Raw genomic sequence first — 69,663 nt, forward strand, 5'->3', positions numbered from 1 at the left:
TTTATTTTCCTCTACAGTTTAAAAGGGGTTTCAGTTTACACAACAGGCAGTGGGCGCTCCACTAACCAGTAAATACAATTAAAACATCACGGCACTAGCTTTGTCTCAGGTGAGGCAATGGCTTCTGCTAGGCCCATTAAACAGTAAACATACATCCATACATACATACATACAGATTGCCTCCGGAGGTAACAAGGCCTTAAAAGAAGGCCAGGGAGCACAGAAATCGGCGTGCTGGTGGAATTTATTCCCCAGGTGGAAAAAGGCCTGTAGCCAGGAGAATTTGTCAAACAATGAAAAACAGCCAGGTCTCAGCCAAAGGTGCCACTCCAGTGCTACCAGGACGCGTCTCGATTCCGGTGCTCCCTGTACAGCCGACCCCGGTGTGTGGTGGTCACGTGTCTTTTATGCAGCAACCTATTAGGGCCCCAGTTCACAGGATTGGCTGGCTGAAACGAGGGAGAGGGAGAACAATCAGTGGCAATGAAGAATGAAGCGAGGGTAAACGAGGTCATGGGTGGACCAATCAATCAATCATTACAAGCAAGTGAAAACTATGATTGTGCTTCCACACCAACACTAGTACAAATCAGGGGTAGATTTCTCAAAGGCGAAGTAGCTAGTCGGTTAGCAACTTTGCAGAGTAGATACTATAAAAGTTGCTAACTCCTGTGTCTCGAACGTTAGCACACGAAGTAACTACTGCTTGGAGTAATGTGCACTCTGAAGTAGTGGTGACTTTGAAAGTGAGGTGCCTCCTATCCGTATCTGGACAGTGAAGTTGAAGTACAGCTGGAGTAGATCCATTGAGTCCAGACATCACCTCAGCCACCCCAAGTAACACACAGCGCTAGTCTACTTCAGAGTGTGACTCCACCCATTAGCTAAACTTGTAGTACATATTTGACCACAAATGTGTCAATATCTTTTAATCCTGTGGTGCAAAAGCGATGAAAATCAATCGACATGCACACAAAGTGATGATACAGCTGTGAGAGTGTTCAGAACACAAATTCACGTCATGTCATTTGTTCGTGAAAAAAAAACGTCATATCCTTGGAATCTGATGAATCCCACACTAATAATATACTTTTAGCTGTATGCCGATTGAATTGCGTCTCATTTCGATGTGTAATTTGTGAAATATTTAGATAAGAAAGTATTGGTTTCTCCCGGAAATGCGCTGGATTACGTCTGAAGTACTTAAAATTTTTTGGCGCGAATTTCATTTCATAGCCTAGGGGTATTTACGCTTGCCTATCAATGGGAAGACGCGAGCCACGCGGGTTCGAAACCAGTGTGCAGCATGTTGACAACAACTCGTGAAATCGTGTTTTGGACCCTACAGTGTAACACATTTTCCCTTGGCTGCACGTGTGTGTTGGTAATGCACAACATAAATTATCTATTTCTGCCAGATATTTCCAAAATTGTGGCACTGCAACCATGTGGATTCGAACCGGTGTGGCTTCTGTTTTCCCATTGGGATGCAAGCGTGAATACCACTAGGCTATGGAATGAAATCCGCGCGAAAATTTCTTAGGGATATGACACTTTAACAGACGATTTTCTGGGAGTAACCACAACTTTATTGTTCAAATATTTTACAAATTACACCTCGGAATGAAACGAAATCCAATCGGCATGCAGATAATACTGCATTATTGGTGCGGACGGTGTCAGATTGTAATGCCACGGCCGTGTTTTTTCACAAAGAAATTACAAGGTGTGTTGTGGAGGAAACAGCGGAGTCACAGTGTCGTGACATCCAATCAAATGTGCTGGTGGTGGTTGTACATTATTGCTTTCTACTTCACGCACTGAATTTAGGAGGAAACAGCTGAATCATGACTCAGCAATCATGCATATCTCTTGTTGCTTCTTTGGTCACGCACTGCAATGCCAAGAAAGTAAGTAGCGGTGTGGACTCAGGAAAGCAGCCGCACTACTTTTGGCTTACTGTGGGAATAGTAAGGTTTCCAGAAATGCACGGATTTCGCCTTGAAGTAAGTAGATAACTACAAAGTACGTCTGTAGTTCAAAGCTAACATTGCGGAAACGCACCCCAGTTTCAACTTATGTAAACAACACGGCAACTCGGATTCTTGTGAGCACTACACACATTAAAACACTGCAATGTTTACAACTTGTGATTAAACCACTACACACCAAAAATTGGACAGGCCCTTCATTACACTACAATCCAATAAGACTGCATTATAATCTAATGAACTGCATCCTTGTTTAAAAAAAGATTGATTTACTTGTTGTATAACAATAGAGATGCAAAGAGGAAAGATACAGTAAATCTTCAATCTATCAAAAACTAAACAAAATAATGTGTACTCTCTCTCTCTCTCTCTCTCTCTCTCTCTGATGGTACAGGGGCTGCTCCATTATGGATGAAATCATGATCAGATCATTATTATATTGTATTGCTATGCGAAGTTTGCACCCCATTTTGGTGGATCACCACTGTTATACCTCAGACTTCCTTCACTATTTAGTCAGGGAGCCAATTCTATCTGCCATGAGTACAAGATAGTTATCAATTAAAACATTTTAATGTCTTCTTTGTTACCATCGTATTTCTTACACACACACACACACACGCACGCACACACACGCACGCACGCACGCACACACACACACACACACACAGACACGCACACATGCACACATACTCCTTTGGAAGTAAAACATACACTCTAAGAAAATTTCCCTGCGGCAGTTACTGGCAATTATATTTACCTGTAATTCTACTGTTATTTCACACCAAAAATCAAATACAGATCATTGCTGTTTAATGTATCACAGTATATAATTTTTTTTCAGCAGCAATTGAACTGTTAAATAATAGTACTCTACAGAACGTTCACAGTATTAGTATTGTTAAACTAAAAGTGCTCTACAATATTTATGCAGTAGTATAAGTAAAATAACAGTACATTTCAGTTAAAAAGTTGAATTGTACTGTGTGATGACAGGCAAATACTGGGTCATAGTTGTATTCATAAATATGGCCATGGCAACTTCCCACCCCACCCATCATTCTCCATAACTGTGGTACCCTGGCCATGTTACCACCCCACCCTCCCATCGTTCACCATGACTGGAGTGCCTTGAGCATGATACTATGGCGCTATGCTGTATAGAGAAAATGGTTTGCGGTGGTCCTTTGAAAGTGTGGGCATGAATAAAATTTCATAGTACGCAGTGCTATGTTACAATGATAGTGTACGAGGTGGGTTTTTTACTGTATCTCTTGATGAGCCAAGGATGAATATAGCATTGGTCAGTCTTTAAAAAAATAATTTGCACCAAGTAGCACAGCAAACAAGCAGCACTACAAGCTAGCTCTCAAAGCAATGCCTAATTTGCAGCAGGCACATTACATGCAACAATGCCACAAATGATGCCACATACAGCAAGCTTTCACAAAGAGGAAAGTATGCAAGCATGTAAGCAAGCTTGTAGGCAAGCAAGTGCTATGCTGTGCCATGCAGGCCAGCCAGCAGGCAGGCAAGCAACTGAAGTGTTGATAGTCCAGATTTATATACAGGTGCAAGAGTACCATGTGACCAGAGTCATCAGGCCCTTGGCAGGTGACGCCCGTAATTGAATAATGGCATAACAGCCCTACTCAGGTGAGGCCAGGCACTGATTAGCAGATTGGTTTAGATGGGGCTGCTTGTTGCAAGAGTGTTCAAATTCTTAAAATGTTTCAGCCATTCACACTTTCATATCAAAATCATAGTGATGAAAATCATCATAATGTGCTGCATCAAACACTTTTTAAGTATTGTAGTTTCCTTAGAAATTGTTTAATGCTTGTTAGTATCAGAGAATATTTAACCAGTGAGAATGACTTAAGTTCTTCAGGTGGTAGGCTATTGCAGCTTGATGGCGATCACGGACAAGTGGAGGATGATAGGGTTTCAATGGTGCTGCCTAAAATATTTTGGTTGCTTCCACAACGGCCAATGCTGCTATTGTGCAGTACTTACTGTTTATGCTCAATACTTGACTCAAAGTAGTATTCACAGTAGTTGTCTGTTTTTTCAAAAAACAGTAGAATGCTGTTGCAGAATTGCCCTAAATTAACAGCTATTTGTTACAGTGTAAGATATCATTAACCATGTGGCCCAATTGCCTCAATGCTATCTTATCAATATCACATAACAATTAAAAAAGATTCATGAAAACTACATTTACATGGCTTTCACACCCTTTTTAGGAAAAGTTAGCCCTTCAAATGTTTCCACACACCCAAACCATACCATGACATGGCCAAACCAAGGCTATTGGATCTGACATGCACACAGTTTCATCACTTTGTTTGAGGTAATGGCTGTGCTTCATGAGAAACGGCCTAAGAAAATGCTGACTGAATTCAGTTACCCGTAGCCCAAGTAGCTTATCTTTTCAGTCACACGTTCACAGTGTCCAAAAATGTTGCTTAATGCACCATGTCACACTTAATTTGCAACATGGTAACAGTTTGAAAGCTGTTGAAAAAAGGTTGGTCTGCACACTACAATCATGCTCCAAAAGAATAAACGGTAGGCCTACTTAATTAAAACCATGCAATTGTAATGGATGCCGACTAACAGAGTTTGGCGGGAAAATGTAAATCTCCCTCCCGAAGCCTCATACATACAGGGGGTGGACAAAATAACTGAGATACCTGTCATTTTTGCGTGGGACGTTTCATGGCTCAAGTGGACCAGCCTGTTGGCCAATCTTCTGTGCGCAAATCCTCTTCCACTACTCTTCCTATAGTTCTCTTATTAGGCGATTTTGTTTGATTACTCTACTCTCTCTACGGGACTTAAAAACACTCCCGATCATAACACAGATGCCCAAGGGTCATCGACCACTAGGTCCGCTGCGTAGAGAGAAAGAAGCCCATTGGTCCAAATACTCCACTATAGTAACATGACTTGAACACAATTTGGCGTGTCACAGGCATATTTTCACTCTCATATACAAAAGAATATAACAATGTAAAAAACTTTGTGAAGTCCCCCCCCCCCCCCCCCCCCCCCGTTTTATATTTTATTATTATTATTGATGCTATTTATTGGTTCTTGTCACTATCCATTTGATTTGCCACCTGCACACTTCTCAGAAACATATGGGCAGAGAACATGCTTCAGTTTAAAAGCGTATCTTACAATGCACATGTTCACAATGTCCAAACACACGTTGGCCAATACAGTGAACATTTTCTACACGGTCACACACTGATACGATCATTTGATGAAACTTGTCAAAGCCCCGCAGAGACGTTATTACCTTGCTGTCATCGCTGTGCTTCGCAGAAACATGTGGGCAGAGAATATGCTGACTGTATTCAGTTGAAAAGCTTATCTTATAATGCACATGTCCACATGCTCCCAGAAAAATGTTGGCCAATACAGTGAACAATTGCAACACGGTCAGAGACTGACACGTACGTGATGAACATGATTCAATCCCCACAAAGATGTCAATACCTATACTATTTATTATTATTTATTGGTAACACCACATGCTAGCCAATAATATATTATTTGTATAAGTGACTTATAAGTAATGTGTCATGGGCCTACTAGGTCATTATTAGGATTATATCAATAATACGGAAGTGAACAAAATCCGCATTGGAGGTGGAGAATGCATTTGTGAATACATGGCTAATGATTGATTTTGCTTAACAAGTTTTATAAGCCTCTATAAGCCTCAGACAGCATGTAATATTGGCATGTGAAACTTTACATAAATACAGTATGTCACGTAAGTGACACCCCTCACATGTTTTGCAAATTTGTGAGTATATCTTCTCATAGGAGAGCATTAAAGAAATTTCCTTTTGAATGATTAGTGACCTTTTAACAACATATATAGCCGCTTAAATTTCTTGTTCACGCCGAAAAAATAAAAATACAGCCATTTATGTTTGAACATTGCACACAAAAGTGAGTACACCCCAAATTAGATTTCGTTATACCACAGCAGTCTGAAATCTTCTATTGTGATGCGCTAAATGGGGTGTTGATTAACTGTCTATAGATGCACACCTATAAAGTAGTCTCACTATTAGATCGCTTTTCTGACTGCATAACTATAGTGTATTAATGCGCCAGGGCTCGTTCATAAGTTATAGGACTATTAGGGAAAGAAAGTTGCAAAGCATTACGCGCTGAATTGACACACATTGTCACATCGCGCGTCTGGAAACACCAGCCATGGATCACCAAGTAGTGAATCTGGTGCTAATCATAATATAAATGCCTAATTTAATTCGAAACATTTCTATTTCTCCCTGCTGACCATCACTCTGTCAACTTTCTGTGAGAGAGAGAGAGAGGGGGGGGGGATTCCCTGCACAAAATAAGGACTTAAAAAAATGCCCGTTTCACTCGGTGTTCCTTCCCCACGAGAGGGGAGTGGTGCGGTGTAGCATTTATCAGTTGAGACAGTAGCAAGAGTAGGCCTAGGGATATTTTCGGAACAATGACTAAGGAAGAGCAGTGGAAAGTTTCCCATGGGAGGAGAGCAGACTGACGAGGCGCCTGTTTTGATTAAGTTAATGGCGAGGCGGGGCATTTAGAATTTTGGCAAGATACGCAGGGATTTTTTTTAAATCTAGTGAGATCTGTAAATCTGTAGGAATCATCATGTCAACTGCAGCATAATCTAGCAAGAAGTCAGACGCACCTATATCGGACGTGTAGAACATTGGGGCGACTGACTTGACAACCAAATGCGATAGAATTAACGACTGGCTCTTGACTTGACAACCGAATGCGATAGAACTAACGACGGTGTCTTGGCCATAGCAACCTTAAATTTAGAATTAGTAATGGCAGTTCGCTTCGCATCGTGGCCGCATCACCACCTAGGTGTGCATTATTTTTCCTGTTAGACGCACACCGTGTCGTCAATTATCCCTTACGTAGAGAAGGGGCCATGTTGGCTCGAATCGCCTCGAAAGGAAAAGAGAGTAAAAGGGAGATCATCGGTGTGTGTTTCAACCTTGCTATCCTGACTCTGTTTGCTTTTTTAAAATTTAAGTACGTGGTGCAGTTTATAGTAAACTAAATTATGTATTTATTTTATATATGAACTGAAGATGTCAAATAAAATCATTCATTCATTCAATATGACTGGAAATTCGCTGAACGTACAGTTTTGACTGTTGGGGGGCATGTACAAGTGTCATTGGCCTAACAACGTGATCAAAAAGAGCTTCAGCCAATAGTCTGCACAAGAGACTTTTTTCAGACTAAATGTCTTGTAAGATAATGTATGGCGCAACTGAACTTTTACCCTGAAGGCAGATTCACGGAAAAAATATCAATGAGTCATCACCAAGAAACTCAACAAGGACAATATAAATCTCTCTGCAGTTACACTGTATTTGGCATCCATTTAATTGAACCCTGATCACAAGACTTCACCTGCAGAAAACACATTGGTGAGTTCATCAAACCTACTACTTGTTTCCTACAGCACTAGGGTGTATTTCTTGAAACTGTAGCTGACTATGTTAGTTATTTTGTTGGTTGCAGTGCAATTTCCCATTGATAACTACACTCTAAGAAAATTTCCCTGCAAAATAACGGCAGTTACTGGCAATTATATTTACCTGTAATTCTACTGTTATTTCACACCAAAAATCAAATACAGCTCATTGCTGTTTAATGTATCACAGTATATAACATTTTTTCAGCAGCAATTGAACTGTTAAATAACAGTACTCTACAGAAAAATAACAGTACATTTCAGTTAAAAAGTTGAATTGTACTGTGTGATGACAGGCAAATACTGGGTCATAGTTGTATTCATGAATATGGCCATGGCAACTTCCCACCCCACCCATCATTCTCCATAACTGTGGTACCCTGGCCATGTTACCACCCCACCCTCCCATCGTTCACCATGACTGGAGTGCCTTGAGCATGATACTATGTCGCAATGCTGTATTGAGAAAATGGTTTGCGGTGGTTCTTTGAAAGTGTGGGCATGAATAAAATTTCAGAGTACGCAGTGCTATGTTACAATGATAGTGTGCAAGGTGGGCTTTTTACGGTATCTCTTGATGAGCCAATGATGAATATAGCATTGGTCAGTCTTTAAAAAAATATTTTGCACCAAGTAGCACAGCAAACAAGCAGCACTACAAGCTAGCTCTCAAAGCAATGCCTAATTTGCAGCAGGCACATTATATGCAACAATGCCACAAATGATGCCACATACAGCAAGCTTTCACAAAGAGGAAAGTGTGCAAGCATGTAAGCAAGCTTGTAGGCAAGCTTGTAGGCAAACAAGTGCTATGCTGTGCCATGCAGGCCAGCCAGCAGGCAGGCAAGCAACTGAAGTGTTGATAGTCCAGATTTATATACAGGTGCAAGAGTACCATGTGACCAGAGTCATCAGGCCCTTGGCAGGTGACGCCCGTAATTGAATAATGGCATAACAGCCCTACTCAGGTGAGGCCAGGCACTGATTAGCAGATTGGTTTAGATGGGGCTGCTTGTTGCAAGAGTGTTACAAGTTCTTAAAATGTTTCAGCCATTCACACTTTCATCACTATCAAAATGCATGTGCTACTCACCCTTTGCTGCATCAAGCACTTTTTAAGTATTGTAGTTTCCTTAGAAATTGTTTCATCATGCTTGATAGTATCAGATAATCTTAAACCAGTCAGAATGACTTCAGTTCTTCAGGTGGTATTGAAGTTTGATGGTGATCACGGACAAGTGGAGGATGAATGGGTTTCAATGGTGCTGCCTAAAATAACTTGTTATTTTCTAGAGATGCACCGGATCCGGTTCCGGTTCCGGATCCGTCAGGGTAATAGAGTTTTTCACAGGGTCCGGGTCCGGCAGGATCTTAAGCAGTGGATCCGGTATCCGGCATGTTCCGTTATGTCAGGGTCCGGTGCATGTCTAGCCTAGGCTTTTCAGTCTTTCACAACCCCAATCACTGCATGGAGTGAAATCCCTTTGGAAGCGGCTATTGCAGGCAGTGTGGCAATAAGCCAATGAGTCTAAAAAATAGTTTGCGCCAACGTAATAAAAAGGGCCCACGTGTGCGAGTAGACTATATGTTTCAACCCTTTTGTAGGATCCGGTATCCGGTTCCGGATCCGGCAGGATCTTATTCAGTGGATCTGGTATCCGGCAGGATCCTAAAAATCAGGATCCGGTGCATCTCTAGTTTTTTTCACAACGGCGAATACTGCTATTGTGCAGTACTTACTGTTTATGCTCAATATGTGACTCAAAGTAATATTTTCACAGTAGTTGTCTGTTTTTTCGAAAAACAGTAGAATGCTGTTGCAGAATTGCCGTAAATAAACAGCTGTTTGTTAGGGTGTACCGAAGTTGCTAACTGACCAACCACTATGCTTAGAGAAACACAACCCTGGGTTATATTTCACGAAACGATGGCTGTTATACATTAGCTGCTTTGTTGTTCAGTGCAATATATAGGCCTAATAGGATCCTGCTGTACTGTGCACTCCTGCAGCCTGCCCAGGAAACACTGGTACACTCCTGTCAAGAAAATGAGAAAACAACTACAGCAGTAACTTGTAAGGCATGTACAAAGCAAAATCAAACAGTTGTAAGACATGTATTCGCAAATGTCTTGTTCATGCGCAATAAGGGATTTCTTACCAATTACCTTAGTAAGGACCTAGTAGGCCTCAGCATTTGCTTAGTACATGCTTTACAAGTTACTTATGCAGGCATTAACATTTAATGTATTAGTGCTTATAGGTGTATCCCTAAAATAAAGTGTTACCCTTCACGGTAACACTTTATTTTAGGGATAGATCTATTAGCACTAATACATATAATGTGTCTGTATAAGTAACTTGTGAGGCATGTACAAAGCAAAATCAAACATTTGTAAGGCATGTATTCGCAAATGTCTTGTTCATGTGCAATAAGGGATTTATTACCAATTTAACCTTAGTAAGGACCTAATAGGCCTTAGCGTTTGCTTAGTACATGTTTTACAAGTTACTTATGTAGGCATTAACATTTAATGTATTAGTGCTTATAGATGTATTCCTAAAATAAAGTGTTACCAACTTTACTTCTAATACACCTTCCATGATAAGGTACAGAATGTGCACACATCTTTACAAACCAGAGAACAGAACCTTCACAAATGCTGTGCTTAGCCATTTAGCCCAATAGGCTCCCATTCATCTTTCACTTGGCTGCGTTCGCCAGTGGGGCTATAATGGGAGCCAATGACAGATTCCGTTTTGTCACACCAAGGGCCTTTCTCAAAACCTAGTACAGTGCACTTCCAAGTGTAGCAGCCGAATTAGTCACACCCAGTGATTGGATACTCTTTATTAGTCACATCCAGTGATTGGATATTCCGTAGAGTTCACCAAAGAGTATCCAATCACTGGGCGTGACTAATTAGAGTGATACACAGTGCACTGCACTAGGTTTTGAGAAGGGCCCCAAGTCTCGAAGAGATTTGAAAGTCATTGTAATAAGGCAAGTTATGTAGTACATTACAGGGAGGCGTTTGTGTGCCTGAGTAGCTGCGTCAGAGTAACCTGATTATCATCGACTTTCAAATCTCTCCAAGACTGTTGTTTTTAGAGTGATTGAAATACTGTACATGGGTGAAAGATGTGACGCCAGTTGTTTTGTGTTCCCATGATTTGTTTTAGTTGGAAAGGCTAAAATTTAAAAAATAGACTCACACCATACTTATATACATTATCTTTTTAGAAACCCACATTTTTTTATTTTATTTAATACATTTTGATAGAATAATGATGGTATAAAGGTTTTTTAAAAAATGTCAAATTAAAACTTTGAACTAGTTTCTACCTGTCCAGAATAAATTAAGTTCTCAGCAAAACACTTAATTCTCAAATTCTGGTGATATTACTAGCATGTATCAGGTCGGTCTCTCTCTCTCTCTCTCTCTCTCTCTCTCTCTCTCCTCCCACATTATTAACCCATGTGTTGTCTGCAGTACAGCCATGGTATGCTAAACAATGAGCCTACAGAGGCTTGATCACCCCACACCCCCTCTCTACCTCCTAGTCCTTCTCCTCCTTCCTCTTAATATTATTACACTGTGTTTTCTGCAGTGCAGCCATGGTGTGCTACACTGTGACGGCCTACACAGGCTTGATTGCTCTCGCTGGTTATCTTTCTCTCTGTCTTCTTTTTCTTCTTCTACTTCTACTTCTTCTCTTTCTTTTCTTCTTCTTCTTCTTCTTCTTAATAATATTAATCCATACATTGTGTTTTCTGCAGTGCAGCCATGGCGTGCTACACAGTGACGGCCTACACAGGCTTGATTGCTCTCGCCGGAACCAGCAACCAGATCTCTGTGCAGCTGCATGGCTCCCAGGCCGACAGCGATGAGTACAAGCTCAATTGGCTGCGAGGAATTGAAGCAGGTTCGGTGAGTTATACAGTGCTATCAGGGCCATTTCAAGGTATTTGCAGGCCCTAAAGAGGGGCTTGGGGCCCCGCACCTCTCTTCAAAGTATTTGGTAGGGCCCCCCTAATTGATTTTGATAGCAGTTTCATTTCATGTGTACGTTTTCACCGGCTGTGTTAATGTTATCATGACTGTCATAAAGCAATTTCGTTAGCAAGATGCGAAACTGCTTTGAGGACATAATTTAAGGTTAATATGTGTATGCCATGCTGTAATGGGTTACTTAACACCTTTTTATCTCTATTAGTAGGGCCTAAATTTGAACAATTTCGTTGGAATGTGGGAACATGGATCAGCAGGAATATGCTGTGGAACCAATGGGCTGTGGGACCAACGGACCTAAAAATGAATTAAAAACTAATAGTGATGTGGGACTAATGGGCTGTGGGACTAATGGGCTGTGGGACCATTGGGCCTAATTTTGAAAAAACACAAAAGTCTTATCAATGTGGGACCAATGGGCCGTGGGAACATAGGGCTAACCCCGCAAGATGCTAGCGGAGGCTGACTTGCAAAAACCTGTAAGAAATCAGAAGGATATAACTCCCAGGTTCTTGTACATTTAATGTAAGTCCACATCGGTTTCTCAGAACACACTATAATATTTTCAGGTTTTAGCCAATAGCGAGTTGCCTGGTTAACACCAGACCTAATCACAAGTGATCGAAACGATTGTGTAGAACTAAAGGCAGTATGGGAGTTCCCAGGCTAAATAGCGAGCACAATTATGAGTTATTAGCACCAGCCATATGGGCTGCACTCGCTCGACAGCGTCCCTGGGTGAGCTGCAAGCATGGGTCAAATAGCAAGTGGGGAGGCTATTTGTAGATGGGCTGTATTATCAATTTAATTGACATTAAATGGGTGGCCATTTTGAATACCTCACTTCCTGTTGGATTTTTTTCAGGCACCCTTTCTAGGACGTTTTCAAATTACGTACCAAATCATTTACTTATCCAGTGTGCAACGATTTTTCATATAAATCACCATAGACCCAATAACTGGGGCTACAATTGCATAACAAAACATTTATTTGGACCAGAATGCAATTTGAAGGAGGCTTTTAATATGAAAGAGAAATAAAAAGCAGACAATTTTGCAATAGATGAGGAGACACCAGCTTTGACACAGTGGCGGCTTTTATTGCACGGCTTTCAGGTTGACAGCAAGGAGTACAATCTCGATAGGCTGCGAAGAATTCACACAGGATTGCTGAGTAATACAGAAGATTGATGAGTTAGACACGGTTCATCAGGAGTTTCTTCCAGAAAGCATGTGCCATAAGGTTCTGAGCTGCAATCCTATGGTTGTGATAGTGGCCTCATTCGTGGTGCGTGCAGTAGCAGTCTGCACAGTGTGCATGCACGTTTCAGTGTTACAATGCATTCTAGTTAGAATTTTCTAACCAGAATGCATTTTAATTCCGTAGTGCGCATGCACGCTGCGCTGCACAGACTGCTGCTGCATACACCATCACCAATGTGTCCACTATCTTTCATGGCTAGAATGTTACTTTAATATACAGGGCATTTTTATGGTTGGCCAAAAGTCCTTAGGGCCAGGGCTGTTGTTTTTCGTGTGTTAGTTTTTTTTTTCTTAGAGACCAGCGTTCAATTTAGGTGGGGTGGCAGAGGGAGGCAGGAGGGAGCTGTTTGTGGGGCTGGTCTTTGCCAAAAATGTTTTTCGATCTCAGTCCACCCTTAATATATTTTTGTGTGATGTGTGCAGGAGCGGAGCGTTGCGATTTACTGCGATAAATCGCTGGGAGAACTCCTCACCTTAAAGGTTGGTTCCACGCACTGTCTGGGGGACAACCAGTGGTTCTGTGATAAGTTCACTGTCAAGAAACCTGAGGGCGATGACATTTTGTTCCCTTGCTACCGCTGGATTGGCTGTGAAAAAGACCTCGTCTTGAGGCCTGCCAAAGGTATGGCAAATATCATTTTGTTTTTAAATAACTGTTGTGCATTTATTAGGGCATTAGGGAGAAGACAGAAAATGGTTAAGAAAGAGAGAGAAAGGGTAGTGTTGTGAGAGTACCAAGGCTAGATTTGAACCCAGGTGCAAATGGGAAATTGACTTCGACTTTTGTTTTAAAGTATTTGTTGGGCTTTGTGATCCTTTATTAGGTAGAGACAACCAAAAAAGGTTGGGAGAGAGAGATGAAGTACGTTTGGATTCAAACCTGTGTGCCCATGAGCAATATGCTTGTGTGGTATGGACTGTTAGGGCAGTCTAGCCGAGTCAGTCAGTGGTTCTGTGTTAAGATTACTGTCACAATACCTGATGGCAGCTATATTCTATTTCTCTGCTAACACTGGATTGGCTGTGAAAAAAGGACTCTTTGGTAGCCATTTGACCATGGACAGATTTTTTGACACCGAAGGCACACCTGGCGTGTCCCATATTGACATGGTCGCCTAGACCTAGACCTTTCCCTCATCAGTGTTAGGTTATGCTGCCGTGAAGGGGCATTTTTCAGTTGTGCGTCACTTTTTGACACAAAGAGCAGACCCTTTTCCTCAAAAATTGCCGTCTGGTGTCAAACATGGATGGGTTGGATGAGACTGGGTAGGAAAATGACATTTTGACCTGCTTCCTAATTTCACAATCTGTCCATGACTATAGAAATTCTACTGATACGATCAACAAACGTCATGGACTGTAATGAATGGATGGAGCTGCTGGTGTACATTTTATTGTGCAGGACAAATTTGTGCGATTTTAAGAAATAAAACTCCATAGTAATGGGTAATAATTTCAGCTACACTGGGATTCCAGGATACTCAACCCAAATTCCCCAATATCTTTTCATTTAAGGGGATTCTTTGACTGTTTTCAGGATGTATAGTTGTAGTTAATCGGTTTATATAATCTGATGACAAGTACCCCTGTATAAACATGGCTATCTAGAGTTATGACCATGTCAATTTCAGCTATATTAGGGTTCCAGGACACTCAACCCGAACTCCTCTAAATTTATATTTAAGCATGATGCATATTTAATAAGTTTATTTAATCGCATTTAAAGTGTCTCTGTATTAACGTAGCTATTGATACAGTATCATGTTGATTTCAGCTACACTGGACTTCCAGGACACTCACCCGAAACACCAGAGTCACAGGGCCAACCAACTGAAGGAGCTGAGGGAACTGTACAGGTCAGTGTGTGTGTGTGTGTGTGTGTGTGTGTGTGTGTGTGTGTGTGTGTGTGTGTGTGTGTGTGTATGTGTGTGTGTGTGTGTGTGTGTGTGTGAGAGAGAGAGAGAGAGAGAGAGAGAGAGAGAGAGAGAGAGAGAGAGAGAGAGATGCAGATAGTTATAGAGATAGAGATAGAGTGTGAGTGGATGGCATATGCAGGGGAAGGAATCCATGTGCATGTAACTGTGTTGTGTCAGTAATTAAGTATTAATTCAAAATGTTAGGAATATTCTGGCACCAAATACACTCTACACTTTAAAAACTGACATCAGTGATAAGTCATAATAACTTATATAGTTAATTAATTATCATATAGTGAAAGCGTGAAAAGTGAAAGCCCACTGGGAAACTCCAACTCCCATTGTCATTGTGACACAGCACACAAGTGAACACTGCACACAACGAAATTGCATTTATGCCTCACCCGTGCAAGGGGGCAGCCCTCAGTGGCGCCCCATGGGGAGCAGTGCTGTGGGACGGTACCATGCTCAGGGTACCTCAGTCATGGAGGAGGATGGGGGAGAGCACTGGTTGATTACTCCCCCCACCAACCTGGCGGGTCGGGAGTCGAACCGGCAACCTCTGGGATGCAAGTCTGACGCCCTAACCGCTCACCCATGACTGCCCTGGCATATACACCGCAATGGCAACAGCATGGTTTAACTTGAAATATTAAGTTTACCACTTCTACCAGTTCTACCAGTTCACCACAAGTTCACTCAGTATTCCAAGTTAATTTAAATCTTTATTGTAAGTTATATGGAGTTGTGTGTGTTGTTTGAACTCTAAGCTGCAATTCAAAGCTTCGTACAACTTATAATAAGGATTTAAATGAAATTGGAAGTCTGAGGCAGCTGGTATTTTTTACAGTGTACAAGATGTTAAATTGTTTAATCAACACTGCATTTTGTGCTACTGGGCCAAGAGTATTAGAGTTTCACCCAGAACAAATTACTAACAAGCTGAACATTTCAGGATATGTTCAGAATACCATTAGGAATTAGCCTGGGAACTCCCATACTGCCTTTAGTTCTACACAATCGTTTCGATCTGAAAGACACTTGTGATTAGGTCTGGTGTTAACCAGGCAAATTAGGAATAACATACTAAAAGTCCCCAGGAATCCCCCTTGGGCTCTCTGAGAAATTCAAGATGGCGTCCAACATTTTTTATATTTTAAATGTTTTCATGTAATAAGTTTTCAATGGGTGGGTGGATTGGCACCAAATATTGTATGCTAACACTCTACTGCAATAGGAACAACATACAACAAATCCAGAGGAATCCAACTTGGCATCTCTGAGAAATCCAATATGGTGGCCCAGATGGGGTCCAAAATTGATGATTTTTCACGTTTTAGCACAATAACAATTCAGTGGGTGGATTGAACAAATTAGTAACAAGCTGAAATTGTCAGGATATGTTTAGAATACCTTTAGGAATCAAAAGTCCTCAGGAATCCCCCTTGGGCTCTCTGAAAAATTCAAGATGGCCTCCAAAATTTTGGAGATTTGGACATATCTAAGGCTTGAAATGTCATTTAAAAGCAGTCTAAAGGTGGAAATGTATGTTTTGATGGTAGATGTAGAATCAATTTCATCATTAGGTTTCGATTACATGCTTATATTAAAGATAACAACTTTAGTGGAGTCTGTTAAGGGTTTTACCGTTATGGAGGTGACAAAAGCACCATACTTTGCATGGTGTTTCTTTAGGGTATATGTAGTAATTATAGCCTAGGGGCCCTCTGAAACAATCTTTCTAACATGTTATATGAGTGAGTCTGTGCTTACATGCTTGACATCAAATGTAACTGTAATTGTGAGCAATTTGAGAAGATTCATACTTGGCCTGAATTAAAGTAGTAGAGTATTTCCCACACTAAAACTACGGTGAGAATAGACAGCTGCTAATGCTCACTCAGCAGCATACTGAATGGGGAGCTGTCAGTGCATCAAGGTGTCCAAGGTAGCAGCTTCTCCATCCCCTAATTTCCATAACATCTTTTTATTTGCATGAGATAGAGTAAGGGACAAGACCTCTCCATATGTGTGAATAGCCCATAACATCACCAAATTCTATTATCTTCACAGGTAGTATTGTGCATAGTGAGTGCATTTCAGTCATCTTTAAGAATAGCATTATAGATTACTCAATGTATATCTTCAGTTGAAATGAAATTAAGAAAATTATTTCTAAGTAGGAGTTCAGCAAGTAGACAGAGGTAAATGAATTTCTTTTTTCAGAATTTGCAAACAAGTCTTCACCTAGTAGCCTAATTGTGTTGCATTAACATTACCTCAGTGATTATTGAGTACCTCAATTGCTACTTCAAAACTGACCGTTACCACCCTTACCTATAGGAGAAATATCAATATAAAGCAACAATTCTCATATGGCATATATTAATAAAGGTGAACCATTACTCATTTTCTTGATATATGAATATTCACCAGGCTAGTAGAGTATAGTACAGTATGGCACACTAGAGTAGAATACAGTATGGTATATTACTGTACAGTACATTACAGTACAGTGCATTACAGTACAGTACAGTGCAGCAGAGTACATTGCAGTACAGTAGAATATATTACTGTTCATTACACTATAGTACAGTACAGTATAGTCTTGATGACTTATAGGCTACTTTGACAGCTGTAAAGCTCCAAAGCCAATGTGATTGCTATGCTGTTGTTTAAAGTGTTTGAAATACTTTGCGTGTGTGTGTGAGGGAAGGCAGACAGACACGTTTTAAACAAAGGACCACACTCACAAATAAGAAATAACGAGCAATCAATAAATTAAGTGGTTATGTAGCCACATGTTGTCTAGGTTAAAGGCCAAAGTAGAACAGAAACCATTTTGTTACCATTTTGCTCTTTTAAAACAAAGTATTTGTCAATATACTCTATGCATGTTGTATTGGATATTAATTATTCATAATTTAATTTCCTAAGCATAAAGGTCCCTATCTCTCCATAGTACACTCAGGACTTAATATATACATATCTGAACACAAATCAGCATATATTTTACTTTGTATTGGCCTTATTGAAGTAGATCATCCAAGTTGTCACTGACACTTCATATGCACATGGATTATTCACTTGATTGATATGAAAATGTAATATTTCAGTTGGGCTCCTAGGCTTAAATCATTGAGGGGGTCCTAAGGAAGCATCATGCAAAATTTGACGCTTTTGTCAGCTCCGTAACGGTAATAGCCTTTTTCCCATAACAGACTCCACTACTTATCATAACAATATCTATATGTATTGTGTACAACGTGTTGTAATATTTCAGTCACTGGGACCTCCAAATTTTTGGCAGATCATGTACCTACTATAGAGTGTTAGCACGCAAAATCTGGTGGAAATCCGTTCAACCGTTCGGAAATGATGGCACAAACAAATGTCGGCCATCTTGAATATCGGCCATCTTGAAAGTGATGGCCTCCAAAATTAAATCACATCACTTAGTAATTACAAAGTGTTAGCACCCCAAAGTTTGTGACAATCCATTCACCCATTCAGAAGTTATGGCATTAACACTATAATATCATATAATTTGGATGCCATCTTGAGTATGTTGTTCCTAAAGGTATTCTGAACATTCTGAGAAATCCAGCTTGTTACCGGTAATTTGTTCCGGGTTGGGCCTATTTTTGAGCTAATAATCTTGGCCTATACGTACATGTAGATGATGCGAATACGAGAAAGAAACCACAGAGGCTTGTGTTCATATGTTTGTTTGTGTGTGTGTGTGTGTGTGTGTGTGCGTGCAAATGGCGCGTATACGCGGAGGGAACGCCACAGGTGGTCCACTACGAAAGTGCCCAGGAGCTACCAGCGGAACTACGCTTCTCCTTCACCAAGGAGACAGAATTTGTTTACACTGCAGGGACACAGTAAGAAAGAACATGCGCGCGCACGCACGCACGCACGCACACACACACACACACACACACACACACACACACACACACACACACACACACACAAATATCTAGAAATGATTTTAATATTGTTTTATTGTCTTTAGTATTACAGTTATTGTGCAGTGCTGTGTGTTTATGTACTTTGCTTTTATGTGCTGTGTATTTAGGGATGTGTATTGTGTGTGTGTAGGTTGGTTGCACTGGGCTTGATGGGGCTGTCTTGCAGCCAGTATTCGTGGACCTGTCATGATGACCTGCTGAAAGATATGGTCATTCAAAACAAAACTCTTGGTATGATTTTTTTTCTTCATTAATGATGTTAACTGAAACACTGTATTACTTTTTTGCTGCTACTTGGGCACAAGGAAATATTGTATGGTCCTGCAGAGAACTTTTGCAGGGTGGCTGCTACAATTTTTGATTAGGGCACTTGTAGCAATATAATTGTAATTACATCCTTTTAGCATAAATAGGCTCACTACATAATGTTGTAGTGTTATCTTGTTCATGTTATCGTTTCAAAAATGAGATTCCAGCAAATACTGCTGTTATATACAGAAGGATATAATTAAGTTTCCAGTTTTGCAACGAAGAAGTCTGAATAAGTAATAATAAGCATTTTTAATAATAAAAGAAAAGTTAAAAAGGTGCTTACGTCATTTTGGAACGAAACTCTTCATACATGTACAGTATGTTACAGATTGTGCAGATTTGTAAGTATTTTTTTTCATATGATAACATTAAAGACATTTCACTTCGACACAATGATTAGTGACCGGTTAACATCATATAAGTATAACCGCTTACGTTTGTTGTTCACTCACAAAAAAATCAAAATACAGCCATTAAAGTTTGACAACGTTTAACAAAAGTGAGTACATCCCAGGTTAAAATCTTGTAGAGAGTGTCTGAGAAGGGGCCGTGTTGGCAAATTTAAGTGGTTATATTGTTGTTAACAGGTCACTAATCATTGTGTAAAGTCTTCGATGTTGTCCTATGAAAGATATACTTACACATCTGCCAAAATGTGAAGAGTGTACTCACTTCTGTGACATACTGTATATTATTAACACATTGAATACCAGACGTTTTTTGAAATTTTAGCTGTAGTCATTTTCTGAACATCCACTGGATATTTTGTCTTTAACCAGACACATGTCAGGGCTCGTTCGAAAGCCCAAAATAGCAGGTTTCTGTATGTTTTTACGGGTTGTTCCTAGCCTATTCCATTCCAAAGTTATTCATCTCTAATTAGTTTAGGTAGAAATAGCGTTTTTCACCATTCGAACTGAGAAAAAAAACACTATAACACAATAACATGCACAGATGATGAAATATCCAGATCCTGACTTTGTTGGAGTTTTGAATTTGTAGGTGTTTTCATGATCTATGTCAGTTCTGTTCATCACATAATTACGAAAATCACAGAATGTGCATTAGTATGTGTAGATTCAGAATCCATTAAAAAAACGTAAAAACGTAATTTTATGTTTTGGGAGCCAACGCATGGAAGGCAAAAACATATTTTTAGGTGACTTGGGAGTCAATGTGTTAACTAGCTAAGTTGTAAATTGTAAACTTTTTAAGACCCCAAAACAGCTGTATAAAAAGTATAATTTAATTAATGTTTATTTCAATAATAATTCAATTTATTTTATAATTTCAATATGAATTAGTAAGGTCCATAAGGGTTAGGAGAAAAGACAAACCTTTCTTGACCAAAGCCCTTAAAACTCTTTATTATTTATAATGGCGTCATGTCCACAGAGGACTTAAAAAATGTAGCTAGTGGCTTGCTTGCACGTATGATTTAAAACACGATGACTTTTTGTTTTCTGTTTACGTATTAACACGGCATGTGGATAACATACAAAATACTGTTGGCAGGTGTATTTCAGCTCCCTGAATGGATATTGTAACGGTGCCATATATTTGAAAGATTTCAAATTATTTTGAGTTGGGCACCAGGCAGCGAGAACACTGCTGTCTGTTTAACTTGCGTTACACTCCCACATGAGTAAATAACCAGTGACCAGAAAAAAACTCAGTTCGACACAAAAGTCATCTTCTTATTTTTAGTGCACTTCTCAATTTCAAATTACACAAAACATTCTTTTCAAATCATAATTACGCTCATACAAAACAATAATGTCCTTACTTGTTTGTGTGTATGTGTATGTGTGTGCGTGTGGGTGCGTGTGAGTTGTGTATGCACTTGAAACGGGAGAGATGGTTGGATGAAGCGGATGAGAGCTGTGAGCAGGAGCGAGTAGAGAGTAGAACAGAAGAGCCAGGTGTGCAAAGATTGGAGACCTTTTTTACCGTCCTTCTTTACCGATGCATTCGCCCAGGTCTGGAGGTATCCAGACAGCGAAAGTGGTTGGCTTGGGAATGACCTCCGGGTCTGCATGAAACAAAGCTTGTGTTGACAACGTCCTTTTTGGCATGTCCTGGTCCACACTTGTTCACAGACGAGGATCCCTTTACGCAGACATGCCCGCAACACTGTTGAGGTCCTAGCAGTTCAGTCTTCACGCTCTTGGTCCGGATAAAGGCAATCTTCTTGGCTGCACACTCTTTGCGATCTCTCTCACGCTGCTTGCATGTGGATGTCTCGACAGCCTCTCCCCCATTGAAGTTGAACTTGGCCTAATTATGGGGCATCTAAGTCACGCCCTTCTACTTCCGATCCATGGGGCTGGAGCTCTCAAAATTTTGAATGCGAGTTAATGGAGCGAGTCAAGCTAAATCCTCATCCCGTTTGGCATGTGCTCCGGATTTCACATATGATGACAGTGAATTTGAAAGGTTTGGATTTGCGTCGTAAGACCACTCATTTTCGACACGCAAGAAACGTTATTTTAGCTTTTGTGCAAAACTGTGTTGGAGACTACACGTGCGCCTCGCATATCTGACGTGAACTGAGGCTCAGCCAACCCTACCGCTGCACCGTGGCTTAAGTGGCTGCACGCCGGACATGCGACGTCTGTTGTGTAGTCCAAATAATTACATATTTTTGCACACACACAACTCAAAAATCGCTTGCCAAGTGAAGTCAACAAGCACACCATTGGTTGTTATTAATTCTGAGGCACAGCATATGTGGAAATGCGAGGTGGGTCGGAAAATAGCTTTGATCAGTCCATTACAGCCCAGTCAAAAGTTTTTGCGTTGCCAGCCCCACAAGCCGCCCGGAAGGGGTGGAGACTTAGGTGCCCCATGGACCACTCCCGTGATTGAAGTGCAAGGTGTCATGGGAAGTGTAGTCTAGACATAGTAACGCTGCGCTCTTTCTCCAGAGGAGGGAGAGGCAGTCCGTTACAATATTTAGAAAAAAATATTTAAGAGGATATTTCTACAACTCCGTTTAGATATAACCATGAATTAACTCTGTTTAGGTATAAACAAGAATTCGAAACTGATGTGTTTGGAAAAAGTATGCATATACTGTACTTGTAAACAGGGTCTGAGAAAGTCTCTTGAAAAAAAGCTCCCTATAATGTTGACTGTGTATGTGCTTTCGCAGACTATGTAAGGGACAACTGGGACAAGGATGAGTTCTTTGGCTCCCAGTACTTGAATGGTCTCAACCCCATGATGATCCAGCGCTGTTCCAAGCTGCCAAAGAACTTCCCCATCACCGAGGAGATGGTGAAGGATTCCATGGGCGGAAGCACCTTGATGCAGGAGATCAGGGTAGACAAACATCATAGATATGAACGCTTCTATAGTGTATTGTCTCTTGTATCAAAACGAATTGCTCAATCGAGATCACCCTGTTCTGCTGGTATTGCTGTCCTCAATCTGAAACAAGGCAATACGCACATTATCCTGTAGGTGGCGGCGACATCTATGAGAAATATCTCGATGCTGGCCCAAGATGGACGGTGCCTGGGATTGGGTCATGCTGGAAGGCTGAACAAGAAAACCTCTAGGGTGCATCCGAAACCTGTGGTTGGCTCTGCCTCCTTAGCAGTAGCTACCACTCTGCGCCTTGACCAGTAGCTTCTGTATAGAAAACCAGCCACTAGTAAGCACAAATTGGATGTACACGTACTACAGCACAGTCGTTACATAACCTTTGAACCGTATTGGTCGCCTGGGGCCTGGCCCTGATGGCATTAATGACCAATGGCCTTCAGTTGTCAAACTCCCACGGGCTTCCGGGATAGCGAAGTATTAATCATTTGCCTACTGCAAATATGACAGGACAGAGAAAGTAATCTAGCTACCAGGCTTGTACGAAATTCCGAATTGACCGAATTTGAATTCAAAGTAATGCCATAATACCAACACTAGGTGGTGTTATTACCTTGAATTTCTTTGAATTTAAGCTACACCACCAATTGAAAGTACATAGAACACCACCACCTAGTGTTCATATTATGGCATTACTTCTGAATTCAAATTCATCCAATTCGGAATTTCGTACAAGCCTGCTAGCTACTGTTTGCCTTATGGTTGAAAGCTTACTATGGTATTTGTATGTACTACATAGGCGCTTCCTTATGTTTTGCCTTCTACATAGGAAGGCAGTAGGGATTTTTGGATGCACCCCCTAGTGTTAATATCTATGGCATTCCTATCTGTGGTCAATCATAAGTGACTGTTGCAAGGGGGAGTAGAGTTGCCCCAGGAAGCACCCGATCTCAAACCCAATCCATTTAGGTAGCTAAAATCAGTCTGTAATGATAAATCTTTGCTAATATGGCTAACGATATTGCATATTAAGTAGCCTAATCCATTACTTTCCCTGGTCTTTCCCTGTTCCCTTAGCCTAGCGAGCCAGACCCGTACAGCAAAAAGCTGTACAAGGGTCTAGGTGAGCTGGGAGAGAGTGTGGGCGGGATAAACGGTTGTCTTGGCACTCAACGTCACGGAACAACCAATCCCCACACACTTCTGTGTAACGTCACAGCTGTCTTTCAGAACGTACACGCGACACGCCCCTTTGTAGGTGAAGCGGCAACTCCGAGCTGTCATAGCAGTGAATGCGTGTGATCACCACAGCCACAAACAAGTTTCCTAATAAATCGTGTTTTCACTTACACAGTTCAAAAATGCCTCGTTTTCAACCACACTGCCCTCCTTGATCAACCAGCGAAATGTTGAGCAATTTGGGGCTTGTTAAATGGTTATATTTATGATTGTTGTCAACATGGCATGTTCGGTGTTAGCTAGCTAGCTGTATACCCATAAATACACGGCTGGATACCTAGCTCTGTGTAATTGACGACAGGTTGGCTAGCCGCTAGCTCGGTAGACTAGGTGTCATTCCCATCTATTTAGTAAGCTACTCAAAGACTTTCAAAGCTCCCAAATGTCTCGTTTTTAATGACATGGATCTTATTAGAATTTGGGGCAGGCATATAATACAAGGCTGGATACCTAGCTCTGTGTTATTGACGACAGGTTAGCTAGCCACTAGCTTGGTAGACTAGGTGTCATTCCCATCTATTTAGTAAGCTACTCAAAGACTTTCAAAGCTCCCAAATGTCTCGTTTTTAATGGCATGTGTCTTATTAGAAATTGGGGTAGCAATTTCATTCTACACCTACAGTAGTGGTCTGAAAATAGCGTGTGACTATCTGGTCCTGTAAAATGCTCAAATTAGCTTACCGAGCTAGTTTAAAACATCGAATGATCAAATGGTAATGTGTTGTGATCTATTTGTGTCCGATAAGTTCATGGTGTATTATTACATCAATCCATGTCAGCCACGAAATGTATTATCATCCAGGCTTTTTTAATTAATTAAACACTTTCGTGCATTACGTAGCACGGAGGCCACCATGTGTCTTCTTCGAAAGTTTCCTGTTTACGAGGTAGCCTGGCCCCCCTCGCGATTTGATTGGCCCTGTCATCGGATAACTTTCAGCCTTGCTAAACGACCGGGGTCCGCTAGACTGCCCCCGGGAGCAAATTCAATTTGCGGTCGCTAGGGGCGTCTAGATTTCTAGGCTACTGTTCCCTGCTTTAGGGCCCTGCAAGATAACCATAATAACTTTAATATCTCAGAGTAGAGTATTGTTACAAACTGAGATGACTGTTCATGACTTGATAATGCATATCCTGATGTCATATCAGCCATGGCCTAAGGGTTAGGGAGGTGGTCTGAAGATCAGAGGGATGTAGGTTCGAATCCCTCCCTTATCTCTCCCTTTAGCAAGGCACGTAACCCCAAATCTAAGTCATCTTAGTGTGATGTGATATAATGTAATGTAATGTAACCTTTGATCTCAGATCTATCTTTTAATCTATTCCATACTCAATCCAGAGTGGCAACATCTTCCTGGCTGACTACAAGATGTTGCACGGACTTGTGGGAAATGTAGTCCACAACAGGCAGCAGTATCTAACAGCTCCTCTGGTACTGCTGTACTCCAACCCGAATGGTAAACTGCTTCCCATCGCTATTCAGGTAAAGACCTCATCTCATTTAATTCAAAGAATTATCATGATCCAAAGAGGTTATATACATATACTTATATATGTATATATATACAAATGATATGAGCTCAGATTTTTTTTTTTAAATTTGTATTCAAATGAATTTTCATAATATTACTAGATTGTAGTTTGGCAACTGGGTGGTTGATAAATAAGGGCGTAACACCATTAAAAAAAAAAAACATATTCCAATTCCTGAAAAAATGGATGGAATTATTGTTCAAAGGCAGAAGTGTTTGATGAGTGTTAGATATTGCATTTAATCTTAATATGTTTTCATTTATAAAAAATGATCATTTTTTCCTCCTATAAGAGCAGTCACACCACAGGACTCCATAAATGAACCTAAGCATTGTGTGACAGAAACATTGCAATATATATATAAACTTTATAACAGGCTCAAGGCCCATAGGAGAGAATACAATACACAGATCAGTAAGAAATACATCACACATTTATATACACACTTTATACAGCAATAAAAAAAAGAAAAAAACAAAAGAAAGCTAGTGAAGGCACTACCAATGCAACAATACATATACCACATATACCATATTTTAGACATGTACCTCACAGAACTACGACTTTGATCTACTATCTGAGCAATAAGTGTGTTATATGTAGACATATTAACCCATTTTGTCCTAAGCCCTTTTTGGGAAAGGGTGCCGAAACACATACAAAGATGAAATTAGTTACATTGAAAAGCCAAGACCCTCCCCTTGCATTGTAATGTTTTCATTCAGATCTAACATACCCACATAGGTAATAAAACAGCTAAAATCTCAAAATCCTGGTTAAGAGGGTAATAGTCACCTTAAATTCTCCAATAACTGAGGTACTAACTGGTTAGGAGCCTGTAATCAAGACCCTTGTAGTTGGCTTTGCAGCTGCCCGTCCACAAACCTGACTTACATGTAATCCCGCAGGACGTAATTTGTGTAACGAAATTGAACTTGTAGTTAATATTAGTGCATTTGGTTTTTTCACATTATTTTTTTAATATCAAGTTAATATTTATGCATGGCATAATGCATAATTATCATGGCAAATACTTTATAAATTATTCAAAATGTTGTTTTATTTTATAGATCTATAGACCCCTTTAGAGTTTGTGAGCAGGTATGACGTAATTTGGCTGCGTGCGCACCTCTGCCTCAAAACCGCCCATGCTCCGTTCACTTGTACAGAGACTCGACAGGCGTTTTTTCCCTAAATAAGACAAGGGATGCTCGAGCTAACCTCAGATATGCAGTGGGCACGACGGACACGGGTATTCCTGGCGATGTCATCAGTCCAGTCAGTAATTTAATGTCTTGTAACAACAAACATCTCCTATGCTTCTGGAACAGCCTCTTCCCTCTCAAAATAGCATAACAAGTGTACTTTTCGGAATCTCTATTTTTTATCAATGTACACGCTTCAGAACGGGAGTTTTTCTCTCTTTAGTGTCTGCACTGTCACCCAGTATTGTATACAGAATCACCACTCCCGATTTCACCCATGCCTGCAGTTGCTTAGTGGCCGCTGTCGAGATATGGCTCTGAGTGCGGCAGCCTGTTCATTCTGAATGGAGTCTGCACTCCCCCTAGAGTGCAGTACCACCCAGAAAAGTGGAGTCTCTCGTAATATCCTTACAATATCTCTGGTGTGTTTGAGTCGACGATGCGCACGCATTCATGAGGACGTCGACTCTGAACGGGTCTATATATTCCAGGTTTTATTAATGTTATAGTCACACCGCAGGACGTTTGACATAACCTTTACATAAATCTGAACAAAAATGTTTCTTCTCATCTAAAACTAATATGAAACATAATGTGCCACATCTCCTTTCATTTGCATTCATTTTTAAGAGGAAACTATTTTTTAGGTTTTTAACCAATGTATAGGCCTACGTAAAAATAGGGCATCACGTCAACCACCCAACTGCAACTTTGCAAGTCATCAAGATCAAATGGGTCTGAAAAATATCAAACAGAATTGTAAACGCCAGTAAAAGTAAAAACGAGAGATGCTGTAGCTGATTTTAAAGGTTGATTTGCACAGATGCTCCTCCTAGACTTAATGGGTGAAACACTCAATACCACAAAATTGCCTCATCCGTCCAGAGGGGGATCCCAAAACTGCAGTGCAGTGTGCCTCTGTCAAGGTGGAGGGCGTGGGAGAACTCTGGTTACTTACTTTGTTGCTGGTTACCACCAACCCTACAAGCCTGACACCCTCAGAGGTGCATCTTATCACCAGGCTAGGCAGGCAGCCGCTAACCACTCACATGTAACTCTAACTGTCAATTAAATCAGTACTATGTGTACTCGTGGATTTTTGGCTTCATTTATTATGTTTTCAATTTCATTTTTATTTTCATACATTCATCTGCAGTTGAAACAGGAGCCTGAGGAAGATAACCCCATCTTTCTTCCCTCGGACTCCGAAAACGACTGGAATCTGGCCAAGATCTTTGTGCGGAATGCAGAGTTTGGCGTTCACGAGGTCGACTTTCACCTGTTGAGAACGCACCTGTTGGCTGAGGTGTTCACCGTGGCAACCCTGAGGAACTTACCTCCCCCGCATCCACTGTACAAGGTATTGGCTCAGTAACGCTGCAGGTATTGTACATGTTGCGCAAACGGTGTGAAAGCGAATGAGGTCGGTTTTCACCTGTTGAGAACTCACCTATACTATACTCACCTAAGGTGATGTACGTGTTGGGCAAACATAGGGCCAAAACATACCAAGGCGGAACGGAACGGTCCCGGGACGGACGCGGTATTTCTGCTTAGTTTTGGCCGACGTGTTTTTCTCTGCCTTTCACACTGACAGCGTCGGCGAGCACGGCCAGTCCTATTCAAAACCCTCCCCACAGCCAACGCTAGCATGCTACTTTGCCATTCATTTGAATGAGACACCGCCGGTTGCCGACGTGAAAAATACGCTCGAGTTCTATTTTCCAAATGCAGCGCGGCGCGGAGCCGGCTCCCGCGACGCTGACGCCCGACTACCGCCGGTTGGTGTGTAAGGACAGATAGGTTTCAATGTATTTTCACAGACGCCGGTAAAAAACGCGGCCGTTCCGCGACGCTTTACCGCCTTGGTGTGTAAGACCCCTAAGCCTTGAGGGCAAGTGAACAAGGTGGACTTTCTCCCTGCTCTCTGTGGTCTTCACCATGGCAATTCTAAAGAACTTGCCTCCCCCAAATCCTCTCTATAAGATAACATTTATGTAAGCAGCAAAGCAATACCAGGGAAACGTATATTTATTCATTTCTATAGCAAAACGTACACACAAGCAAGACAACTAAACCTTCCTCTACATCCAATCTGCAAGGTGTTGGTTCTATTATGTTCAAAGCAAGTGCACAATAGTTTGAACTCAGGCAGTCATGTGTTGCTCCATTCTTTACTGTCACTTTGATGTTTCCATTCATTTTTCAGTCTTTCTTTGTGTATGTGTTTGTACACACGCTCATACATGTGTGTGTGTGTGTTTGTGTGTGTGTGTGTGTGGTTCCACAGCTCCTGTTTCCTCACATGCGCTACACACTCCAGATCAACAGCATGGCACGCGGTCAGCTGATATCACCTGATGGATCCATTACCACGGTAACAAGTAACACTGTGTGTGCGTGTGTGGATGTGTGCGTGTGTCTGTACATGTGTGCGTGTGAGTGTGAGTGTTTTTTTTATTTTAATTTAAATTGTTTATTGCATCACTGAAAAAGGACTATTCTACATTGTACTCTATTCTGTAGTATGCCGGAGTGGGTGGAGAGTCCTTGCCAGAGCTGCTGAAGCGTGCCACAGCCTCCCTGACCTACAGCTCCCTCTGCCTGCCTGACAACATCAAAGAGAGAGGCCTGGAGACGGTGCCCAACTACTACTACAGAGATGACGGACTCAAACTGTGGAACACCATCAGCAAGTACTGTTACTGTGGAAGCTCAACATTGTTTGACATTGTGTGCGTGTGCGTGTGTGCGTGTGTGTGTGTGTGTGTGTGTGTGTGTGTGTGTGTGTGTGTGTGTGTGTGTGTGTGTGTGTGTGTGTGTGTGTGTGTGTGTGTGTGTGTGTGTGTGTGTGTGTGTGTGTTGCTACAGACATTTTTTTTAAATACTGTGTGTTGTGTTGTATGTTGATTGCATTAAGATAATAATCACAGGCAAAAATAAATAAATAATACAGCTACATTAATAAGAATAAGAAAACATTCCCCAAAATGTATCTAGAACTGTGACAGAATCCAGTATTGTATTGTTCCCAAAAATGTGTACGCACTTTGAAGGTGGACAGTGGGGCTGCACGATTATGCAAAAAAATTATAATCATGATTATTTAGATAAAAATTTAAATCGAGATTATTAACAACGTTTATTCAGCAGAGCCGATTATTATGTTTCACATCTTACAACATTTACATATTTACATCTTTCTGCTCTGTAAAAAAAATAATGACAAATAAAGATTAATATTAACACTAGTATTTCTGCTGTGCAGGTATGTGGAGGGGATTTTGACCCACTACTATCACTGTGGTTCACATGTGCAAAAGGACACAGAGTTATGCGCCTGGATCAGGGAGATACACACCCATGGCTTTCTGGGCAACAAATATTCAGGTGAGATTATACAGTGGCTGCAATTCAGGATCCTGTTTTTGAAAAAAAAAAAAACAATGTTGCTAAACATTGCCAAAGGGAAATTGCATTTCAACCAAGTAAGTTGCTAATTCAGTTTGCAACGACATTGTCGAGAAATGTACCGCATATTTGAATGATTTACCGTAGCACTAGCAACTGGTACAAGCTTGATGCTATCAATGATCAACATTTTTGCTTTTGTTGTGTTTTGTTTTTGTTGATTGCAAAAACACAATTCAGTAAAGAGACTTTCATATTGGATATTGAATGGGACAAAAGCCAACCCAACCCTACTTACGGCAGGGGAGCCTTTTTATGTAATACCAAAATAAAATGTTCACTTCTTTTGCACATGTTAGCACATGCTATTTTGCTTAGAAATAGTTATTGGTGAAATCTGTGAAAAATGGGCATTCCTCATCCTAGCAAGGCTAAGACACTTCACTTTGAGAAATGCTTACAGTGTGTCTCTGTATGTGTGTATAGCTGAGGTGTACTTGTCCTGTTATCACAGAAATGTCTGTTTATTCTCCACACAGGAATCCCTTCATCCTTCCAAACACTGGCAGAGCTTGTCAAGTTTGTCACCATGGTGATCTTCACTGCATCATGCCAACATGCTGCTGTCAACAGTGGACAGGTAAATTACTATGGCGATTAGCAAGGCAAGCCCAAATGCATTTATGTGAAGTGAAACTTATTCCAAACTTGTTCCATACATACTGGCAGCTCGTTGTGCGCTGTCTAAAATAGTAAAATAATTTAAGTAAACAAAACATGTTCAATTATTAAGAAATAAAACACATATTAATAATCCCTCAAATAATTACATGAGTGAGTATGTATAAGGGATCCAAAAAGTGAAATGGATCAAAATATTAAAGTTAAATGACAAAAAAATGTATCTAGTCTAGCCCCAGCCTAACCCCCACAAGAACCCCTCCTCCTCCCCAGTATGAGTATGGCCAATGGATGCCAAACTACCCTACTGCCCTCAGGAAGCCCCTTCCCATAGTCAAGGGCCAGACCACAACGGACACCATTTAGGCTAGGTAAGGCGAAATAGTTGTGCATTCATGTGCTCTAGGGAGTAGATAATATCCAGTTGCGGAAATGTGTATACATTTTTTGTACATACATTTTCAGTGGAAAATACCACAAGGGGGTCGTTCATGTGCCTTCCCATGCCTGCATTTAATATTTACCATAATTAGCAGAGCACATGAATGCACGGTAAGTCTGATTTATACCCTACGAGCGTAAACGGATACTGAATTGTAGTTTCATTTAATTAACTTTTTAATTGGTTATACATTGACATTGACTGACTTCCTGCCTTGTTAATGCTCCTTGTTAATGCCCCCCCCCCAGTTTGAGTATGGCGGATGGATGCCAAACTACCCTACTGCCCTCAGGAAACCCCCTCCCACAGTCAAGGGCCAGACCACTGAGTGCATCATCTTCGACACCCTACCTGACATCGGCACAACTGTCAATGGCGTCGCTGTCCTGAGGCTGTTAAGCAAGGAAGGAACAGACCGAGTAAGTTCTCATAGGTTTTTTGGGACATACATTTATTACATTTATTGTTTAATATCATGGTAGAGATAGGACAGGAAAGGAAAGGGTTGGGAGAGATGGGGAGAAAATTACCTTGGGCAAGAATCGAACCTTCGTCACTGGCGTACCTTACCAGTTTTGTCCGTACCACATTGTATGTCTCTTTTTACCATTCTTCTTCTTCTTATATTTATTATTATTGTCCTACAATCAATCAATTAGTATTGTTCAACTTCTGCATTCTTTCAGCAGAACCGGTCATGGTAGGAGGTCTGTTTATAGGTCAAAATCCAACGCCATTTAGAATTTTGTAAAAATCATTCGTCATGAAAAGTTGAAGTCATTTTCTGACTTATGAGGTCATTTGTGTGGTCATCTTCTGACTTGCAGACCGATTGATTGAACCATCTGCAGACAGTAACCAATAGAAATTGGCAGCGAAAACACCAGAAAGTTACCTAATATCTCTACAATGGAACCAAATTTTATGCCCAGAATTGACACTATCCCAAAATATATAGTTTTTATTGCAAATCCACCACTAGGGGGGTGCTAAAATAAGCGAAAAATGTGTTTTGCCCCATACTGGCCCATATTGAGCTTAGATTTTCAAATTCTTGGCATTCCTGAAATTTTTGAGTGAAGACAAATCATGATGTATTTAATAAAAATGATGCTTCCCACAATTTGTGTCCGGTTGTCACAGACAGACCTGGACGGGTCATCTGGCATACAAGGCATTTTCCCGTGGGCCAACAGCCCCCAGGGGCTGATGCTGTTGATGATGTTGTTGTTGTTTTCCTGGGGATTGGCCCACAATTTAGAGGGGGAGTCCCATTGGTCTATCCTCAATTTAGGTGGTGGATTCAGCCAGTGAAGACATAGTATGAAAGTGGCCTATGTATCTATTGGGGGCCTGTCTATGCCAAAAAAGGCCCAGGTCATTTTTCCAGAGAGAGTAGAGAGAGAGAGGTTCCATTGGCCCATTGTTTACGGGTTCTATTATTGCAAGGGGGAGGGGGGAGGGAATCCCCCTTTAGGCAGACCTAAGGACTGTTCTATTCAATGCTAGGAGTATTATGACACGCCCCTTTAGGCAGACCGGAACTTGGTCATGTTAGGTGCCCATAGCAACCTATTACAATGGCATATCTCTATATACTTAAAGAATCTCTGGTTTTTCGGTCCCAGTCCAGACCTGGTCACAGAAAGCTTGTCATACCACCACTGGACTGTGTTGCATCTATGATGAAATGGAGCAATCTCTGAAAGCATCAGCATACAGCATCCAATCCAATGTGACAACAAAGGCACAAACACGGTCAAAACAGAAAGTTAGCTCATATCTTGACAAGGCTTGTCAGATCAGAACAACATTTGTTACACATGAATCACTACCTCCAGAGGACACATAGCAAATTTGGTTCAAATTGGCCACTGTGAGGCGCTACTATGAATAAAAATGTATTTTGGCCAATGGCAGATGCCAAACAGGAAGTTACCTGTACCTCATATCTAGTCAGTTAACTGTTTGTTGTGCATGCATGAAGGGCAGCGCATGCATGAAGGGCAAAGGATGCATGAAGGGCAACGCATGCATGAAGGGCAACAAATGTATGACAGGCAAGCATACGCCAGCATTTTCTGTGAGGAAATGCAATCTAGCTATTATTATTCTACAAGTCATTAAAACAGCCGTACCTCTTTACATAGAGAGGTGCCAAAATGTCTGGCTCGGCCCACAGATTGGAGACAGTACTTTTTGAGGAGACTCTCTACCGCCACCAACAGGAAAACTGTAACTTTGAACTGTAGATCCAATTGTGATGTAGCGACCATCATTTAGGTTGTGGGTGTGTTCTGTCACGCCAACCAGCCTGGCTACCGTGAGGTCATTGGAAGCGTACCCATTTTGTGTGAGCCATAATTCCATGTGAGGGACCCCCAGAATTGATGACCCCGGTGTGAGGGTTGTGGGTGTGTTCTGACTGTCATGATTTGGGCTTTACTATCCCAGAAGGTTTGTTTTCCAGGCCCGGCTGGGCAACTCCACTCCCCTTCGCTAAAAATGGTGTCAGAAGTGGAATGGCTACCGTGAGGCCATCAGAAGGGTATCCATTGTGTGTGACCCGTAATTCCATGTGAGAGACCCCCAGGATTGATGACCCCGGTGTGAGGGACCCCAGTGATGGGTGAAGTATTGATGATGGGGCACACCGGATGGGAGAAGCATGATGGGCAGTTGCGCAAGGGACACCATAAGTGTGTGAAGCGTGCAGGTGCGCTTGATGAAGGGGAAGGAAGTGTGATGGGGTGACCATCACTAGGTTTGTGTGTGTGGTCTGGCTGTCAGAGCCCCAGTTTACTACCCCAGAAGGTCTGGGTTCGAGTCCCGGCTCTGCAACTCTACTGCCCTTCACTACACCAATTTTCAAATACTTGGTTTCCCTGCTATCCTTGGGCCAAGCTGAATCCAACATAACCTATGGCGTTGTTTTCTGCAAGGAAAGATTTGCCGCCATTTTGAATTTAGTAAAAATCAATAAAAATGGCGCCCTGTTCACGATTTCTGTCTGATTAGCACATTCAGTCTGAGATACGTGCTAAATTTCTGGAGCAATTTGCTTTAACCATTGAAGGAATCTGAATATTGCCCCCAATCTGATACATTACATTTTGATGTCCAGGCATTGTTTTATCCCCTGGAGGCTTATTGGGAAATTAACCTGTATTGCCTCTTACAAACTAAGAGAGAGTTGTTCCTTCACGGATAAAACAATGCCTGGCCATCAAAATGTAATGTATCAGATTGGGGGCAATATTCAGATTCCTTCACCATCTTCTAACAGGAGACAATCAAATTTGGTGGCGAAGACACCAAACAGGAAGTAAGCTCAGATCTCGGCAATACCCAGTTGTATAACAACCAAAATTGATTATCTTCACTATCCCCAGAGGATACATACCAATGCCAATCAGTGTTGCCAGATTGGGCTGTTTTCGAACTTATTTGCCCAGGAACCTAAGCCAAGGAACTTAAGGCCATTTGGTACACTTACCCTCCTCTACCCTCAAAGGGTGGACACCAAATTTATGCAAACGTGCAATTTGGTCTACAGGGGGTGCCACAATAAGGAAAAAAATGTTTTGGCTTTTCTCTGATGGTGCATTTGTGCTAGATAATGTGATATGGTGTATGTGTGCTGAAGATGCATGAAGGCCAACACATACATGAGGGGCAAAGAATGCATGAGGGGCAAGCATACTACAGAAATTTCTGTGAGGAAATGCGATCTAGTTATTATTGTTGTTGTTATTGTTAAAGTATTAGTTTTGGTCATTTTAGGCTTTTTTTAATTGCCATCAACACTTGGGATGTTTACTCGCTCACTTAAGATTACATATATTTCATAGTTCCCTCACTGTTATCCTTATTGGTAATGGTGGGATTTGAGCTAGCTACTATATTACATTCTCTCTAATCCTTCTGCTACCATACACATAAATGTGCTGATGTATTGACTGCTGGTGTTGATGACATTTGTAATTGAGGTGTTCCTGCGCTGTCCACCATTCGGGGCTTGAACCCACCAACTACCAGTCAAGGCTCCACTTCGGGTATAGGAGGCACAGCATGATGAGTCAAATGACGAGGTCCGATAGCTCAGCGCTACCAATACTTTATGAGGCTTTGGGAGGGATGTCTAACGTTCCACGTCACACTCTACCAGTTGGCCTCTGTTACACATCTCTAAAGGATATTAACTAATTTTCTATCACTGCATTTCATATTTTGTTTTTAGGTATATTCTATTTATATTTTAGATTCTACAGAATTTTAAACTTCCTATTCAAATCTCGAATCCTTCTCCACAGTACCCTCTGGGATATTTTCCAGAAAATCTGTTTCATGAGGACGTCCCACTCAAGGTCATTGCGGACTTCCAGAACGACCTGAAGGAGCTATCCAAAGTCATCAAGAAGAGGAACAAGACACTGGTGCTCCCCTACACCTATCTGGAACCCAAGAATGTGGACAACAGTGTGGCCATCTAAAGCTTGCATTGCATTGCATTGCATTTTGTCATGTCTTTCTTTTGTATTGTTCGACATGTGCGGTCATACATTATATCAGACGTACAGCATAAGCAACGCAAGTACAAACAAAACAAGTATATCCATAGGTATTTTATTGTATGAGTTTTGCCATTTCTCAGCTTCAGAAGATGTATGCAATGGAGGTTGAGGTATATTTTACGTGCAGCATAGGTGTTGAAAATGCACAAGTGGTTTTTATGGGTATGAGGCCTTTAAAACATATTTTAAATCCAATAAAAATATCTGTAATATCTGCTTTGTCTACCCCCTTGTTTTTATATTTGATGAATACTGCTTAACAGAGGGGTTAGCCGCGCACTGCATGGTTTTGGATTTTATGTTTTCAAGCATACTTCTCAACAGTTACCACGCACTGTATGGTTTTGCATGCAATACAGTAAATGCTGTATATATAATATGTTACGAGGTTAGGAAAAAAGCCTACTACAAGAAATATGTTAAAGAAAATGGCAAACGTTTATATTAATTAATGCATAGTCAACACAAAACCTCCAATTACAAAAAAAAATATGACCCTGGCTGGACTCGAACCAGGGTCCCCGTGGGCATGCAAGCCCAATTGTGGGGGGCTTAGCGCACTGCACCACAGCACCCTCTGACAGTAATGAAACATTTAAGTGAAATTTGTACATTTTATTACACTTTCATAAATAGATTTAAAGTTGGGGGGGAGGGAGTGGCTAGATGTGATAGGTAACTTATCTGTGGGACTTTGACAAGCCCATCGGTCCTTGGATTGACTAACAGGTGTTTCAAATCCAAAGCACTACACCAACATAGACACTGCGTGCCCAACAGAGAGTAGGCCTACTCCACTAGCTATCCACGCTGTCACTACCCGTAGGAGAGCTCGAAGATGTAGACCCTCTGGTTGTGTACACAACAACCTAATTACGATTGCACCTGAACGCATTAACAATAGCTCTACTACTTTGAATGTTAATGCTGCATTACTTAACGTGCAGTCCTTGACCAACAAAAGCTTCGTAGTAAACCAGCTGGTCTCGGACAAAAACATAAGCTTTATGTTTCTTACCGAAACATGGCTTAAAGACGACGGGGCGACGACTTTTATTGAGGCTTGCCCTTCCGATTACAAAATCCTTCACGCCCCGAGACCAAATAAACGAGGCGGAGGCGTAGCCATACTTTTCTCCAACAAATTTAATTGTACTAAGACAAATTTGGGCTCTTTCTCTTCATTTGAATACATGGCAATGAGGGTCCAAGCAAACCTCAAACTGATTATTATTGTTCTGTACCGCCCACCGAAATTCTCTTCGGCATTTCTGTCTGATTTCTCCACCTTCATGTCCGACGTACTTACTAACTATGATAAAGCAATAATTGCTGGCGACTTTAATATCCACGTAAATAAATCAGATGACGCAATAGCCAAGTCTTTTTTAGACACATTAAATGGATTCGGTCTCGTCCAGAATGTTACAGAACAGCCTACCCATCGGAAAGGCAACACACTTGACCTTGTTATTTCACATGCGCTTGATATCAACAATATATCGGTCACGGATGTCGGCCTCTCCGACCACCACTGTGTGTTTTTTTATTTTGACATTTCAACACAAATTAGCACACCCAACAATGTCATTCACAGACGACGCATTAATGCCTCTGCTGAGCTTAAGATTTCAGACCTCATCAAATCAGGTGACCTACTAAATGGTCACTGCACACCTGATGAAATGGTTGATAGCTTCAACAACAACTTAAGAGGAATTCTAGATAACATAGCTCCAATTAGAACGACGACAAGAACCAGAGCTAGGTATTCATCTTGGATGAATGACTCACTTAGAGCCTTAAAAAGAAAATGCAGAGCAACCGAGCGTCTTTGGAGGAAAACAAAATTAGAAGTCCATAGACAATCCCTTAGGGATGAGATCTCCTCCTACAATAATGCTGTACGCTCAGAGAGAAAAGCATATTTTTCCAAAATCATAACAGACAACCAGCATAATGCTAAAGTTCTTTTTTCCACTATCGACCACCTGCTTAATCCAACACATAGCAATAACAACCTAAATGCAGCATCACATGCCAAGTGCGAGGAATTTGCTAGATTTTTTAATAAAAATATTCCAGACATTAGAGAAGGCATCCAAGGTGGAAACGCAGCAACTTATGTCGACCACTCAGGCGATACACAGAGGGGAGGGTTAAAACCCCCCTAGGAGACATGAGAGCTTCCAAAATTTTTGTCCAACTACAGAGGACGATCTCTGTAAAATAGTCAGGGAAAGTAAGCAGTCTACCTGCCGCCTTGACGCGATCCCCACATATCTGCTAAAAAACATACTTGGTTGCTTAGCAGCACCTTTACTGCAAGTTGTTAACACCTCTATGCTTACAGGCATTTTTCCAAGCTCATTCAAAACAGCCATGGTAAAGCCACTCCTAAAAAAGACAAATTTAGATTAGAATTATTTAAATAACTACAGACCTATATCAAACCTCCCCTTTATAAGCAAGGTACTAGAAAAAGTTGTATTTAAACAGCTTAATCAACATCTGGCTGGGAATGATATCTTGGAAAAATTCCAATCAGGCTTTAGAGCCAACCATAGCACTGAAACAGCACTAACCAAAATAATAAGTGATCTTAGGCTCAGCACTGCCGCTAACAAAGTTTCAGCACTTATCCTCCTCGACCTCAGTGCAGCCTTTGACACGATAGACCATAACATACTAATTGACCGTCTTGAATCTTGGGTAGGACTGTCCGACCACGTCTTAAAATGGTTCAAAACATATATTACAGGAAGGCAGTTTTTTGTCACCATCGGAGAATACGTCTCCAACAAGTATGATGTGCCTTTTGGAGTTGCTCAGGGTAGTTGCTTGGGCCCTCTCCTCTTCTCTCTCTATATGTTGCCCCTGGGCTCCATCATCAGAGAGCACAATGTTGATTTTCATAGCTATGCCGATGACACTCAATTATATATCTCTGTCGAGCCTAGCCAAACCACTGCCATTCATGCCTTGACTAAATGCATGTCTGCCATCACAGATTGGATGAACAGTAACTTCCTAAAATTAAATGAGGATAAAACTGAAGTGTTGCTCATTGGGCCTAAGAAAAAATGTGCAAAACTCCACTCAAGCCTAGGTGACCTAAGCATGCACATTAAAGATAAGGTTACTAGCCTAGGTGTGGTCATAGACTCGGATTTGAGCTTTGAGCCCCACATCAACAAGATAACAAAATCTGCTTTTTTCCATCTTAGAAATGTCAACAAAGTGCGCGGCTTGGCCCCCCGACAAGACGCTGAGAAACTTATTCATGCCTTTGTCACCAGTAGGCTAGACTACTGTAATGCTCTCTTCTCTGGTCTCCCAAAAAAATGTATTGACAAATTGCAACTCATTCAAAATTCTTTTTTTTTTAATAGTTTATTTATTAAGATTTTTCTCATTAATACAACAGAGACTGGAAACAAAGAGACAAAAACAGAAACAAAAGACAAACAAACAAAAAACAAAAATCAAGTAAAAGTGCATTCATTGTACATACATAAAACAGGAAAGATTGTTATTTCAAATGTCCAGACCGGGCAGTGAGTCCACGTATCTGATGAAAGGGTCCCATGTTTTCTGAAACGACTGGAGGGAGCCATTTAGTGTACCTCTTATTTTTTCCAGTTTAAGGCTCTGCATCATGTCCCTTATCCAGTGGTTGTGTATTGGAGGAGCTGTGTCTTTCCACTTGAAAAGAATGAGCCTTCTAGCCAGCAAAGAGGAGAAGGCAAAGGCCCTCTGCAGGTAGGCTGGGAAACTACCCTGGTCAGATTCTGGTATTATACAAAGGATTGCAATTAAAGGAGAAGGCTGAATATCAACACCATATATTTGAGACATGGTATCAAAAAAGGATGACCAAAAATTATCAAGTTTTGAACAAGACCAGAACATATGGTACAATGTTGCTGTCGTTTGTTTACATTTATCACATATGGGGCTTTTATTAGGGAATATTCTTGCTATCTTAGCTTTAGAAAAATGCAATCGATGTAAAACTTTAAACTGTATCAGGGCATGTCTGGAACATATCGATGAAGAATGAACCCTCGTGAGGGCCATTTCCCATTCCTCATCAGAAAGTGAGACCCCCATATCGTTTTCCCATTGTTCTCGAATATGTGAGACAGAAGGACTATATGTAGACATTATATTTGCATAGAACATAGAAACCCTACCTTTATTAAGAAAATTACCTTTCAACAAAGAATCTAGGCATGAGAGAGAGGGACTGTCAGGAAAGACTGTGAATTTTTTGCGTACAAAATCCCTAATTTGTAAGTAGCGGAAGAAATGAGTATTGTTCAGATTAAATTTCTGGGACAGTTGTTCAAAGCTGGCAAATGTATTATCAATGTACAGGTCACCAATGCAATGTATACCCCTTTCATACCAAGTTCGAAAGCCCTTATCAAGTAGAGATGGCTGGAAAAGATGGTTATTGATTATAGGTGAATGTATGGAGATCTGCTGAATACCTAAGCTTGTCTTAAATTGTTTCAGAATACGTAGAGATTGTGTAACAACTATGTTCCCTTTGATATTTTTCACAAGATGTGGCAAAGATGCACAAAGTAGGGCGGGAAGTGAATATGGCTTGCTTGTTGACCTTTCAATTAGGAGCCACGCCGGTGCAGTATCACCCCAATCCCTTAGCCATAGGGAGATAGCATTAAGATTTGCAGCCCAGTAGTATGAGTGGAGGTTTGGGAGGGAGAGCCCACCATCCACTTTAGGTCGTTCCATGAATTCTTTCCTGATGCGGGGAGATTTATTATTCCAAATAAAGGAAGAAATCATCTGGTTAAATGATCTGAAAAATGATTGTGGTATGAATATAGGTATGGCTTGAAATAAATAAAGACATTTAGGCACCATATTCATCTTAACAGAATTTACCCTCCCAATAAGGGATAAAGGTAAGTTTGACCACCACTTAATATCTTTTTTAGATTGTTCTAACAAAGGAGTGAAGTTGTTTTTAAATAGGTCAAAGTAAGATTTGGTGACCTTTACACCTAGCCCCTTAATGCGCGCCGTACCTCCAGAGGCACGCTGTAATAGACATTGAAATGTAACTACCATAGCACTACAATACTATGACACAACACAGGCCCTTTAGTAATGCACCACGACTTGGTCATTACCATACTGGTAACAACAAATGTATAAAGCCGCATCTTAAGGGGCTAAGTATGTGATTGAATCTAGTGAAAGTTTAAATGGTAAATTGGGGATTGTCCTGGCATTGGACGTGATAGGAAAATATTCACTTTTTCCGTGGTTGAGTTTGTATCCTGATATATCACCAAAATCCGCAAGGACATTAAGAACTTCTGGTATGGTAGAAATGGGGTTAGTTACATATAATAATAAGTCATCCGCAAATAATGAGACAGTATGTATTAAGCCGCCTCTTGTAATGCCTTCTATGCTTGAGCTGTTGCGTAAGGCAATAGATAGGGGTTCTATTGCAAGAACGAAAAGTAATGGACTGAGCGGGTCCCCTTGTTTGGTCCCTCTCTGAAGGGGAAAATATTGAGAGGACATAGAGTTTGTACGAACTGAGGCTGTAGGGCTGGTGTATATAAGTTTAATTAATCTTATGAATTGGGGACCAAATCCAAACTGTTTCAGGGTATAGAAAAGGTATTCTAATGATATTCTGTCAAAAGCATTCCTAGCGTCGAGTGATATGACTGCTTCCGGAGATGAGGTATTAGGTTTAGTGTAGATTATATTGAACAATCGTCTTAGATTAAAATAAGACTGCCTGTCTTGAATGAAGCCGGTTTGGTCATCTGAGATGACACAGGGAAGGATACGCTCAAGGCGATATGCAAGGGCCTTTGAAAATATTTTACCATCACAGTTAATCAGACTGATAGGTCTATAGGATGAGGCTGCAAGTGGATCTTTACCTTTCTTCAATAGTAGTGTGATGGTTGATTGGCGGAGTGTTGGGGGAAGAATGTTACTTTCCAGGGCTTCCTCATAAACCGATAGAAGTATAGGAGCCAACTGATCTTTAAATTTCTTATAAAATTCAGTGGAGAACCCATCGGGGCCTGGAGCTTTTCCACTCTGGAGGCCCTTAATCGCATCTATTATTTCCTCCAGTGTAAGAGATTGTTCCAAGTCGTCTTTGATGTCTGAGGTAATTGTTGGAATGTTTAATTTAGAAAAGAAGGTGTGAAATTGGCGTTGATCAGGGTGTATGTCTGAAGAATATAGTTCAGAGTAAAATTCCTTAAAATGGTTATTAATATTTTGATGGTCTTCGCTTAATGAGCCATCAGCTAGTCTTATCTGTGGTATAACATGGGCTGCACTTTTTTGTCGAAGTTGACTGGCCAAAAGTTTAGAGGATCTGTCACCCTCTTCATAAAATCGACTGCGGGACTTCAATATAAGCCTCTCTGCATGAACTGTGGCTAGAAGATCAGCTTCAGTTTGCAACCCTATTCTCTGTTTAACCAAGTCAGGAGTAGGAGAGGTAGACAGAAGGCTATCTAATGTCTTGATCCTAGAGGAGACATCTACAACTTTATCACGCTGAACCCTTTTAGAGTGTGCACTATAAGCAATTATCTGTCCTCTAAGGTAACATTTAAGAGCTTCCCAGAGAGTTGAGAAGGTCATTCCATCAGTTTTATTAATTTGTATGTAGACATCTATTTGCATAGATATGAAATGCACAAAGTCAGCATCGGCAAGTAGAAGGGGATCTAACCGCCATGTTGGTCTTGTTTTATGGGTTGGAAGTGTTAGAGTGATACTCACAGGAGCATGGTCAGAAATCATGATTGAATTGTATTTACATTGGGTTATTACATTTAGCAAGATAGGATCAACCAGAAAGAAGTCTATCCTAGAAAATGTAGTGTGTACATTAGAGAAGAATGAGAATTCCCTTTTGGTTGGATTTTTAAGCCGCCATGGATCTATCAGTTTGTGTGTCTCTACAAAAGACTGTATTACCTGAACTGACTTGGTTGACTTTGGCGCAGAGTGGGAGGAGCGGTCCAAAAAAGGGTCCAGTACCAGATTGTGATCTCCACCTAGGATCAGGTGATGGCTATCTAAATTTGGAATGGAGTGTAGCACCTTTTTGAAGAAAACATCGTCGTCAAAATTAGGAGCATAAATATTCACAAGTATTACTTGGAGATGAAAAAGCTGTCCCACAATGATAACATATCTCCCATTTGGATCAGAGATTACGTTTGATGCATTAAATGTAATATTTTTATGAATGAGAATAGCTGTTCCCCTGCTTTTGTAGTCAAATTTGGAATGGAACACCTGCCCTACCCAATCTTTATGAATTCTAAAATGATCTGCTTTAATAAGATGGGTTTCTTGTAACATTGCAATACCAACTCCTAAATGCTGCAAGTGAGATAGGACCTTTTTTCTCTTCACACACTGATTGAGCCCCTTTACATTCCAACTTATAATGTTAACTGACCTATTAGCCATGTGGACTATGTGTAACATATGCCCTGTCTATCCTATCAGTAAAACAATGAATTACAATATGCCAGATTGCACTCAACAAAAAAAGACACAAAAAATACATACAACATATAAGAAACCCAATGCCTGAAAAAGGCAACCCCCCCATACACACATTCAACTTCTGCAAACTCTATTTGCACCTTCCTCCTGCTGCAAAACCAGTGTTACACACCACGAACATAGCAAGTCAGCTTAGATGCGTCACACTGTAGTAGAAAATAGGCTACTGATGACAACGGGGTATAATATTGGCCGCCCTGGAACAGCTGAACAAAGGGACGCCTGGTGAACCATTGAAATAAAGTATAAAGAAAAGTCCCCAAACTCTAATGTTCTTCAGCAAATGTATACAGCACCTGAGAATAGTCCATTGATTTAGACCGACGTTTCACTCGACGTCGGGGGACGAAGAGTGCCCTGTCTTGGTGATGTTTTTGTCGATGTAAGCGAGAGCCTCCGCTGGAACCGTGAACTTCAGCATCTCCTTGCCATGTTTGAAGCGTAGAGTTGCTGGGTATCGTATACCGAATCTGACGTGGGCGGCATGGAGCTTCTCTTTGCAGGCAGAAAACGCAGCTCGTCGTTTGTTGACCTCGGCGCTGTAATCCGGGAAGAGATGAATGGTCGACTCGTTGTATTCAAGCGTGCCCTTCTCTCTCGCAAGGCGCAGAAGTTTCTCTTTAACCTGGAAGTGATGGAGCTTTGCTATGAATGGTCGTGGTCGATCATCATGATCCTCTGTTTTTTGAGCCACAATTCTGTGAGCTCTATCCACCTTCGGAGGTTTGGAGAAGTCCTGACGAAACAGCTCAAAAAGCAGATTTGAGATGAATTCTGTTGGCTGCGACCCCTCCGTGTTTTCCGGTATGCCCACGATGCGGATATTTTGCCGTCTGGTGTAATTTTCCAAGTACATGAGCTTCTCTTTCAGTGTAGCATTTTCCTTTGCCATAGAGATTTGGGACTGCTCCAATTCAGTCAGTCTTCTATCGAAGTCGTTCAATCCCTCCTCCACATCTGTAATTCGTTGGCCAAATGCACTTAGAGTTGACTGTAGAGAGGCAATAGACGAACGATTTTCTTCACGAAAAGAGTTGATTGACGCTTGAATGGCACTGACTGATTTAGCTAGCGCTTCCATGGATTTGGTGTTAGCATCCACGTCGGAGGTCGCGTTTCTCGACGCCCTAGCTTCTTTAGGCTCTTTCGGAGTCTTGTGTGACATCGTAATATTGTTCTTCGTTCACTTAATCAACACAATTTCACTATTATATCGTTCATAGACTCGTAGTGTATTATATTTTAAAATATTTCGCAGGAGCTTCGGCGACGGACGTCTACTCTCTCTCCATGCTCCGCCCCCTCCCCAACTCATTCAAAATTCTGCGGCAAGAATCCTAACAAGAACCAGAATGAGAGAGCACATCACTCCTGTCTTGGCAGACCTGCACTGGTTACCTGTCTCATACAGAATCGACTTTAAGATTCTGCTGACAGTATTTAAAGCAGGGGTGTCAAACTCATTTTGGTCCGGGGGCCGCATACAACCCATGTGGACCTAAAGCGGGCCGCATTAGTAACATCATCGCAAAAAAAAAAAAAAAAGTAAAGCAGAGGATTAGTGTTCAGTACTATCACGTTTTAAGTGTGTTGAATATGTAGAAAGCAATGCAATACTGATAATCCTATGCAAAATTTCCTTGACTTCATTCATTCATTGGCAACCGTCAATTAATTAAATATGGGACAGTTCATTTTGGCAGGGGGTCTGGGGGTTTTCCCCCCGAAAATTTTGTATTTCTTATATGTAATTTCCTGCATTTTCACGCATTCTAACATCCCGTTTCCAGTTTGAGCTTAATAGGAACCAATACAAATCCAATTATATTTATTATTTAATTACAACCAATACCAATACAATACGAATAAGAAGTATTAACATTTTATCTCTATATATGAGGTCTATCATATATGAGCTTTATCAAATGCCTGTTACAGTACAAATTCACTATTTATAATAGAAGTGTGATGTGCACTTTACTACATATGTAACAGAGGGACCATTGGGTTAATGTCATGCAGGTCTCGATTTTGCCCCGAGGGCCGTAATTGCGCATTTCGGTTATTTCATTAAAAAAAAAAAAAAGTCAAAAAGTCAAAAAAATAAAAAATACATATATATATATATATATATATATATATATATATATTTTTTTTTTTTTTTTTACATCCGGGCCGGATGGAACGGGCCGTATGTTTGACACCCCTGATTTAAAGCATTAAATGGACTTGCCCCTAGTTATATCTCTGACATGCTCTCTTTTTATGCCCCTGCTCGAGCTCTCAGGTCCACTGATGCCAAGCTGCTAAGGACCCCCACCCCCCCACAAAAGAAGATCGGCGACGCCGCGTTCGTTTGCTATGCGCCCAAGAGATGGAACCCCCTGGCAGGGGGCTCCCCTAGGTGGCCGCTGGTCTCTGCCTGAGGTTTCTTCCTGACTATAGGGTTTTTTTTTTTCTCAGACCTCACTGAGCTTTTTTTTCCCCCTACAAACTATGATTCAAGCGAAAGGGAGTTTTTCCTCACCCCTGATGCCACCAGGGGCCGCACCTGAGCGCCCAATCACTATAGACCTTACGCATCTAAGAATCCTGGTCCTAACCTACGTTGACCTTATGACTCTACAATCTCTGTCTATCTCTTCTTCCTCTGCCTTCCTGCTATTTCTGCCTCTCCTCTATACCTCTCCTTTTAAATCCATCTCTAACAATTATGTTTTTTCCCATTTGTTAAGCACTTTGAGTTACATGCCTTGTATGACACAGTGCTATACAAATACAATTATTATTATTATTATTATTAAGGTATAAGGTATTGCAAGACTATCTTGCAATTGTTCAGTGTATTGGGCAACATGTTTTTGTACATTGCGAACAGGTGTCTTACAGGGTTTTCACACCTGGTCCCCTTTAAGTGAAACAAACTCAGTCCTCAAGTGGACCAAAAAGCGAACCGACAACTAAAGGACTCAGTTCTGTTTTTGTTCTTATTGTGAGTGTATTAAATAAAGAACTCGCTGATCTTTCTATTCTGGTCCTGTTAGGCTTTTATGGTGTGTTACTTTTCTTTTTTATCACTCTCGGTCCTCGAGAACCCTTCTTAAGTGATTACAGCTAGCCACAAGTGTAACTTGTCAGAACTCATAAGTGAACCGAACTGAGACCACGTCAACCAAGGTCTCGGTATGGTTCGCTTCCTAGGGGTCTGGGTACGCTTTGGAGCGTTCACATATGCAGCAAAAATGCTGAGTCACTACTCTGAGTTCGCTTAGGTGGCTGAAAGGGACCAGGTGTGAAAACGCTGTAAGATAAAGTTTTAAAGGTTAAAGTTTTATAGGCGCTGCCGCAATAGCAAACAGAGGGACATCCTGCACACATTGTACAGAAGCAATACAATCAAATTAAGATACACAACAGAGAAAAAATAAACCAGGAAGTAAAAATCATTATAAAATAATAACAAAGTAATAACAAAGTAAGAATAAGGTACAGTATATATACAAGAGCAGGGTCATCCCTCTCAACCTTCAAGAAGCTAGTGAAGACTCATCTCTTCCGAGAAAGCTTCCCTGCTTGACATTCTAACATAACTAATTCTACTCAATTCGTGGCCTTAGTTTTTTTTGCCTCTTCCCTTAGTCTTTGTTTTCTTAAGCCACTGCTTTTACCATCTCTTATGTACCTAAATTGCTTTTAACATCCTTTACTTATTTTTGCTTAATCTTTTACCTTGTGTTGGACAATGCTGTCAGTGTTGCAACTTCACACTGCACCTTGATGTCTTTTTTTTTTTTTTTTTTTTAACTTTTTTCCACTTTTAATGCATCTTATTCTTTGCTACGTCTTCTTCTTTACTCTGTGTAGGACAATACTATCAGTGTTGCAACTGTACTACACTGACCCTGTTCTTGCTTAAATTTCTCCTTGTAAGTCGCTTTGGGTGGAGGTGTCTGCTATGTGCAAGCTATGTAATGTAAATGCTATGTAATGTAATGTAAAGTACTGTATATTGGATCACTCAATAAAAAAAATACAGAAAAGATAAAGATTGTCTTGAGCATTACCTTAAACGTCAAAAGTAAGGTTTGAGTGTGTGTGCATGTGTATGTTTGTGCGTGTGCATGCCGTTATATTGTATTGTATGACCATTGAGGTATTCTTCAGATTCTATGCTGCTCACTCCAAAAACCTTAACTTGTTCACAGTTGTAGGATGTCTTCTCAGAGAGCAGAGAGCATGCTGATTGTATTCAGCTTAAAAGCTTATCTTATAATGCATGTGTTCACAATGTCCAAACACACGTGTTGGCCAATACAGTGAAATTTTTTTACACAGTCACACACTGATACGATCATTTGATGAAACTTGTCAAAGCCCCGCAGAGAAGTTATTACCTTGCTGTCATCGCTGAGCTTCGCAGAAACATGTGGGCAGAGAATATGCTGACTGTATTCAGTTGAAAAGCTTATCTTATAATGCACATGTCCACATGCTCCCAGAAAGATGTTGGGCAATACAGTGAACAATTGCAACACGGTCACAGACTGACACGTATGTGACGAACCTGCATGCCCCACAAAGACGTCAATACCTATAATTCATTATCATTTATTAGCAACACTTAAGAGCATTAGAGATGGGAGCTAATGCATTACATTACATTACATTTAGCTGAAGCTTTTATCCAAAGCGACGTACAAGTATTACAAGGTACAGTGAGTCCAATATGTATTTGATCCCTTGCTGATTTTGTTGGTTTGCCTACTAACAAAGACATGATCAATCAATAAATGTTATGATAATATGTATTCTAATATGGAGAGACAGAATATCAAAAAGAAAATCCAGAAATTAACTGAAGAGAATATATATTAATTTATTTCCATTTCATCAAGCAAAATAAGTATTTGATCCCCTGCCAACTGATTACAGTTCCTGGCCCACAGACCAGATGGGCACTTCCAATCAACTTGTCATCTGAATTAAAGACACCTGTACATACTAACATGCATAAAAGACACATTGAATCAGCAGAATCAGTCCATAGTATGAGTGAATCAGTCACACTCCAACCTCACCAGCATGGGTAAGACCAAAGAGTGGTCAAATGATATCAGGGACACGATTTTAGACCTGAACAAAGATTAAATGGGCTGCAAAGCCACAAGAAAGAGACTGGGTATTAATGACCCAGCTGTTGATGCATTTCTTCCAAAATGTGAGGAATACAACATGACTATCCATCAGCCTGTCTGGGGTTCTATACAAGATTTGACCTTTTATAGGGATTTGATAATCATGAGAACAGAAATAAATCACCCTAGAGCTACACTGTGTGCAGAATTATTAGGCAAACATGTTTTTTGACCATATTGTCCATTATATGCATATTTTTTCGCCACCAACCTGTATGGACATGAACACCTATTGGATTTAAGCATTCCAGGTCATGCATATTGGTATAATAAGAGACAGTGTGATCGGAGGGGCCCAATACCCTATATCAGGGCAAAATTAGTGTGCATAATTATTAGGCAACTTTGTTTTCCTCTGGGAAAATAGGCCACAAAGGAGATCTAACAAACTCTGAAAAGTCTATAAACAATTTTGAAGTCTTCCAGAGGGATGTGGCTGTCTTGAAGTTGTCAAGATATTGGTCATATCTGTCTAATGCACCGTTACGAAGTCATCAGTGTGACATGCATTGTGCTCACAAAGTAACTGCCGGATTGAGAAGAATTGAAGGTCAAACTATCACAAAATCCCTGCAGTGCTGTTATATCCCAGAACTGAAACCTACATTGTGTGTCCACAAGAACATTGTATTCAGCTCTCAGAGACATGACCAAGGTAAAATAGGTTGAAACCTGAAGACCACTCAACAAGAAATGCAGTCAAGACTGGGTCAAGAAAGGTCTTAAGACAATTTTGTCAATGGTTTTATGAACTTGTGAAAGTGACTGTTAATGGACCAGATCGATGAGCCCATGGCTAGATCGGTAATGTGCACACTCAGATGAGTTCCTGGGTTCTACTCAAATGCCAGGAGAATACTGCATAAATACCATTGTCTTCTTGAAAGTCGCAAACTTTTCCCTCACAGATGCAGCTATGGGCTCATCCACCCTGTCTGTAAATAGTCACTTTCACCAGTCCATAATACCTTTAAAAACTCTGTCCTAGGGTATTTCTTGACCCAGTCTTGACTTAATTAACTTGTTAAATGGTTGTCTGGTTTCATCCCTTCTTACCTTTGCTATGTCTCTGAGTGCTCAACAACCTGTTCTTCTGGACACCTGATGTAAGTTTGCATTCTGGAATATGATAGCACTGCAGGGTAATAATTTTCTTGTAGTTTCACCTTAAATTCTTCAAATTTTTGGCAGTGACATTTCATGTGAGACTGATGACTTTGCAATGGTGCATTTGATACTTCTGTGCTAACGTTACCAACGTCTTGCCAATTTCAAGAGAGCCACATCCCTCTGGAAGACTTCAAAATTGTTTATAGACTTTTCAGAGTTTGTTAGATCTATTTTGTGGCCCATTTTCCCAGGAGAAAGCAAAGTTGCCTAATAATTATGCACACCGGATATTGGGTGTTGGGCTCCTTTGATCACACCCCCATCTTATTATACAAATATGCATGATCTGGAATGCTTAAATCCAATAGGTTTTCATGTTCATGAAGGTTGGTGGCAGAAAATATGCATAAAATGGACAATATGGTCAAAAAACATGTTTGCCTAATAATTCTGCACACACTGTATACGGTATGAACTAGGCAATGATATCAAAGCTACTGACCAAAATCACTGAGAAAACTACTGGTAGAGCTTAATGCCACAGAGGTTTAGAATCCAGTAGTGCACACATGGTACCTTTACTTCAGAAGGAACCTGTGCAGTCCCACTTGAGGTTTGCCAACGGACATCAGACTGATTTAGGATACGATGAGGGGGTGCTGTAGTCAGATGAAACCAAAATCAAGATGTTTGGCATTATCACAATTTAATGTGTTTTGAGAAAGAGTACTACTGTCTATGATCCCAAGAACACCCTCCTCACCATCATGCATGAAAGTGGTATCATTATGGTTTGAGGGTGTGTGTGTGGCCAAGGCACAGGACAACTTCACATCGTCAACGAATGGATGGAGGGAGACATGTAATGTGCAATCCTGAGTGCAAACGTCCTTCCCTCCACCACTACACTGAAGGGTGGGCCATTTTTGGATCTCCCAACATGACAATAATACACAACATACAGTCAAAGCAATGAAGGAGTGGCTCAATAAGAAGCATATTAAAGTCGTGAAGTGGCCTAGACAGTCTCCAAATATTAACCCTATAGTAATTCTATGGAGATAACTGAACCTCCCATTTGCCAAGCTACAGCCACAAACTATTAATGTTTTAGAGATAATGTGAAAAGAAAAATGGGCAAAAATATTTTCTACTATATGCACTAACATTGTCATCAACTAAAAGAAGCATCTGACCTCAGTGCTAGACAACTAGGGCTTTGCCACAAAGCACTTTATCTTCTTTAGCTAGAGGGGTCAAATACTTATTTGCCTAAATGAAATACAAATAAATTAAAATATATTATTTTAAGTTATTTTCTGGAATTTATTTTTGATATTCTGTCTCTCCATGTTTGAATACATATTATTGAATGAATACATGTATAGACTGATCATGTCTTTATTAGTGGGCAAACCGGCAAAATCAGAAAGGGATCAAATACATATTGGACTCACTGTATAGACAGTCCCTGGAGCAATGTGTGGTTAGGTGCCTTGCTTAAGGGCGCTTCAGCCATGGATTGAGGTTTAGGGAGAGGTAGGGGTGGAATTCAAACCTGCATCCCTCTGATCTTAAGGCCACCTCCTAACTACTGTCCAATTACTGTCTATATAGGTGACTCACAAGCAATATGTCTAGGACCTTCTATCTGAAAAATAAGCAATACTGCATTGGAATGGTAGGCCTACGCTAAGGGTGCCTCAGTCATGGTGGAGAATAGGGGGTGGTACAATACCATGGTCAAGGTACCTGTGTTGTGAAGGCGAATGGGGGGGCAGGATCATGGTATGGTCAGTAGTGATGGAAGTCTGGCACAGCGCGCCGGAACATGTTTCAAAACATCAACAGCGAAAACCATAAAACCCACTGTTCCGAAGTTTGCCGTTTTTGAAGTTTAGTACGGGGAAAACTACGTGACAGCTTACGTATGAAACAGTAAACTGTTTCAGTTTTCCGAAAGCAAAGTGTTTCGCGCTGCCACACGGACCATCACTAGTGGTCAGGACAGTTCTGATATATAAGTTACCTGGCTGCAGTCAGTTACTTACAGCATGGGCTGTCTGTAAAATAACCCCCCATAATAGTTATTACCTTAAAGGGTAAAATAAGGTACGCATAAGAAAGCAACAGGCCAACTCAGTGTGGGCCACAGATGGGAGAACGCTTGGTTGGTAAATTGTTATTTATTTATGGATGGAGGTGTAGGGAGAGGTCAAGATTCAAACCTACTAGGCTCCATAACCCCTGGGCCACAGCGGTAACATTGACTTTTTATTGCAGGAACCATTTTTCCAGCTTGCAGGAACTGTTTTCAGACCCTACCTGTAAGGGCATTTGGACCGTGACAAAATTAGACACTAAATTATACACTAATCCTGTAATTGCGCTGTCACTCTCTCCACTTCCGCTCATGTAGCAACATTGCTGCAAATGTCAATTGAGTTAGAACGTTGTTCACGAGCCTTTAAGTACTTGCAACAATGTTCAAAAATAGTTATATTGTTGATTTGATTGGGCCGCCGCAGGCGAATGCGAAAACTTTGTTTAATGATTTCGCTTCGCTCCTGTTCACTTGCTTTCGCTTGCCTTCGCCTCTCTCGTAGGAATGAATGGTCAAGTTTGCTTCGCTTGTCCAAATTCACGTCAATGTGTCCCTATCTTTAATGATGGTACAGTAGCCTATAACCCATTGTTTTAGATGAATGACATGTATGTGAAGCATTGCGGAAAGCTATATCACAGAGCCATTTTTGAATTCACATGCTCCTTTATTTCTTAGTGGTACACACCAATAGAAAAAGAATAAAAGAAAATATTATTTTACTTATTCAAAACGAACCATTTCTTTCAGTGGCTGTCCATTTTTCCTCATCATATGTCAACATATCAGTAGCAGTAGAGGGCTACTTTTTATTTGACACATTGAAATTTTCCACAATCATCTTGTCACACTCACCCCCACTACCCTCCAAACAGACACTGACATATTTGATCTTGCGTGGTGGAACAGAGACGGTCAGGAAGGGCAGAGTGCCTGTAAACTTTGGCTTCCTTCCTCCTCTTCCTCCTCCTCCTCCTCCTCCTTCCCCCTGCTCCTCACCCTCCCGCCCTTCCTCCACAAAGTCTCCCCTCTCCATCAACTTCTCAGAGTAGTAAATGCGGATGGTCCGAGGCTGCCTTGCGGCTTCGGCCTTGTCAACTTTGCGCTTTCCGGAGCCGATATGCGTACCTATGTTGATATTGCCCGTGACACCTGACACGCCACTTAAGCTCACGTTGTTGCCTGCCCGATCAGTTGTCACCACCAACCGATCCTCGCCACTGATGCAATCCCTATCCCTAATGCTAAAATCATTTCTGACGCTGTGGTCGTTTTGGATGTTGACGTTGCTGCGGACACTGTGGTCACTGATGAACACACGACGGTCCACGCTGTGGTCCTCTGCAGACACGACCGTGGCGGTTGAGGTGCCAGTGGGTCTTGGTGCAGTGGACCGTTCCGATGATTCAGGTGATGACTCCTCTGCTCCCATGATGACGAATAAATGGAATGGATGAAATAGTCTGTGCTCTGTAAAGATATACAGAAGAAAAATAAGAGTTGTTAATGTTTTTTTGCTTACACACAGCGTGTAAGTACTGTTATGTACTTACACAGTACATATCGAAACCTTAGACCAGGGGTGTCAAACGCAAATTGACCGAGGGCCAAAATTAAAATCTGGAACGACATTTACTTATAAAAAATAGACTGAAATTGTGCGTACATGCACTTTATACTCATAGTTAAATTTCACACACACTCTTTCCCATCATACATGGTTAAGTTTAAATGTGTCTCTTCACATCCTGTGACACACAACATTTCATGTTCAAGTCTTGTTACGCTATACATTAGTGTGTGGGCCAACTGTAACACACATTTGAAATGATCTCGCGGGCCGAATGAAATGGCACCGCGGGCCATATTTGGCCCCCGGGCCTGAGTTTGACATCCCTGCCTTAGACATTAGGTGCATAATGGTTCATGTTGTTACAAACCTTGTTACACTTTAGGGTAATGTAATTGGGACTGTAGAAATATCTTATAAATGAGATTCCGTATAAATGTATTCACCAAATGTAACATACATAAAAATAGGGGTGGGTAAGCTAGGGAGGAGTGAACTGAGTATTGATCAGACTATCGTCTTTATTTAGTCTCATTTTCAGTTGCTTTTATTGTGGTTACACCCCGCCATTCCGATGCACCGCCATTGCGACATTGACGTTTTGTGACATTTAAGTGTATTTGGACCGTGACAAAATGATATACTGAACTTGTAAATGCGCGGTCATTCTTTCCACTTTCCACTCGTGTCGCAACATTGTTGCAAATATCAATAGAGTTCGAACGTTGTTCACGCACCTCTAAGCACTTGCAACAATGTTTAAATGGCTCGGAATGACAATCAAATACTGTTGGAATGGTGGTGTGTCGGAATAGCGATCGCCCCCATTTTATGGCAATTGTCTATCAACACAACTTATCAAGGGTAAAGCCAGAAATCTGGGCCTCTGTCACTGCATCAAAAATGAACACATACAGTATGTACTACATCCCATTTCTTTGTGTCTGCTCTTACTGTCAGTCGTGATCCTGATCTCAGCTGACGGTTTTGATTACAACACCACAAAGACTCAAATGACGTTAGCTGTTAGAACCAAACAAACCAGAACAGTGTAAAACCTTTAAGCTGGGCTCAAACTACACGACTCCTGATTTTGTGTCCGATTTTGACATTGGGGTGCGCCGCACACATGAAGAGAATCGCAACTGTCAATCTCATCCCTGATCGCAAACACCGAGACAATGCCAGACGTTCTATTTCTAGTCACAAATATCAAACAGTGTTTGATTTCTACGATTTGCGATCGGCGACTCTTTGAGCGGCTAAAGTTCTATCTTAGAACGTCGGCCACGACGAGGAAATCTTGCTTGACAATCGCTTGAGTAAGGGGCGATTTCAGCTGAGAATCTTGCCGATAGTCGTGTAGTTTAAGCCAGGCTTTAGTAACAATGACACTACAGACACACTTCAAACATATTTCAATGTTAATTATCAATAGTCCACTAGGCAAATGTTATTGTGCATCAAAATGAAACGAATTTGCATTAGGAAACAACGTATTAAGGTTTGGGTAGCTCACCGATATCTGTTCTGGGGCAGAAGAAATGAATTATTCATGTGGTGCAGCTGGAGTAAGGTTTATATCACCCTATGAATGGACACCGTCTCACTCATAACCCATGAATTTGCGTCATTGCGTTTGCTGTCAGAACTGCGTTTCTGTGAAATGTTCTTCAAGGGAGGGGGAAAAAAGTTGAGTTGCAACAGAGCTTATCTTAGAAGACACCTGGAACGGAAAGTTGTACAATGAAACAACACTTTAGCTAAACAACGAAAAAGACATTTGACGTGTTGGGACTGCAACCTGTCACATACCAATATGGTCAAGCTTCTTTGAGTTATGTACACCTCACAAACACACAACTGCGATTTTGATAGGGCTTATCATATAAGATATTTTGATAATGTCTGAAATATTGCCCCATAAACTGTATTTGCTATAAAACCTTTCATGTAACGTCAAAAATATTCAACATGATATCCAAGATGGAGCATACCACACATTGAAAGAAGAAAAATCCTAACTAAGTCTCATTATTTATTTATATTACCACCATGTCCAAAAGCAAACGCGTTTCGGCTATCAAGCCTTCATCAGTGCGTGGTGCATGGAATATTTCAAATGTGTATTACAGTTGGCCATATAGAAAATATATATATATAGAAAATATGACTTGATAGCAAAATTTTGTGCATCACTGGAATTATGAGTCGGTCCAGACCTTATAGGCGCTTACTAGCCCATAGAGGTATACGATAGTTTGAGTATATATGATGGGAACGTGTTATTTGCCAAGCTTTAAGTCTACTGTATTCACAATTTCAGTGTATTTTACATATTGAATTCGCCCCACGACTTCATTCCAGATTTTGATTTTGGCCCACTTTGAATTTGAGTTTGACACCCCTGGTTTAGATCCTTACATCATATTGATTCCGGAAGAAACATTCTCTCTATTATCAATTGATATGAGCCCCCCTGAGCAACTTTCACATTTTACTCTACTTACTGTGGTTGCACGTCACAGACACGTCACAAGCTCACAGAGACAAACACACACACACACAACCGCACACACAGAGTCACTACAGGCAAAGACAATCCAGTGACTTTTCCAATGGTGGCATGACAGATATTGTTCTCATCCAAATGTGCATTGTGCAACCATCATGTTTTACTGAATGCCTTCATGGGACAGTCGTGGTCTACTGGTTAAGGAGGTGAACTTAAGGTCAGAGGATTGCAGGTTTGAATCCCACCCCTACACCTCCTCCACCCGTGGCGGAGTTTCCTTGAGCAAGGCACCTGACCACACATTGCTCTAGGGACTGTGACCAATAACCTGTAAATAACTTTAAGCCACTTTGAATAACAGCATCAGCTAAGTGTGATGTAGTAATAATGCAAAAAGACCAGGCCAAGTTTCCTTGCCCTATCGAGGCCTATTGTAATGGGCAGTGTGTAGCTCAAACACTGGGGACACCATCCTTACGAAAAACCGACCATGGTTTTACTAGCCATGGTTTTCAGTTATTCATTGTCACGGCTTTTTGTTTTAGCATGGTTCGTGACTATGGTTTAACCATTGATTGACAATGGTTCAACCATGGTTTAACTATGATTTAACCATGGTTTAAGTATGATTTAACCGTGGTCTATCTTACTATGCCCTCGCAAAAAATAACCATGGTTTTACTATGACAGCTAACCATGGTTAATAGTTATTTATTACATTAGAGTGAACTGATGCTGTTTAAGAATGTTCGTTGATATGTTCTTGGTCAGACCAAGTCTCAAAGAGATTTGAACGTCATGATAATCAGGCTAGTTCAAATTACGCAGTTACACAAAACCCTCAAACCCAACTGCCCATACATTTTTTTTTTCATGGTAGTACAATTGCAGTTGATTTTTATGGTCAATGAAAAATATAAGAATGTGTTTGCAAAAACAATGATCAAGCAATTAGAGGCCGATTAAATTCACATTTTATTTTACAGTTGTGTTTAGTTTACAGTTGTGACAAAATGAATCTCACCTTTTATTTTACAATAATGACATTCAAATACTGTGTGCCTATAACAGGGAGACTTGTTCAATTTGAAATTATATGAAATTATTCATCTGAGCTTGCTGCTTGACTACATGGCAGCTACCAATGTGCTCTAAACTTCTTCCTCATTTATGGCATCAGGTGTCACAACAAAAGACTTGTTTTCAGGGACTTTGTAATTTTCGACAATGACCTTCTTGCAATCCCCGCTGCTGCTCTCCAGATACACACTGACATAATTCATCTTGATTCGTGGAACAGGGACAGTCTCATCCGCAGGGATGGTCATGTAAGGTACACTCCCTGTAAACTTCTGGTCCCCTCCTCCCACCTCCTTGCTCAAAATGTCCACCCTACGCATCTCATCGTTGGAGTAATAAATGCGGACGGCCCGTCCTGCGGTGTTGCTAACCTCGGGACCTGCAACGCCTACTGCTGACCGCGTGTTTATGCGTGAGTTGATGTTTATGTTGCCTCTAATGCCGCTTGCCCCTTGCATGTTCACGTTGCCATCGCCCCTCATGCTGTGGTTGTCATGGGTGCTGTTATCAATCCTCACACTATGGTCATCTGTGAGGTTGATATTAGTGTGGCTACTGGAATCAGTAGTGTGAATGCTGTGATTCTGGCTGTAGTTGTCTGCGGAGTGTTCTTGTCCCATTTTTCGGAATCGGGAACAAAATCTGTGGGGGAAGAAAGAAGAGCCAGTTGTTTTGCTGTGTATGAATTAGATTTCTTAAAACACAATTTAATCCCAGTTTATGTTTTTAAAATATTAACATGACAATGCAACAAAATAGCAACATAACAAAAAAAATAACAAAGCAGTTGTGACACCTGGAGCAGAGTGGGTGGGGGTAGACTGAGTACAGTTGAGTACAGGGTACAGCTGAGACAAACCAAATATCTCTGGGTAACAACGAGACTCTAATCTAATTTTTGCTGTGGACATGCGCATCGATATCCTCTTTGATCATGGGAAATTTGAAACCAGTACAGAACACAGATCCAAAGTTTTTGGGGAAATGCTGTTTTCGACAGGTCAGATTTACTTCACCAGGGTTCTTCAGCAATGAATATCTAATTAACAGTAGTTATCCTCTTGATATAAGTTACATGATTGCAAGCCATGATGTGTGCTCTAAAAGCAGACATATTTCCTGACATCATCACAGTTAAAACAATTTTAAAATCTTTATCAATGTGTGATCTGATCAGAATGGTACAGTTGAGAGGCTAGCCTGTAGTGCTAATTTCACTATGTAAAACCAATGTAAAGTTGCTTACGGGTACAGTTGAGTACAGTATTTTGCTATCGGCCATGCTATTAGCTCCCATGGCTACTACCTCCCATTGATTAGAATGGCGTCTCAACTGTACTCTGCTATGTCTCAACTGTACCCCACCGTTTTTTAGCTAGGGTACAGTTTGGACAAAAGTGCACCTTTTTTGTTTGATTAATTACATAAACATTAAACATCCTAGAGATATGATTCCTTTATTATATTTGCCCACATCCTGAATACATGTTCTGTCCAAAACAACATTCTTTTTAGGACCTTTCAATAGTCTAATTTGTGCGTGGAAAGGGACAAAAATAAAAGTGTACCCAACTGTACTCAGTCTACCCTAATAATCATGCTGTAGAGTTTAAATTAAACTGGCCATCTGCAAAACATTACACTTTGACTCCACTGTTGAGTATTTTGAACAGTGTGTTTTAAATGTTCTATATGGAGTTATAGAGTGTTTTCACACCTGATCCCTCTCAACCATTTAAGCGAACTCATAACTGTGACTCAGCATTTTCTGCCCATATGTGAACGCTTCAAAGTGTACCCAGACCCCTTTGTAAATAACCTGTAGGCCTACTGATACTTATAGGGAATTTTCACACCTAGTCCCCTTTAAGTGAACTGAACTCAGTCCACTTTAAGTGGAACAAAAAGTGAACCAACAGGAAAATGACTCAATTCTGTTCTTGTTCATGTTGTGAGTGTATTACAAAAAGAACCAGCAGCTCTTTCTGGTCCCATTAGGCTTTTATGGTGTAAGACCTCTTTTTGATCACACCTGGTCCTTTAGAGTTATCCCTAAGTGATTACACCTAGTCATAAAAGTAACTTGTCAGGACTCATAAGCGAACCATACTGAGACCACGTCAATAAAGGTCTTAGTATGGTTCACTTCCAAGGGGTCTGGGTACACTTTAAGGCGTTCAAATGTGCACAGAAAATGCTGAGGCACAGGTCTGAGTTCGCTTAAATGGCTGAAAGGGACCAGGTGTGAAAACACCATTACTGATGTGGTCTCAGTATGTTCGCCAATGGGTCCTTACAAGTTACTAGTAATGTGGATTGGCACTGCCCTCACGATCCGATTCGATCACATTTCGGGAGGTATCGATTCGATTCGATTCTATGCGATCCGATCCGATTCAATTCTACAATGCATTGCAATGCATTACATTTCTACTGAAAGCAAAGCAAATGTTTAATCAGTCATGATGAGGCAATACAAGTAGTCAGATACTGAACAACAATTTATTGGCTGTTTTCTGTATCAGTCTGTATCTTGCAATGTTTGAAGTGCTTTTATTTAATTTAACAGTCATTTGCTCCCAAAATATCCATGGAAGTAATTGAAACTTAAAAAAATTGCCGGATCGATTCTGGATCGTCTATGCCCCGCATTGGATTGCATCGTCGAATCGATCATTGTTGACACCACTACAAGTTACACTTGTGATTAGGTGAAATGACTCTAATCTTTAACTGTAGTGAGTTGGCCAGTTAGTAACTTGGGTAGTTACCAATGGGAAATTTCATTGCAACCAACAAAGTAACTAACGTAGCAACTACAGTTTCAACAAATGCACCCCATTGCTGTAAGAAAAAAGTAGTAGGTTTGTTGAACTCACCAAATGTGTCCTCTGCAGGTGAAGTCTTGTGATCAGAGTCCAAAGAAATTGATGCCTAATACAGTGTAACTGCAGAGAGACTTATATTGTCCTTGTTGAATTTCCTCATTCTCGTTGATGACATATGCGTTTCTGTGTATCTGCTTTTACTGGAAATTCTCAGTTGCGCCATAGCTTATCTAACAGGACACATGTAAAAAAAAAAAAAAACCCTTCAAATACAAACCCCAACTCCGATGAAGTTGGGATGTTTGGTAAACTGTGAATATAATCAAAATGCTATCATTTTCAAAACATTCAATCCATTCATTAGATGGAGAATAGTGAAAAGACAACATATTAAGTGTTAAAACCGAGAAAAAAATATTGTTTTGGTGGACATATGTACTCATTTCTAATTTGATAACTGCAACACGTCTCAAATAAGTTGGGACGGGGATCAGTGAGATGTAATGAACATCCAAATAAAATAAAACAACAAAGAAGAACATTTCAAAATGAATTGTACTGATGGACAATATCTGTGTCCAAGTATAAGACCATCACAGAGAGGCTGAGTCACTCAGAATTAAAGATGCAGAGGGAATAATTACAATAGTCATAACATACATTTTTGAATTCCCTTTGATTTACCATGATTGAGTTTATATAAGATATTTTTGTCATTAAAATCATTGTATAGGTTCATGACCTCATGAAATATATATTGGCTGTAGTCTCACTCTAGCACACCGAAAATTACAGCTATTGAAAATTGACCATATTATGAACGCTTCATGTGTGCAAATGATAGAGGGGTTTAACATTCTCCTATGCACCCGAGCTCACTTGAAATAGACCCAGAAGACGTGGGAAACTTTCCTTTGCTTAGGGGTCTGACACACCAAGGCGGTAAAGCGTCGCGGAAAGGCCACGTTTTTTACCGGTGTCGGTGAAAATACATTGAAACCTATCTGTCCTTACACACCAACCGGCGGTAGTCGGGCGTCAGCGGCGCGGGAGCCGGCTCCGCGCCGCGCTGCATTTGGAAAATAGAACTCGAGCGTATTTTTCACGCCGGCGACCGGCGGTGTCTCATTCAAATGAATGGCAAAGTAGCATGCTAGCTTTGGCTGTGGCTAGGGTTTTGAATAGGACTGGCCGCGCACGCCGACGCTGTCAGTGTGCAAGGCAGAGAAAAGCACGCCGGCCAAAACTAAGCAGAAAGACCGCGTCCGTCCTGCGACCGTTCCGTTCCGCCTTGGTATGTTTTGGCCCTTACAGGAGTTGCAGAAGTCAATTCATTTTGAAAATAATGCAGTCTTGCACATCCTGTGCTACAGTGAAAATGGACCATCCAATTTGTGTTAGTGCTAACTTCAAAAGTCAGCCTCCATGATGGCATGGGGGTGCAGTCGTGCATTGGTTAAGCTGTTCTCACTCACCTATACAGTTAAATACAGTTCTGAATGAAATACATGGGTTTTGAACAGCATGAAAAGCCACTCATGCATTATATTTTGAAGGGAGATATTCAATAACGCCACATAGTAAGGACAAATTGCATCCTCTACTATGTTTTAACAGTTTAACTCCATCATAAAGACCAGCAGGTGATAAAACAGGCAGGCTTTTGGTCAAGACCTGTAACACTGTAAACACTACAGAAAGGAAAACATTGCAAAACATGACAAGGAATACACCTTCCATTTAAGCTGGTGATATCATGTCCAAGATAGAAATTAACACTGTTTGTATATAAAACCATCTCATCAGTTAATGTAATTAACTGGAAAAGGATGCATGTACCATGAGTAATTGTGTTCTTTTCTTTTCAATTGTGCTGTTTTAGTCCAGTATAAATAAAATGATATTTGTGGAAATCACGTCCTCCATAGTGTGCAAACCTGTGTTGCCAAGGTTTTACGTTAGGGGCTTACAATCACTTTCTACGGCCAGCCCTCCGTAGATGGCGTAGTCGTGCAATTAACTAAAATATGAAATGAAGATCAAATTCTAAAACTAGTCCACATTACTATATAAGCATTGACTTAACACTGCATTTTCACTGTGTGTGAGTGGGGATGAAGCAGAGTCGATTTCACCAATAGGCAGTCTAGGCAGTTGCCCAGGGCCCACATTTGCCCACTGTAGGGGGCCACCAAAGGGCCCGACGTGTATGTTTTGACTAGGTCCCCAAAGTGGGTAGAATAGCTGCTGGGCCGGAGTAATGGATACCTAATGAATTGTCACAGGATCAAGGTTTACATTGCTCTATGTAGGTTCATTGTTTCACAGTCATGTCCCTGAGCTTGCTCAATCAGGGCTAATGTTCTCGAAACCTTCGTTGCTAACTAATGTAGCAACTAACGACCCAGCTGCGACAAAACTGTTTCTGGAACACTTCGTTCGGACTTACAAAGTACCAATGTTTACAAGTAATGTAGTTAGTCGTTCGTCCGATGTTGGTGCGAACGACGCAGGTGTTCCTGCAAAACGAAGTAGGGGCTGTTCGTTAGTACTACTGTCGGAATTGGAACGACTAGCATGGTTAGCTAGTTCACCTTTGTTTTGGGAAGCACGTCACTCTTGCTCGTGGTTTGGGGCGGGTTCAGGCAGAGTTCAAGCAACATCGATCGATTACTGCCACCAAGTGCACAAGCCTCCGACCCATACTACACCAAATGTCTAGTCATGTTACGAACAGGGCTGAAAAAAAAACCCCACCAACACAATATTCAAATAGGGGATAAAAATATTGTCCAAATATAGTAGGAAATTATATGTTCCACTATCGTGCTTCACGTGCTCCGATCAATCAACGCTGCGCCAAAAAAAAACGTTTGATTACCATCGGGATTTGAACCCACACCAAAAGCAGCATCTCGCATGAATGCAGATTATTTAATTGCTCACATATCTCCACACATAACAAAGCCAATAGCACATTTTGATTAAACTCCAACAAGCATAGGCTACATGGAAATACATGTAGCCTATAAGTTGCCATTGCGAAATGCGCTGTTCACTGTTATTTTTAAAAGGCACCAGTGTGCGGTGATCCTTCTTGTAGGCCTATTCCTTGCATTGTAGGCTATGCCTTAGTCCACAAGAACTCCAAACTACATCGTAGGCTACAACAAGTTCAAAAATGGACATTATGCAACTGCCCTAGTATGTTGAAATAGTGCGTAATGGAAAGGCACTCGGAAAGGCGGGCGTGATGACAAGAATAGGACACTTCTTCGCGTTACTAGGTCTTATGTCATAGCATTCATATTCTTCGTTTCATTTCAATTCTACTATTGTAATACAAGTCTGTCACAAGCAGCCGGCCAATAGGCTACTGTTAAAGCAAATGTTGTTTCAGCAGTGAGCACTCCAAATAGCGCCATGGCCCATGGCGCACGAAGTGCAGTGCAGTCAGGGGGATCAGAAAACAACACAGCGCATCCTGTCATTCTTTCTCTATCTGTGTGAATTGGGCCATCGTTTTGTGTTTTTGTAAAATACAGGTGAAAAGCAATTTGACTTGGCCTTAATGTGACTGCGTGCGTGGCTGCGAGGCAAAGACTGGATAAACAGTTGCGCAGAGGAATAGGCACCTGCGCTTAATGTAGGCCTATCTTACTGAGGGAATCGAAATCTTGTCACACTGGAAATGCCTTCGCGCTTACCATTCACCGCCCATTGCTCTTCATTGATGGTGATGTGTAGACCGACATTTGGTTACTGCATTTAATGGGGTGGATTTTGGGGATATGATTGTGTTAACAGGTCTTTTCCGACGTTGAAGGACTTTGAATGTGCCATGTTTACAGACATTAACGGGCCCTTCCATAGGTCCCTTCCTGCGCGTCTTTATGTACAACGGCAATAATGGCAGTTCCACCCGCTTACGTTGCGCGTAAAGACTGCATGCAGACTGGAAAATTAAATAAACATTCTGATATGTTTTATTAATTCTCAAGCGTAATTTCAGTTATCATTTCAAGCAGCATTTAACTGCAAGCTGCCTGGCCATAACCTGTTGAAAGTGTTGCATTGCCCATGAGCGTGAGAATGACTTCGCTTGCCGTTCTGGAAAAAAAGATGTGATGGGTGGTTATTATATAGGCCTATATTCACCGGGGCTTGAACTCACGCCTCCGATAAGGAAACGGCAAACGTGTATGGAATTCCGACAGTCTAACCACTCACCCACCAACCGTGTTTCCATATTAGTGGTAGGCTATAGCATACAATATTAAACATTAGCCTATATGCAAAACCTAGGCCTAAGTAAAAATAATAAATGGTGGATTGTAATGTCGCATTTGGTAACTGCAGTTGAAGAGGGGTGAAGTCGGGGACATGATTGTGTTGACAAAGATTTGTGGACTTTGATAGATGTATAGCCTGAATGTGACAGGCACTGTGTGGTACAGCGTCACTGCTTTGCGACAAATGCACCCGAGCTGAGGCGAGACACTCCGAGCATTTCCGAAAACTTCATCGTGCGTCTGAACTTACTTGGTTGGAATTTCATCGCACTTACTTCGTACCTACATCGGACCACGTTGGTCTGAGGGTTTCGAGAAATCGTCGTTGTTGGTTAGTTGTTGTGTCGCACTTCGTTCGGACTTACTTAGTCCGAAGGCTAATTTTGGTCGGATTCGAGAAATCCACCCCAGGTTTGCTGTCAGAAACGTGTGTAGCAGAATGGATTATTGAGGTCTCATTTGCCTCCTGATCTCTGCGCTCAGTGATTGGATCCTGGAGTTGGCCGTAGGGCATTTAGGTAAGCACGGTAACCTGTCAGGTGACCGCCCTCTCCTCTTCCGGGTGTCCGGCTTTGTGTGGGTAGCAGGTAGCACGAAAGGTTGCTGTAGCTGCATCAGGGTGAGCGTATGCTCCGACTGGGTTGCGTCCAGGTATTGGCGAGTTTGGAACCGCATTATGTGGCGTGTGTGTGGCCACGCTCAGCTGATGCTTCTGAGCGACGGCTTCTACCGACAGTTGTTGTCTCCTCTCCATCTCCGGCCGCAACAAGTTGCGAGCAGTTACCGCTCGACCGTGTAGATTGCAGAGCCCAGCGTGTCTACTGCTTCCGGCTGCTGTTTTGTTCACCGAGGATTCACCCAAGCGTGAGCTGGCTCGCAAGCCAATGTCTGCACTCCGCATGAATGAATGTGCTTCTTCGTAATAGTGCATGGCCCCTGCTTCGCTCTCTCGCATTGTCCTCGTCTGCTTATTTGTTTGTTCCTTGCGACCCTCGTCGGCTAATGTCAGTGCCTAGTGCATGCAGTGCACTTCTAAAAGCGTCCTCTTTTTGTGTGTTTTCTTTTCTTTTGTGTGATGTGCTTTGCTTCATTTGCATGGCTTGCTTATTTCCTATGTTGCTTTTGCTATTTGTGTTTGAAGTTTCAGTTGCATGATTACTTTATTTTTTTGTTTATTTGCTTGCTTCTTATCTTTTGAGTGTGCAGTGCTTATGCATGGCTTGAGTTTCTTTTGTTTATTTTCTTTTCCTTTATGTTTCTTTGGGATTGCATGGCTGCATCGGTAGCTGCATGTAGCTTAATTGGGTAAAGGGCAGGGAATAAATTGTCTGTGAATATTTTCCTCTCAGTGACCAGCACATTGCACACCTACCCCTGGAAGACCCATCTACTCAGTCCCTCTGTTGAAAGATAAGTGGCATTTGTTCAACATAGTGGAAGTGCATTTGTTTTAGAATGCCAGTGTAACGTGGTGGAATTGTACTAATCACTGTGTTTGTGGGTTTGCCCCCTCTCTTTTCAGCCAGGTGCTCTGGGCCTACGCGAGTGGCAGGACGAGTCCCCGGGTGGTGGATCTACTTCGGGTTGGTTCACATTTCGGGTGCCCCTTCCCCTTTCAGTTTCCAGCTTTGGCTGATCACTTGTGGTGTAATCAAATATACTGCTACTTTCCCCCTGTTGTTGCCCTGCCAGTCGTGGTAAGTCACTGCCCTAGGCTAGTCCCCTTAATCCCCCCCCCCTTTTATCGTACATTGTGAAGACATAGTTTGGCTTCCAAAGCCAGCCTTGTAATAGCAGGTGTGCAGTGCTGCTGGTGTGTGCATGTTTGTTTGTGTGTGTGTGTGTGTGTGTGTGTGTGTGTGTGTGTTTGTCCTGTTGTGTCATTGGTGAGGACCAGAGTTGGCCATCTTGGCCTCCGGGTAGTGACCCGAGTATTGTCTATGTCCTTTTGTTTGTCCAAAGTTTAATAAATATCTCTTGGTGGAACTCACGTCTCTGTCATATCTAATGTATACGAACCTGTGTTGCCTGATTGGTACTTTTTAAGGGTTTACTTCTTTCTTCCTGTGGGCCAACCCCCCATAGGTGGCGTAGTCTGCTTGATTCTAATTGTACAAACCTCCATTCGGTCACAAGTGTTTCTGTGAATTTGTCTGCAATGAAAAAGCTGAATTGTGACATGGCTTATCTTAGAAGGCACCTGTTTTTGTTGAACGGAAGGTTGTACAATAAAACAACGATTAAGCTGAACAAAAAAAAGCCCACTTGATCAAGTACTCATATGTATGAAATTATTAATAAAACAACGCCATTGCTCAACCAAAAAAAAAAAAAAAAAACGTACTAACCNCGGCTAACGTTCTCGAAACCTTCGTTGCTATCTAATGTAGCAACTAACGACCCAGCTGCGACAAAACTGTTTCTGGAACACGTCGTTAAGACTTACAAAGTACCAATGTTTACAAGTAATGTAGTTAGTCGTTCGTCCGATGTTGGTGCGAACGACGCAGGTGTTCCTGCAAAACGAAGTAGGGGCTGTTCGTTAGTACTACTGTCACCTTTGTTTTGGGAAGCACGTCACTCTTGCTCGTGGTTTGGGGCGGGTTCAGGCAGAGTTCAAGCAACATCGATCGATTACTGCCACCAAGTGCACAAGCCTCCGACCCATACTACACCAAATGTCTAGTCATGGTATGAACAGGGCTGGAAAAAAAAGCCCACCAACACAATATTCAAATAGGGGATAAAAATATTGTCCAAATATAGTAGGAAATTATATGTTCCACTATCGTGCTTCACGTGCTCCGATCAATCAAAGCTGCGCCAAAAAAGAACCGTTTGATTACCATCGGGATTTGAACCCACACCAAAAGCAGCATCTCGCATGAATGCAGATTATTTAATTGCTCACATATCTCCACACATAACAAAGCCAATAGCACATTTTGATTAAACTCCAACAAGCATAGGCTACATGGAAATACATGTAGCCTATAAGTTGCCATTGCGAAATGCGCTGTTCACTGTTATTTTTAAAAGGCACCAGTGTGCGGTGATCCTTCTTGTAGGCCTATTCCTTGCATTGTAGGCTATGCCTTAGTCCACAAGAACTCCAAACTACATCGTAGGCTACAACAAGTTCAAAAATGGACATTATGCAACTGCCCTAGTATGTTGAAATAGTGCGTAATGGAAAGGCACTCGGAAAGGCGGGCGTGATGACAAGAATAGGACACTTCTTCGCGTTACTAGGTCTTATGTCATAGCATTCATATTCTTCGTTTCATTTCAATTCTACTAGTGTAATACAAGTCTGTCACGAGCAGCCGGCCAATAGGCTACTGTTAAAGCAAATGTTGTTTCAGCAGTGAGCACACTCCAAATAGCGCCATGGCCCATGGCGCACGAAGTGCAGTGCAGTCAGGGGGATCAGAAAACAACACAGCGCATCCTGTCATTCTTTCTCTATTTGTGTGAATTGGGCCATCGTTTTGTGTTTTTGTAAAATACAGGTGAAAAGCAATTTGACTTGGCCTTAATGTGACTGCGTGCGTGGCTGCGAGGCAAAGACTCTCGGATGCCAGAGCTCCACAAGCGCGCCCAACAGCACGCGTGGATCGGCCACTTTACGCACATACACAGAGGTTGGATAAACAGTTGCGCAGAGGAATAGGCACCTGTGCTTTATGTAGGCCTATCTTACTGAGGGAATCGAAATCTTGTCACACTGGAAATGCCTTCGCGCTTACCATTCACCGCCCATTGCTCTTCATTGATGGTGATGTGTAGACCGACATTTGGTTACTGCATTTAATGGGGTGGATTTTGGGGATATGATTGTGTTAACAGGTCTTTTCCGACGTTGAAGGACTTTGAATGTGCCATGTTTACAGACATTAACGGGCTCTTCCATAGGTCCCTTCCTGCGCGTCTTTATGTACAACGGCAATAATGGCAGTTCCACCCGCTTACGTTGCGCGTAAAGACTGCGTGCAGACTGGAAAATTAAATAAACATTCTGATATGTTTTATTAATTCTCAAGCGTAATTTCAGTTATCATTGCAGCATTTAACTGCAAGCTGCCTGGCCATAACCTGTTGAAAGTGTTGTGTTGCCCATGAGCGTGAGAATGACTTCGCTTGCCGTTCTGGAAAAAAAGATGTGATGGGTGGTTATTATATAGGCCTATATTCACCGGGGCTTGAACTCACGCCTCCGATAAGGAAACGGCAAACGTGTATGGAATTCCGACAGTCTAACCACTCACCCACCAACCGTGTTTCCATATTAGTGGTAGGCTATAGCATACAATATTAAACATTAGCCTATATGCAAAACCTAGGCCTAAGTAAAAATAATAAATGGTGGATTGTAATGTCGCATTTGGTAGGCTAACTGCAGTTGAAGAGGGGTGAAGTCGGGGACATGATTGTGTTGACAAAGATTTGTGGACTTTGATAGATGTATAGCCTGAATGTGACGGGCACTGTGTGGTACAGCGTTACTGCTTTGCGACAAATGCACCCGAGCTGAGGCGAGACACTCCGAGCATTTCCGAAAACTTCATCGTGCGTCTGAACTTACTTGGTTGGAATTTCATCGCACTTACTTCGTACCTACATCGGACCACGTTGGTCTGAGGGTTTCGAGAAATCGTCGTTGTTGGTTAGTTGTTGTGTCGCACTTCGTTCGGACTTACTTGGTCCGAAGGCTAATTTTGGTCGGATTCGAGAAATCCACCCCAGTGGCGGCTCGTGCCATTTTTTTCAGGTGGTGCAATTTCCGCCTGTTATGTCCATAAGAACCATAAAAGTCCACCGGAGTGAGGTATATTTGTCTAGGTATCAAGATCATGTCCCTAACTTGTTTGTGCCTATAAATCCAGATATCAGATATCATTTTTAGGCAATGCCCATTTTCTCCACCAGATGGCAACACTGAGCTAGTTAAAGGTGTCAAACTAGGGAAATGATATTGAGAAACCTTCAAAGCAAAACAATGGCCAGTTTATCATTTGCCAATCACACATTTACCATAATTTATTTATTTCCCCCATTATTCCAGAATCCTATAAAATAAGTTATTAATTATTAATTCACAGGAATTGAGAGAGACAGGATGTCAAATTCAAATGTTTTACTGAATAAAAATGGTATTTGAACAAAGGCACAATGGTAGACAAACAAGCTACAAAGAGAAGGGTGTCTAGAATATGTTATCACAGTTCAAAATGATCTGTGGGTAGCAGTAAAAGTCTAAATACAATTTTATTTAAAATCTTGGTAGGTTAGAGCTGAATGAACACATTCTAATGCAAAATGAGGGTCTTAGCCTTTAAATGCAACTTACTGCATGTTTTTATGTGCTTCAGAGGCTGAGATATTTTGGTTTTTATAAGCTGAGGGCAACTTTTCTTAGAACAGGCTTAGGCATTCCGCGGCCTTTTTTGCAGGTGCTTTAGGCATTGATGGCTTAGATCAGGGGTCCCCAAACTTTTTTCTCTGGGGGCCACATTATCGTTCCTGACTGTGATCAGGGGCCGGGATCAATCATGTGGGCTGTATACTAGGCCACTGCCTGTTATAGCCATAATTTTTAGCAAAAAAAATATATTTTACAAGTGATTTGCAAAAGAAGTGAGTACTTTACATGTGGTTCAATTTGACATACCACAGATATTCCTTTTAATTTCTAATAGCCATGTAAAAATAGCAAGGAAAGGTTAGAAAAATATGGTGATTGACAGTTTATGAGTGATACAAAAGAAATGTTAGGCCTGTTTATATTACAGTGAGATGAGAAACTAGTGAAAATTAAATTGTAGGAAGGCCTGTTGAGAAACAAAATACAATATTTAAAATATATATTTTCTCATTATTTTTTTTAACTGTGAGAATTGCTTCTTTGGGCCAGTTCAAATGGTGAGGTGCAGAGAGGTGGAGGGCCGGTCAAAGGGGCCTGGCGGGCCG

The 69,663-nt window shown here is 41.2% G+C and overlaps 2 protein-coding genes across 2 annotated transcripts; one reads left to right on the plus strand and one right to left on the minus strand.

The window, feature by feature from the left end:
* Window positions 1–11,295: 11,295 nt before the first annotated feature.
* LOC134456732 (hydroperoxide isomerase ALOXE3-like) lies at window positions 11,296–35,337 on the plus strand. Its single transcript, XM_063208250.1, has 14 exons — window positions 11,296–11,439; window positions 13,207–13,405; window positions 14,558–14,639; window positions 18,464–18,586; window positions 18,807–18,907; window positions 22,143–22,312; window positions 24,894–25,037; window positions 27,449–27,652; window positions 28,583–28,669; window positions 28,819–28,988; window positions 29,561–29,682; window positions 30,243–30,343; window positions 31,075–31,245; window positions 35,140–35,337. The coding sequence occupies exons 1-14, from the start codon at window positions 11,296–11,298 to the stop codon at window positions 35,317–35,319; spliced, it is 1,998 nt and encodes a 665-aa protein (XP_063064320.1). The 3' UTR covers window positions 35,320–35,337.
* Window positions 35,338–52,210: 16,873 nt separating this feature from the next.
* LOC134456746 (uncharacterized) lies at window positions 52,211–54,542 on the minus strand. Its single transcript, XM_063208273.1, has 2 exons — window positions 54,498–54,542; window positions 52,211–52,878 (listed from the first exon to the last, which is right to left on the minus strand). The coding sequence occupies exon 2, from the start codon at window positions 52,838–52,840 to the stop codon at window positions 52,211–52,213; it is 630 nt and encodes a 209-aa protein (XP_063064343.1). The 5' UTR covers window positions 52,841–52,878; window positions 54,498–54,542.
* Window positions 54,543–69,663: the final 15,121 nt, after the last annotated feature.

Source organism: Engraulis encrasicolus, chromosome 1, assembly GCF_034702125.1.
Source record: "Engraulis encrasicolus isolate BLACKSEA-1 chromosome 1, IST_EnEncr_1.0, whole genome shotgun sequence".
NCBI classification, from domain to species: domain Eukaryota; kingdom Metazoa; phylum Chordata; class Actinopteri; order Clupeiformes; family Engraulidae; genus Engraulis; species Engraulis encrasicolus.

What these genes read in the sequence shown, in the direction of transcription:
- LOC134456732 (XM_063208250.1), top strand. Translation starts at nt 11,296, where the DNA reads ATGGCGTGCTACACAGTGACGGCCTACACAGGCTTGATTGCTCTCGCC. An exon ending in GTTTACACTGCAGGGACACA is followed by an intron (nt 18,587 to 18,806) that starts GTAAGAAAGAAC and finishes GTGTGTGTGTAG; the next exon opens with GTTGGTTGCACTGGGCTTGA. An exon ending in CTGATGGATCCATTACCACG is followed by an intron (nt 28,670 to 28,818) that starts GTAACAAGTAAC and finishes TCTATTCTGTAG; the next exon opens with TATGCCGGAGTGGGTGGAGA.
- LOC134456746 (XM_063208273.1), bottom strand. Translation starts at nt 52,840, where the DNA reads ATGGGAGCAGAGGAGTCATCACCTGAATCATCGGAACGGTCCACTGCA.